The 72,089-nt window shown below is 36.7% G+C and overlaps 2 protein-coding genes across 3 annotated transcripts; both read left to right on the forward strand.

Annotated features, from left to right (window-relative positions):
- Nucleotides 1-26,028: 26,028 nt before the first annotated feature.
- On the forward strand, nucleotides 26,029-35,502 carry LOC105048948 (small ubiquitin-related modifier 2). Its single transcript, XM_010928455.4, has 3 exons — nucleotides 26,029-26,242; nucleotides 34,847-34,996; nucleotides 35,097-35,502. The coding sequence occupies exons 1-3, from the start codon at nucleotides 26,165-26,167 to the stop codon at nucleotides 35,157-35,159; spliced, it is 291 nt and encodes a 96-aa protein (XP_010926757.4). The 5' UTR covers nucleotides 26,029-26,164; the 3' UTR covers nucleotides 35,160-35,502.
- Nucleotides 35,503-66,509: 31,007 nt separating this feature from the next.
- LOC105048949 (protein XRI1) lies at nucleotides 66,510-69,556 on the forward strand. 2 transcript variants are annotated; one of them, XM_029265688.2, is made up of 9 exons: nucleotides 66,510-66,722; nucleotides 67,709-67,764; nucleotides 67,846-67,968; nucleotides 68,052-68,188; nucleotides 68,282-68,339; nucleotides 68,418-68,520; nucleotides 68,607-68,647; nucleotides 68,791-68,901; nucleotides 69,010-69,556. In XM_029265688.2, the coding sequence occupies exons 1-9, from the start codon at nucleotides 66,688-66,690 to the stop codon at nucleotides 69,288-69,290; spliced, it is 945 nt and encodes a 314-aa protein (XP_029121521.1). In that variant the 5' UTR covers nucleotides 66,510-66,687; the 3' UTR covers nucleotides 69,291-69,556. The 2 variants fall into 2 exon arrangements, with proteins under 2 accessions (XP_029121521.1, XP_010926758.1); XM_010928456.3 differs by having other exon boundaries at nucleotides 68,821-68,901.
- The last annotated feature ends 2,533 nt before the right edge of the window (nucleotides 69,557-72,089 follow it).

Here is a 72,089-nt window from a genome sequence, read left to right on the forward strand (position 1 = left end):
GCCCTTATAAGTGAAGGGTCTAAATATGCCGGTCCTTATAACTCATCAAAAAATTAAAATAATAAAAAAAATTATAAAAAATTAAAAAACTCTCAAACATAATACTTTATCAAATAAATAAATAAAATCAATCCCTACATCAAATTTTAAAATACTAAAAGTAAATATGAAATAACTTTATAAAGTTTGTAATAATATCATAATCTTCATTCTCTACAAGAAAAAAAACCATAAACTAATTAAACTTCATAAAATCAAAAAAATCAACAAGTAACAAATATTATTCAAATAACAATGAGCCCAACTATTGAAATTCAGTTTCTATTCTCGAGATTTTTGCCATAAGATATTTGCCACCAAGATTCTATTAATCAATAATCATCCTAATCTTTCTCAATTATAACATTAGAATCTTGACAATCTTGTTTTAACAAATTTGCATCAACTTTTATACTTGAATCATCATCTTCATTTATAATCCATAAGTAACAAATAACAAATATCAATAAATGGATAGAAAAAAACTATTTTGCTTCCAACTAAATTTAGATTCTTATCTTAAATTATAAAAAATTTATTACCATCCTAAACAAACCCATGCAACAAATTGGGGGTACAAATAAGAGCTTGCACATGATCACCAAGAAGGCAGTATCTATATTTATTTAAAACACAGGCACCTATGCTAAAAGCTGATTCACTAACCACTGTAGTGATTGGTATGCTTAGTATTTCACAAGCCATTCTTGATAGATCAGAAAATTGATATTTATCATCTTTTTAATATTGCAGCACATTTAATTTGGAAAAATATTTACGTTCAAGTTTTGGCTCCTTCAAGTAAAGATCCAATTGAGACTTTTTAGTTGTAGAATTATTTTGGCTCACATATATTAGATACTTCTACATCATTTCAAACATGTTGGCAACAAGGAATTGTTAATCAAAAGAACAATTAAAAAAATTATCATACAATTGAATTAAAATAATATTTTAAAAAGAACATTAAACACATCCAACTTACATCAAATGTATCCAAGCCTTCCAATTGTATTTCCTCATATTGTCTTCCTCCAACAGGCTTATATGTAGATTGTAGACTAGAAGAATAAATTTGAAAATCACTTGATGCACTTGGATCACTAAAAGATTAGTCTTTTTCGTATTTTTCAAAAAGATATACAACTTACTTTTAATAGTTTGTAACTTCTCTTGGCAAGTAGAGGGATCAAGTTGTGAGTAACAAAAGTTTAATAAATCAAACTTCATGTGTGGGTCAAGAATAGCCCCAAGTGCAAGAACAATATTGTAATCACTCCAATACTTGTCACACTTTTTTTTCATCCTAATAGCCATGTCTTTAATAATTGGATCTTCACTCTTCATATTATCTTTCAACAAATACTCAATTTTTCAAACTTTCATAAAATACAACTTTGAGGTTGGGTAAGATGAACCAAAAACCAAGTTGGTCATCAGATAAATAGGTGCAAGAACTGAAACATTTTTTCTCCTTTTCTCCACTCTTCATTTGATGGAGAAAATTTAAAATTTGTATCATTCAATTGAAGATTAACAAAAGTACGTTGATACTTAATTGCACTTTCAAGCATAGTATAAATAGAATTTTATCTAGTGGACACATCCAGGTGCAAACCAACTGTAGTGTCAATACTACCAACTTATTGAACATATTCTTGAAAATATATTTTTGTTGCCTCTGATGCCTTTACATATTTGATGCTCTCTCTAATTTTATGCAAAGCCCTACTAGCCACTTTCAAATCCTCTTGAACTATAAGGTTCAAGATATGTGGACAAAATCTCATATGAAAGAATTGACCATCACACAATAAGCTATTTTGCAAAGTAAGTTATTCTTTCAAAATATCTTGCATATTATCATTAGCAGGGGCATTGTCCAAAGTAAGAGAGAAAAACTTTCTATCTATTCCCCAATCTTTCAAATTATCAAATACCTTTCTTACCAATACAACCCCAAAGTGCGGAGGCTCTATTTTACAAAATGACAAAATTTTACTATTTAGCATCCACTTTTCATCAATAAAATGTGCAGTCAAACAAATATATTCTTCACTAGTATAAGCAGTCCAACAATCAGAGGTCAAACATATTCTACTAGGACTCTTATGCATGACTTGTTTCAATTTCTCCTTTTGAGTCACATAAAATTTCATCACATTAGATACAACAGTATTTTTATTATAATATTTTGCATCTAGATTAATTAAAGAGTGAAGCTCTCTAATCCATTTATATTCAACAAATGAAAATGAAAGATCATGCTCAATGATAGTTGTTGGTGCCAGATTCCATAGGGTGCTGGGATGTTGGAGCGGTCGGTGAGACGAGGCCTCCCGAGGGTGTGATCTGCAAAAAAGTCCTGGCCAGAAGTTGCTCCGGTGGGGATCTTTCGATGCTTAAGTCAGAATTCTTGTTCAATAGATGGAGGAGCATAAGAGGCTGAGTAATAGTGTACCTTTTTTAGGGTTCCCTTTGGGCCTCCTTTTATGGATGGTGGTGGAAGCTTTGATTGGTAAGTCAGTTGGCACGATTTCATCCGATTGGGGCATAATTTATGCGTGGTGGTGGAATTGTCGTTTGAGACTCTTAGGATATAATAGTTGTGGTTGCCCTATCTATTTTGTGACAGCTGTAGCTTAGCAAGCATTGAATTTGAACCAGTGTGCCAAACTGATATCGATGAGCCGAAGACGGATTGGCTATGATTTGAAGTTGGATGCTCTGTGCCATCCTCAGATGGAGAAGTCGAGCTGAGGATCCATTCAACAACGAAAAGCCAGTCGACCAGATGTGATTGGTTGAAGACTGCTATCTGGACAGACTGAGCTTACCATTCGAGTGCGTCGATGACTCTTCAGCCTAGTCTGTAGACATCATCCATCGAGAAAATATCAGTAGCTCTAGATGAGGGTTATTGAGTGCCAGTCGGTGGGTCTTCATCTGCTCAGACTGTGGAGCGCCAATGGGGTAAAGGTCGAAGACTAGTCAGTGATGATGTGATGAAGGTTACGGCTGACGATAGATCATAGGGACTTAGCAGGTAGGCTTACTAGGCTTAGACATCTTGGGCCTTGGGTTTCTTCATATCATCAGTCTGTGTGAAATTTCTCTCAACACATGCCCACTACTCTCAAGTCTGAGCTTTGGTCAGGTGAAGGGAGTATGCCTGTCTCACAAAGCTAGGGATATGAAGAGACTTTTTAGTTAACGGAACATGTGCGACTTTTGAGATAGAGGTGAAGTGACATGGTCAAACCATCATAATCGAATTAAACGCACGTCGATTCGAAATCTTTTTTTGGAGTGCGGCATCGATTTGGCCAAGCGGCGATTATGGCTAATAAACAAGGAGGCACCACGTGTTGTAGGTTGTTTGGCAGAAAATGATTCAATATCTCTGGAGATTATTTTTCTTCGACTATAAAAAGTCTTTTTCCAATTCATCGATTGTTTCTAGCCTCTTTCATTCTTCCTCTCTTTTTTCTGTCTCCTTAATCCGGATCGCCACTGTGCCATCTTTGCTGCAGCCCCTCGAAAGTGTTTTTGAAGATATTTTTTTGCCATTGTAATTCTCCATCATTTACTTTTATTTTCAGATGGGTTTTCTTGATCATCCTTTCTCATCCATCTATTTTCCTCTTTTTTCTTTCCTTTTCCTAGACCACTTTTTTTTTTAGCTTCCTCACTTTGATTTGAATGATAGGTTCCGATGATTCTATGGGTGATCGATCTTCTTCGACGGTGAATCCTAAAAACTTGATCGAGAATGGAGCAAGGTCGGTCCCGATGGTTTTGGCTCCGTACTAAACTCGAATGACTTGAGGCAGAAATAGATTTGGTAAGGAGTCTCCCTAGAATTCGACTTAGAACTCCCTAGGGCTGGCGATTGGATGAATAACCCACCTCTCGATCGGCTTGGTGTGTATGAAGAAGTGCTCCAAACAGGCTTGAGATTTTCCATTCCCCCTCTCATCCTTGACATCTTCTGCTTCTACAGCCTCTCCTTTTGTGCAGTTGTCCCAAACTCTCTTGGATTTGTAATGGATTTTTTGGTCATCTGTATTTTGGCCAACGTTCGGCCATCTATCTTTCTTTTTTATTCCTTCTTCATCATCAAGAAGCATCCTTATGCTAAGAATTGATGGTACTTTTCTTCTCAGAGAGAGGTCTCTCCTTTGATAAAGGATGCTCTTTCCTTCGTTCACGGATGAAAGGAGTGGTTTCTTTTTGTTTTGAGCTCCTCAGTGGATGATTGAAACTTGTTGAGCTGGATTGGCTAGAAGCTTCTGTATTCTGAGTTTTGAAATTGAGGATCGAGGAAGAGGGTCATTTTAAGGTCCTAAGGGATTTCAAAGTTTTCTCCATAGATGAGTTGTTGTTCGATGAAGTCCTCTATAATGTGAGGCTTAGTCAAGCCGATCCCAAAGATGAGTAGTGTAGTCATCTATCTTTTTTATTTCTTTTCTTTTCTATCTCTGACCATGCTTCGGTGATTGCAAAGATGAGGCTTGAGGATCTTGCCAAGATAAAGAGGAATCTTCCAAAGAAGAGGAAGACTCCAGCATTAAAAGGAACCTTCAAAAAACCAAGCATCATTGCGATCGATCGAAAAGAAGCTTTGGTCGAGCGGGCCCTCAGCATTCGAGGCCACCATCATGGTGGCGATGCCCACCCCCTGGTCTCTTCCCCGCCGACCGTGGCCCCCATCCCTACTGCTCAGGTGCAAGTGTCATAGCCATTTATGGCTCATGCTCCAACTCCTCCTGCATCCCCATATAGAGATGGGGCTCGACCCTCTCTGATAGCCAATCCAAGCAGACTACCTCAGAAGATCAGGTTGATATGGATACTCGCCTTCTTTCGATATCTAAGAATGTGACTTTCAATGATTTGAAGGTCGTTAGGGAGCTGATTGAGAGAACGATCCTTCCCATGGAGCTGAGGGGGATCAACAGCATGAGTTTTGACGACCTACAGCAATATTCTATGACTACCATGCGCCAGGTACTTCCCTAGCTCTTTTTCTTTTTTTTTATTCTTTCTCTCCTCTTCATCCCCTTTTCTCTTCTTCTAGTTTTTTGACATGGCTTTTGTACAGATGCTCCATTTTTTGATCGTCCTTTTGAATCATGCACATAAAGTGGAGATGATGAAGGATCTGCGCCAACAAGTTGAGTCTGCCACCATGGAGGTGCTGGTGCAGACTAAGGTGGTTAGGGGAGAGGTCAAGTGCTTGAGAGAGGTGCTGAATAAGGCTAACATCGATCTTGCCCGAAAGGAGCTGCTAGAGGCCACTACCAAGGTTGAGAAGATCGAGAAGATGGCCGAGGATCGTGTTGTCGATGCCAAGCAGAAGGTTGAGGGGTGAATTATCGAGGCCCATCGATCGACAGTGGAGACTTTTAGAGCCTCGATGGATTTTGTGAGGGAGAAAGCTCAAGCAGTTAAGAGCTTTAAAATATCGGAGGAATTTCATGATGCTAAGATTGTATTCAGTCAGGAGGTCTTTAATGTGAGGCACGAGACTATATATGAGGACTGCTGCCGTCGAGTTGTTGCTCAGCTCCCTGAGGCTGATCTCTTCTTCCTAGATGAGGATGAAGGGGAAGATGAAGCTGAAAGAGAGCCGATTCTTCTCGAGTCTATGATCGCTAAAGGATTGCCCAGGAGCAAAAAGATGGCGGTGGAAGTCTCCTCATTGTCCACAGTCAATATTTCAATTTTGGGGATAACTCCTTCAACTGAAATGCCCTCAGATCCATCAGCAGCTGCCCCAAGCTCTTTCAATTTTTCAAATGAGGTCGGAAGATGAGATGCCTTGTATTTTTTCTTTCCATTTGTTCCTATAAAAAGTTTTCATCAATGAAACAAAATTTTGCTTATTTCTAAATTTACGCTGTTCCTCACATGTTCATTCAGTCATGCCAGCGTGTCCTGGATGGCTATGTCCCTTCAGTTTCCATTGACGAGCCTTTACTAGCAACTTTTGCTGTACAGATTAGGTCTTGCATAAGTGGCCTGAAAAAGAAGATCAAGGAGCTAAATAAGAAGACTACCGTTCGGAAGGAGTTGTTGAAGACCAAGAAGGTGCTTGGCAAGGCTTCGATGAAAATCATACGATTGAGGTCGATCATTTGTCAGAATGACAAGGTACATTTCATGGAAAAGGCTCGACTGATCGTCGAATTCGTGAGGTTATCGAGACTTGCCAAGAAAGTCACTTGGGGCACTGCTGCTAAGCAACTCCACCTTCACAACCAACTCCGCTCGGCTCAAGGAAGGATTTCAGCACTGGAGTTGTCAGAGACTGCCGCCAAGGAAGCTAGGCGGCATTTCACCGATCATGTGGCGTGGCTCCAAAAGGAGCTTCATGTTATCTGAGAAAAGATCTCTAGACTTGGGTGCTCGAGGAACGTGGCTGCCAAATACAGGTCGAGAAAAAATTAGCTAATGATCATAAGGTCCCAGAGCTTGGTCAGACAAGGACTAGTTGACCCCACATCTTTAGATGACCCAGTCCGATGCATATTCGATGCGGACTACACGATTGGCTTTAGGACGTGCAAGAATCAAATCAGGATAGCGTTCCCAGAACTTGATCTTTCCAACTTCTCATTTGAAGGCGACACTGAGCCTTCCACCTTTCAGTGTAGGTCTCGGGGTGTGGAGATTCATGAGCTTGATCCTGACAGTGCAGAGATCTATGAAGAGGTTTCTGACGAAGCTTCGAAAGCCAAAACTAATTGTGACCCAATGTAATAATTTCTATCGTCATCCATTCATGGTGACGACGTTCCTGTGATCATGCAAATTTTGTAAATACAATAAAAACTACTAATCTTATATTGCATTTTCTTTTGCTTTGCAATGCTATCTAGCATCATCGTTGGACTTCTTTATTTGAAAGACTTTACATTCTCGATGAGAAATTCTCGATGGTTGTCATATCAAACGCTTCTAGCATTAGCTATGGGCGGTGTTTTGATGCTTCATAAACCCTGGCGTATTTAAGCTGAATGTGATATAATTGGGCGACGGTCATGGGAAATGATGGTTGCTATTTCTTTCGACGGAATAAACTTTTGATGAATGCTTCAAGCCTGTGGGGGCGGTATATTGATCTTGCAAAACATCATCTGGATTGATTTTTAAGATTGAAAAGATGTGCCATTTATGATCTAGAGAATAGTCATACCATCAAAACTGATGATTGATGATCAATGGAGGTGCTTGTGCTTATAAAAAAGGGCTGATGGCTAACGAAAGCTTCACCTTCCATCCCTTCTCTCATAGTACTTGCGAAAACTCTCTATCTCCTCTGTCATCATAATGCCCTCTAAGAAAGCCATCAAGGAGACAATCGAGGAGAGGAGGGCTACCTCCAAGAAGGACCTTTCATCCAAAAGGGCGAAGAAAGAAGAGTCAGACCAGTCCATCTCCTTCAGCATGCTGTTTGCCCCCCAGTCGAGCCATATTTTTGCTCCCTCCATGGAGCTCAAGAAGAAGCTACCACCATCTGTTGGGGGTGAGAGTGCCTCTTCCTCTACCATGTAGATCCCCTATACAGTCTGCAAGTACTGTATCAACGAGTTCAAGACCTCGATGGTGTTTGAGGAAGAGGTCACCAATGCCGCTGCCTCCACCTTTGTCTTGGAGTTTGAAGACTGTAAGGCCCACTTGGGGTGGACGATGCTGCAACTGGACTTCAGCTATCTCCTCCCTGGCAATAGTGATGAAGAAGTAGGGGCCCTCTCCTCGGATGAGGAATGTACTTCTCATCCTTTTTCTCTTTTTTCTTTCCTTCTCCTCTTCTCTTTTTTTTGGCAGTGCTTGAAGCACCATTTTTATAAAAAGTTTGTAATAATAAAAATTGAGTTTATATCCCCTTGCATGGTGTTCATATGTGAAATTATTAATTGATGGCTATTTCTTTATTAGACCGGTCGAAGATCATTTTATTTAAAACCGATCAAAGGCTCCTTCAATCGGATCGAACAAAGGCCGTCTTTGATTTAAAATCGATCAAAAGCTCCTTCAGTCAGGCTGAACAAAAGTTGTCTATAGTTTAAAGCCATTTAAAGCTGATCAAGAGCTTCTTCAGTCGGGTCGAATAAAGATCATTTTTGATTTAAAATCGATCAAAGACTCCTTCGATCAGGTTGAACAAAGGCTGTCTTGGATTTAAAATCGATCAAAGGCTCCTTCAATTCTCTACCTTTTAGCCGCTTCCTCATCTTCATCGAGCCCTCCACTATGATGCCCCCAGTGATGGTGTTTATTATGCGATTGGGGGTTGGTCTTCTTACGGCTCGGCCCATTATTGTTGCTCTGCTAGCCGAGTAGATCTCCATCGATCTTCCTGCTACTCCCTCCTTCATCGGATAAATGGATCGAGACAGCCGTACCTGATAAAATCTTTGATCTCATCTTAGAGTTGAATACATTCTTCTGTCATGGCCATGGTCTCAATGGTACAAGTAGTACTTATTGGGATTCCTTCGAATAAGGGGTATCTGCAACTTTCTTGCCTCTGGGAGCTATCTTTTGATCTCCATTAGCACCTGAGTCCTTGGAACATTTAACAGGGTATAATTATTGTACCTTCTCGATGTTTAGGCATGCAGATCCCTCCTTTGTGGGCTCTTAGGTCGGTGGTTGTGGGGGGTCTCATTGCTTAGCTTTTGAGGTAGAGACCTGGAGCACTGTTGGGTTATCTCCTTCCACTTCGACGAGCACTCCTTATTCTAACTTTTCCTTATGATAGAACTAGTGAGGGCTTCATCCTCCATAAAGACCTCCTTCATGCGGGTGTATTTCTCCATCCAGACTAGATGTCGAAGAAGTCCTGAGGATAAGTCTTCACCAATGACCTCTTGAGATCATTTTTCAGAAATCTACTCATCATTACGGACATCACGATCATTGATTTAGATCTTGAACCTCCAAAGTGGCCGCATTAAGTTGGCTGATGAAAGATTGAATCGACTCACCCTCTTCTGCTTGACGCTATAGAGATAGTCGGACCACTTTCATTGGCATCAACTACTGACGAAATGGCCAACAAAGGATAGGCTCAACTATTCAAAAGAGTAGATTGAGGCTAGCTTTAAACTAGAATACCAATGTCAAGCCGGTCCCTTTAGAGTAGAGGGGAAGGCTCGATAAAGGATGGCATCGGTGGCTCCATGGAGGAGCATCACCACCTTAGAGCTTTTGACGTGATCGATGGGGTCGGCAGTCGCATCGTAATTTTTCAACTATGGAGCTTTGAAGTCTGAGAAAGTGGCTCCTGCATAATCCTTGAATTAAAAGATGGGTGGGTCATTATTGAACCCATCATAAGATACCGAGGGAGTATTATGGATCGCATCAATCCATTGACAATTTTTCAAAGCTGTCACTCAAGCAGAGCATTTGAGGTGGTGCAGTCTTGGAGTGCTAGGAGATTGTCGATCAGGAGTTGAATCATGCCCTGATCGGGGGCCCGAAGATCGTGGCCTTCTTGGTTCTGGACTTCTAAGATGGCTTTATTGGGTCTGTCTCCTGTCCGGACTTTACAGAGGGTCTAATTATTCTGACAATGGCAGCTACGAAGCTGGATTCGATGGTGGTGCGTCGATAGAGGTGTAGAGATGGTTTGATCAGGCTGCAGTGCTGTCAGTGAAGGTATAGGGGCAGTTCAGATTGTTTGAACAGCGATCGTTAGATTTTGAATTTGCTGAAAGAGTAAGTTGAACTGATCCACTGTCACCATCGTCGGTTGAGAAGGTGGAGTAGTTTTTGCCACTGGCGGCTACATCTAGTTGTTAGCCTAGCTCTCCATCGATCGAGGGGGGTGGTGTTGGTATGGTAGGATGAAGCTCTCTTAGGTGGCATGGTTTTGCTACTCTCGATCTACGCTCTTTCGAATAGAAAAGTCCTTCCTCTAACATCAATCTATTGATGGATTTTGCCAAGCATCAGGATGCTGGAGCGGATGACTAGATGGGTACCCAAGGGTATGATCTACAAAAAAGTTCTGATCGAAGGTTGTTCCAATAGAGACCCTCCGATGCTAAGTCAAAATCTTTGTTCACAGATGGAGGAGCATGAAAGGCAAAATAATGGCGTACTATTTTTAGGATCTCCTTTAGGCTTCATTTTTATGGATGGAGATGGAGCTTTGGTTGGTAAGTTAGTTGGCATGATCCTGTTCGATCGAAATATAATTTATGCATAATGATGAACTATCATTCGAGACTCTCGAGATATAGTAGTTGTGGTTGTCCTATCCATTTTGTGACAACTATAGCATTGCAGATGTTGAATTTTAAGTTGGTGTGCCAAACTGATATCAGTAAGCCAATGACTAATTAGTCATAGTAGAAGTTGGATGCTCTGTGCCATCCTAAGATGGAGAAGTTAAGAGCTAAGGATCCATTCAGTAGCGAAAAGTCGGCTGGTCGGATGTGATCGATTGAAGACCGTTATCTGGGCAGATTGAGCTCACCATACAGTGCATCGATAACTTTTCAATCTAGTCTGTAAGATCGTCCATCGAGAAATATCAATATTCTAGGTGAGGATTATCGAGCGCCAGTCGGTGGGTCTTCATTTGCTCGGACTGCAGAGCGCTGATGGGGTAAAGGTCGAAGACTAGTCGGCGATGATGCAATGAAGGTTACGACCGACGATAGGTCAGTAGGGGCTTAGCAGGCAAGCTTACTAGGCTTAGACATCTTGGACCTTAGGTTTCTTCATATCATCTGTTTGCACAAAATTTTCCCCAATAATAGCCATATATATAACTACACACACATGCTTATGATCAAGTTTTCTAGATCTCGACTTTCCAGCATGATTCAATATCATCTCCCCCATACCAGATAATTTAGGTAGAAGCTTACAACTTGACATGTGATGAGATAGATGAGAAGTCTCATTAGCACTACCCATAGCAAACTCTTTTCCACACCTATTATATGTTGCCTTTTCTTTACTATTTTTCATACCTATTTGAGTGAAACAATTCCATACCTGTTAGTTAGTAGATCTAACTCTTGTACTTGATTTTTCGGAGTCATTATTTGTGCTTTCTTATTGACTAGGAGGAATTTTAGGTACATCCAACATTTCTAATTCATCATCATCATCAATATTTATGCTATGATCAACTTTTTTAGAATCCATGCTGCAAAATTAAATTAAACTATCATATAATCAATCATCTAATGATTAACCATCAATATTTTAACATGTTTATTTTTGAATAAATCAAGAAAAAAAATTACATCCACAATAGAAAATTCACACAAAAATATAATAACCATTCATATAACAAGCAAGAAAACTTACAAACTTAGGATATCGCTGGCGATGGCGTTCGAAGTGGGAAGGGATACAATTGCGATACCTTCCGTGCCACATCCAAGAGGGCAAGGGAAGGGACAAGATAATGGAAGAGAGACCAACAGGGCAAGAGAAAGGATATGATAATGATACCTTCCATAACGAGTTCGAGAGGGCAAGGCCGGGGGCCAGAGGCTATCAGCCGAGAAGGTGGAGAATTTTCCTAAGAAGCGGAATCGACCATCTAAGTTCACGATGGTTATCGATTTTGTTTGGCTGTTTCGGGTTTTTTAAAACAAACAGAGCCAATCTTTGAGTTATGGGTTCAATGGGCCACCTAGTCTTCACCTATTCCTCGACGCATAAGTATTCATCACCAAATCTACCACTTCTTGTTATTGAAAAGGTAAATCTTTAAGGCAGTATAATTGTTTTTAGACTGTCTTGCATGAAGAACCAATCCTAACATGATGGGAAGGGTATGCGATTTTTTTTTCTGGAGAGATAATTAGACCTGGGGCCTAATTGCTTCTATTCAATAAATTAGAAGGAGACTGTCAGCATTAGTATATGAGAAAGAGGAACAAGAAGAAGAACAAAATACATCAAGAATAGATAAAACTAGATCTACACCAAAATTAATAATCTCAAAAAAGGACTCATCTTTCTTGACTATAGTCGAAATGAAGACCGTCCATTTTTTATTAAGTGGCATATACTATGCAAAACTACAACCTTTATTTATTATTATTATTATTTTGTGCTGAATCACTATGTCTTCAGTTTCCTTCATTCCAGATAAATAAGCAATTACAACCATTAATGTCAGCCACCAAATAGAAGTCTTGTTGATATTCCACAGTCTCCAACTATTTAAGAAGTCATCCAACTAAACTAGTAGGAGATGGATACCTATATTTATCAGGAAACCCTTCAAGTGATAGAACATGATAGAATAGATGTCAATACTCTCACTATCCAGATACTAGGTGATTGACTTTAATATTGAATCCTCTTTCTAATATTTAGCAATTTGTGTAATTATGCCTCTTTTAAAAAAAAAAAAAAATGGGTCACCGTCTAATGGGCTAGCCTTCAAGGCCGGGCCATAAATAGATCGGGCTAAAAAGCCTTTTGTCAAATGACTGCCAAAATAATAGCCCAGCCTACTATTTTAAGGGCCTAAATGGGCTAGCCTGCGGGCAACAACCCATTTTGATGGCTCTAGGGAGGTGATGGATTTTATATTTCACATGTGCATGTCAACCAGCCGCCTAGCATACACATGTGAATGTAGCATGGGCACACAGGATAATATTTAATTATTTATTTTCTATACTTATTATATTTATTTATTTTTATTTTTATTTTTATCATATTTTAAATGCTTGCTTTAGGTCAAACATCAAATAATGTTTATTCCAAATGGTCATATTTTGTTTTGTCCTCCTCAGTTCAAACTGTCATCTATATGGGAGCAGTTGGCTGAGTGGGTCTTGGCTCAGGTGATATCTTACATGGGGGCTATGATGTGAGGGTGTAGAGATCTTCATGCATTTGAGGTGGTGATGAGAGAGCTTTACAATTTTTATAGGAGATAGCAGCTAGACATTTGGATGGGGTGTGGATTTGGAGACTGGGGGTTCATCCAAGGGTGAGTTTGTTTGTATGAAAGGTAGCTTGGGGCACCTTCCAACCAAATCTATGCTAAGGGATAGAGGTATGGACCTCACACCCATCTGCTTTATTGTAGGTGGGGTGATGAGATCCTAGATCATGTTATTTTTTATCCGAGAGAGTTAGATTTGATGATTTTCTAGGATCTTCTCGGTGTTGGCCTAGTATGAGTCTTCAGTTCATCATTCTTTGCAATTTGTAGAGTAGTGATGGCAATAAGGCATCTAGACTGTTGAGTATAAGAGCAATCTCGTCACTTACCACATTTGGCTATCCAAGAGTAGCATCATCTTTGAATCCAGGAGGCTACCTATGAGGTCTTTCTCGATAGGGCTTTGAGTTAGGCTGTTGAGATATTGCCCACCTTCTTTAACTGATTTGATCTAGTCGACTATAGATTCTTGGGACTCCTCTGCTCATGTAGTGATCCATTGATTTTTTATTTTTTGGAACCTCCACCTCCAAGGTTTCTCAAAGTCAATTTTGATGATAGTGTGAAGGGAGAGATGGGGTGCAATGTTCATGATTCGGGCACCAGATTCGAGTTGGTCGTAGCAGATGGTAGTCATCTTTTTGACCATACTATCTGATTGCCGAACTACTAGCGGCTTGGGCTGCATTGCTCATGAGGTGTTGACCGTAAGTATAGATTAGCTTATCATGAGGGTGATTTGATGGTGGCTTAGATTATAGGGCAGGCTTGGTCTGCAACTACTCACATGCTGCTTCATGATATTTGAAGATTCCTTCACACCTTGGTTGAAAAAGAAAAATAGGAGAGGAGAAAAGAATAGGAGAGAAAATTAATATATTCTCTTAGTTGGGAGTTTTTCACAAAAGAAAAGAAAAGAAAGGAAAAAAAGAGGGAATACAAACTCCTCAAACCTATAATTTTTTTTCTCCTTCAAATCGAGCGAATTTGGAGAGAAAAAATTGAAAGTTTAATAATTTTTTTTATAATTTTCATCTTATCCTCTAATAATAAAGAATAAAATTAATATTATATTTCAATCTGAAGATTTATTTCAACCTCCTACCCATTGAGACCCTGTGGACAGAAAAAAGGAAACCACTTGAAGACCTCACCCAATTGGGACTCCTATGGATGGAAAAAATGGTGGAAGCACTTTTCACTAGAAAAATCCAGCAAAATACAAGGAAAGATGAAAAAATTAAAAGGTAAAACTTTTCCACTTAATTTTTTTTTTAATTTTCACTTCTCTTTTTTGGAGATCTATGGGGAAGAAGAGACTTGAGAGAGATGGATGATTTTCTTAGTTCTAGAGGATGAAATAAAAAAAATTGATGGAAAATATAAAAAAATAAAAAAAATAAAAGAAAGATGGAAAAAAATCAAAAGCTGAGACCTTTTTCCACTTAGATTGTTTTTTTTTTTGCTTCTCTTTTTTAGAGATTGTGGGGAAGGAGAACTTGAGGGAGATGGAGGGTTTCTTGGGTTCCTTTCTTGAGATTTTTTTTTTTCAGTTGTGGTGGTGTGAGTTGTCCTTTGAGGTTTTGAGAGCTTAATCTTGGTAGAAGCATTATATTTTATGGATTTTAGGGATATGAATATGATACCAAATCCATGGTATGCTGCCCATCATCTTTTTTTTTTCTTCATTTTATTCTTATTTCAATAATTTATTATTATCTATTTATCATATAACATAAATACTTATTTTATTTAGATTTAAATTAAAATACATGATAGATAGAAAGATAAGAAAATGAGAAAATGGATGAGTTTCTCTTATGGGAGAGAAGTTGATGACTACTACAGCTAAAGTTATTTATGTGTTGTAAATTTTATGATATGATGCAAGCTTTATTGTCATAGGAATTATATTGATTGATCTATTAGTCTATTTTTATAGAAAGACAACTAGTTGAGACGAAATAATGCAATATTTAAGCCAAAATGAAAAATATCATGATGTTATACGAATGGGATCACAAATTTTATAAATTTATGTAAGATCTTACAAAAAGATGGTGGTCTCCAATCCACTCAATAAGCAATAGTTGAAGAACAAGTTACTAAATTTCTTCATATGTTATCACATAATGTGAGAAATCATACGATTTCATTCTTCTTGCATCGCTCTAATGAGATATTGTCATCATTTTCATAGAGTACTAAAAGCAATAATATCTTTAGAAGATTGATTTTTGGTTCAACCCATAGGAGAACAAGTTCCATCAGAAATACTCAACAATAATAGGTTTTATCCATCTTTTAAGATAAATCAAATTCTCTTTAATTTATTTCTAATTTGTAAAGATTATTTAAATAAATATTTACATAAAATTTATATATTAGGATTGTACGGAGTTATTGATGGAATGCATGTTCATGTAAAAGTATCTCAATCTGATGCCCTAAGGTATTATGGTAGAAGGATTATCAAACACAAAATATATTGACTGCATCTCATTCAATTTAAAATTTTATATATCTTGCTAATTGAGAAGGATGGTATCTGACTCATGGATAATTAAAAATGCACATGGAGAGAAGATAAGCTAAAGATTCCTAAAGATAATCTTTAGTAATTAATAAATTTCATATTCTTTTATAATACAATAAATTATTATTATTTTTTAATTTTTATTAGATAATATTATCTTATTGATATGGGATATTGCTAAGAAATGGACTTATCACATTTATATATGAGTGTGCTCCATTTGAAAGAATACTCCACTCGAGCACTAAAAAATTTTTGAGATTTATTTAACCTTCGACATACATCATTGCATAATGTAATAGAAAGTACATTTGGTATATTAAAGAAATGATTTTCTATCATCAGAAGCACAATAAAGCCCAATTACTCGATTACACACAAACATAGATTATTTTCGCATGTTGTGTCTTGCATAATTATTTAATAGAGATAATTTTTGATGAAAAAATTTATTGATGAAGTAGATCGATAGATTTTAAATCAATCTTCACCTCAAGAAGAAGTTCTACTTTAATGGATGATGATGAAGAGTTACACAAGAAGAATTTTTAAGAAACTATATAGCACTTGATATGTAGAATGGTTATGTAGTGAATGACATCCCATAACAATTACTATAATAATTATTTATTTCATTATACATTGGGCTTATTACAATGATTGTACTTGAAATTTTTATATAATATTTATGGTTAAAACTTTTATACTAGTGTTCAATATGCATTATATATTATTATATATTTTTTATGATATAAATATTATTAATCAGTGATACAAAAAAGATCAAGTGAAGACAAAATAATATTTGAGATGGATAGTTCATATGGATGATATGTTCATTGAAGCAATGATTTACCAACAACGAGTAGGAAATAGGTATGATGGAGATTTCACATCCACTGCTTATACTCATATGATTAAAGAAGTGAGTGAAAAACTTAGCATAAATTTGAATAAAGCTTATTTGGAGAACCACTTGAAGTCTCTTAAGGTGATTTTCAATAAGTGATTTGAGTTGTTTAGAAATAGATTAAGTGATTTTGCTTGAAGTCCAATTACAAAATTGTGAACAGTAAAACCTAAGGTTTGAAACTTATAAAAGTATATTTTTAAATTTGATTATTTATTTTTTTGATTCTTAAGTTGATTATTATTAATATGATATTTACATATTTATATATATTTTTGTATTTAGATGTATCCTGATATAGAAAATGGAGGACTAAACTTATTCATAACTATGAGAGTTTAATGAAACTATTTGCTAAAGATAGGATAACAGGTGAAGGTGCTGAAACTGCAAATGAGAAACGGCGAAGATGGGCTAGCCCAAGTGAGAGTCTATAGATACTATTTATGATATTGATCAACTGATATTCCAAAATAAATTTTGTTAGAGGATTTTGATGATGTGAATGATGGAATTGATATACCATCCCCAAGACCACAAATTCAAATTCAAACTCAAGGTGCAACAAGTTCAAAAGGTAAAAATAGAAAGCTTTAACTGATGTTGATCAAGAGATTGAAATTTTAAAGTCAACAATTGATAATGTTGCTAATGCAATTAGAGAGAAAAATTTTATTATCTAAAAAAATTGGCCACATATTTATACAGAAGAAGAAATTTTTAATGAATTGGTGGCCATTGGAATAGAGTCCCACTTACTTGATGATTCCTATCTTTTTCTCATCCAAATCTAGAAAAAGCAAGGGCTACTTTTAGTTGTCCAATTGAAAGGCATAAGAATATATTGAAAACAAAATAATATATGGCACCTAAGTAGATTCTTGATAGAATATAGTAATGACTGTTTTTGATTGTTTGACTATTTTGAAACTCTTACTAAATTGTTGGAGTGTAGAATTTTTACTAGTAATTGGTATATTTTAATTGGAACTCTTACTAGCTGACTAAAAAAATGATGCATTATTGGTATATTTTGATTATCCTTAATGGTACTCTTACTAGACTGGTTTTGAAACTCTTGCTAACTGGTGTATGTTGTATTAATTGAGTGAATTCTAGACTTTGGTTGTCAAATACAATGTCAAAATAGTAAATTTTGGACTTTGGCTGTTTCAGGAATGCATTGAATGCAAATCCAACTATTGTTAAATTTTATATATTCTTTCAAAAAAAAAATTGACTGTATTCAAAGCATGTTCAAGAAAGATACGACTTTCTTTCCTAATTTTATACTTATATGCTTTGGATGACCTTATCTTTTCATCTTTTTTCATTTTGTTTCATTTTTTTCCTGGTTTAACACCTCTTAAGCATACCATAGTATACATTTTCAAGTTAGCATACCACAGTCCAATAACAGTTAGCACATATTCATGATATTTTTCATAAATTGGTATTGTATATATTATATTCAAGGATATAACAATAAAAAAAAGGTTGTAACATTTTTCTTCCTTTCTTCTTTGCTTCCAACTAACAAAGGAAGAAATTACTATTTTTTTTTAACTCCCAATCAAAAGGAAAGAAATACACTTTTTTTCTTTTCTTTTTTTTGTCTCCTTATAATATTTTTTTTTTTTTTTTTTTCCAAACTCCAACCAAGGTGTCAATTGCACTTTCTTGACCATCAGACATGTCTATGGATGGTGAATAATACAGCAGATTAGGTAACCTCCTTTGTTGCCAAGCACTCTGGAGAGGTGCTATGGACAGACATGAAGGTTATTCCGACCCCTTTTTGCCATATTGCATTTTGATCTTTTTGGATATATTCATACAAGACTTATATGAGTTATCTACATATAAAAAAAAAAGGCATTTACACGTGTTAGCTCGCAATCTATAAAAGAATATGAGTCCTAGCATGTGGGGTATCTGAAAAACAACAATCTCTTTTGCTCCTCTAAGTGTCTAGTGTTCTGCAAATTCTCTTTCTCTTTTCATTATTTCTTTCTCATTTCATTGCTGAGCATTAAAGAATAATTGTCTACCCTCTCTATAATCATGCTCGAGAAAAGAATATCCGATCATATCTTGGGATAGAATTTCTGTTGACACTGGAGCAAGGGTTGAAAATTTATCTTAGGATAGTGCTTAACATGCTTCTAGATCCTTTTTTTTTTTTTTTTTAAAATCTATGGACCAATCCAATCAGGCTCTCGATAAGTCAATTTTTTTCTCTTATCCTTATCATATAATTTAAATCAATTTAAAATTTATGAAAACTTTCATTTAGATGTTTCTCAATTTAAAAAACCTTTTCTTAACATGAACTTTACTTAAATTTTTTTTTTAGAAGGATTTTATGTAGTAGCATGGTCATGTTATGTCCTGAATCTACGGTGTGATAGATCTAATCAAGAGTTTAATTGATCAATTCAAGATTAGAACATATAAATATATGTTCCTTCATATGGGGGAATAGTTCAGAGAACAAATTGGAGAAGATAAAAGAGACCATGATCCATACTTTGCTCATGAAGGAGCATTGTAAACCACCCTGAAATAAGTAGGGATCATGTTGTGGACCACCACCTTAGCCTTAATCGATCATGACCTCATCTCCCGTCGAGGATTATCGGAGCTTGGACTTCGATGGGTGTAGAGATGGAAAGCTAGATTCAGCTGACCCAAAGATATCAGATATGGGAATAAGAGTCAGCATGCTCGTAGAAATACTTTGCGGAAATAGCTCGGACCTCGATCTTAATCAAGACGCTTGATCCTCGACTCCTCAGTCTTAATCAAGGTGATCAAACTCTTACTCTAGGCAGCCCTCGGAGATCATTGCCACTACACCACTCCAAGCACTACAATAGATTGCATCATGTAGGATATCTGCAAAATTTTCTCTACTTGTATTTGAATCTATTTAAAATCTTACAACTTGAACCCATCCCAAACTCGATTACAAAATTAACTAAAAATCCCAAACCCATTCTATTTAAAATTGCTATACCCATCGGGTACCCAAATCTGTCCGACTAACCTCATTCATATCATATTATCACGAGAAAATAACTCCATAAATTGAAAATTTTGTCACCAAAGAAGAATCCTTTTGATTAAAAATCCCCAAATCCTACAAACTATTATGCTTCTACCAAGCTATTGAGCTCTCAAAACATCAAGGGACCAACTCACACCACCACAACTCGCACAAAATCCTGTAAACTTGAGAGAAAACCCCAATTGGAATCTAAGAAGCTCCTTTAATCTCCCTCGGGTGCTCTTCTTCCCCACAAATCTTCAAAAAAGAGAATGAAATAAAAAGAAAACAAAATAAAAAGAAAAAAAAAAGCAATCTATGTAGGAAAGGATCTCACCCTTTACTTTTTTTCCGTCTTTCCGTTGTTTTTGTTGATTTTTCCTCTATTTTTTTTGTTGGATGGATGTCTAGCCAGGACATTACCTTCCAGAACCTTTTCAGTACCACGCGATGCAGCAGGAAGAAAGAAAAAATAAAACAAAAATAATCAAAATACGTGGATCAGCCACAAAAGGGCTCGCTTCCACGAGGCATGCAAACTTCACTATGAAAAAAAATTTTACAAGAGGAGACCTCACTCTCAATCCTTGTACACCCAATTCTCTCTCACCTGAAGTTCTCCTCACAAAAGTTCTCTCTCTTGGAAGACCCCCCTGAACTCTTAAAGTGTCCGACATCCACTGTCCAGGAGTCTCTGCTCCTTCTCTCTCTCAGCGACGTGATCTCTCTCTCTCTCCTCGAGTTCCGTACGACATCCACAACAAAAAAAATAGACCACAAAGCCACTGTTCCTGTGTACAGGCCATTTTAAAGGGCTTAAACCCAATTAGATTAGGTTTAAGACTCCTTAATCAACCCATATAAGGATCTGGACTGTTGGATCGAGAACCAGATCAACCCACACTCTCCGATCGTGCTTCGATCCACGGAATGGTGCCGTGGACCGCAAGAAATGCATGGGAAACGCCCACGCAGTCTACAGGCCCAGCCGTGGATCGCTCGGTCCATGGTGGATGGGGTACAGGCCCAGGCATGATGCCTGGGCCTGGGCAGGCCCATGCGCGTGGGCATGGGTCGTGCCCGCGTTGGGTGCCTGGGCCCGGGCCGCGCCTCCCGCGCACGTGCGTGGGCTGGGCCGCGTGCCTACCTGGGCCGCATGCCTGGGTCGCACATCCCGCACGTTGGCCCCGCCTGGGCCGCGCTCCGCCGGCTGCGGTCATGTCGCCGTCGCTCCACCGGCCGCCAACGGTCCTCCACCGCCTCAGGTCTCATGCCGACTTCAAAAGCTCGTATCTCCTCCATCCGAGCTCCATTTGGGATGATCTTGATCTCGTTAGACTGCATTTTTCTCTGTGAATCTCACTGTGGGCTCAATGTGGGATGAATTTCGAGATGTCAAATCCTAACAATCTCCACCTCGACTCGATATTCGACCTCCTTAAAACTTCGAGAGCTTCTGGATCTCCTCGCCCCCATACTCTGGGGCAATCGCCTGCTGATCATGGATGGACAAATATGGGAGTTAAGCCAGACCGCTCGATCCCATCTTCATCGTATACTGTACTCCTCCTGACTTGAGATCTGCTCGGGGCATCATCCTGCGGTAATAGAAATCTCACCTTGCGACGTCGCCTCTCATCCTCCTGAGTCTCCTGTCTCGTGCCCGATCTACCTCCTGGAGCTCCACCTCGCTCTGGACTCCGTCTGGCATCCGAAGCTCCACCTCGCACTGGGCTCCCCATCAGATAATAATATCCTCTGCTCTCCTTCTTTCCCTCTAGCACAATCCTATCGTCGCGTAGCACCCTTAGAATTTCTCCACCAGCTACCATCCTGTAGCTTCTCGAATCCAGTCTGCTAAGTGAGATAAGATTCTATCTGAAATCAGATATGTATCGGACCTTCCCCAATCTTCTCACTGCACTGTCATGTATCCTCCAGCTGACCGTTTCAATACCTCTGATCGCACAGCTTGATCCATTCGGCAGATATACAGTGCCCTCACTGTTCTTCAGGGAGTCAAACTACTCCTCTCTGCAACATACATGATAGGGACATGCAGAATCTAATATCCACTGCTGGGAAGAAGTAGATACCTCATCAGATATCTCCAGGACATCTCCATCTGAATCGCTGTCGGCCGTCGCTACAGCAGCCACCATCCAATTTTTGAGTTGAGGACAATCTCTGGCTAGATACCCCAACTCCTCATACCGATAACACCTGATTTTGGTCAAGTCCCTCCTGCACTTAGACCGCCCTCGTTGCGATCTCCTGTCGCTTCGTCTATCGCCTCCTGCTCCTCCAGAAGCCACCAAAGCTGAGCTACCGTCATTTGAGCTCAAAATCGAGTTCTCCCTCCTAAGAACCTCATTCTGGAGTATTGTCGCGGTGACCTCGTCCATCTTGATAGTGCTTTTTCCCACTAAAAGAGCAGTCACCAAGAACTTGTACGAAGGAGAAAACGACGCCAGCAAAACCAGCACCCTGATCTTCTCCTCAACATTCTCACCGACGCTGAGGAGGTCGGTGAGGATCTTCTGGAAGTGGCTTAGATGCTCCTGCACGCTCTGTCCCTCAGCCATCTGCAGCTAGTAAAACTACCTCCAGAGAAAAAGAGTATTGGTGAGAGACTTCGCCATGTACAACTCCTCGAGCTTCGACCACAGTACCGTCGGAGAAGTCTCGCTCAGCACATGGATCACCACTTCATCCGTCAGATACATGCGGATGGTACTCACCGCCTGCATCTGTAGCCATTTTTAATTCCGCACCTCTATGGTAGTCGGCTTCTCATCACACAAGAGAGCATCGATCAACTCCTGTTGGATGAGCACGTCCTTCACCCTTGCCTGTCACAAAGAGAAATTGCTCTTACCATCAAATTTGTTGATCTCCATCTTGATTGATCCTATCTTCTCCATCTTCAGTCTTGCTCACCACCGCTGCAATCTGCGTCCTTGTACCGTCTTGCTCTGATACCACTTATTGGGTGGATGTCTGGCCAGGACACCACCTCTCAGGATCTTTTCAGTACCACGCAATGCAGCATGAAGAAAGAAGAAATAAAACAAAAACAATCAAAATATGTAGATCAGCCACAAAAGGGCTCGTCTCCACGGGACATGCAAACTTCACTATGAAAAAGAAATTTTACAAGAGGAGACCTCACCCTCAATCCTTGTACACCCAATTCTCTCTCACCTGAAGTTCTCCTCATAAAAGCTCTCTCTCTTGGAAGACCCCACTGAACCCCTAAAGTGCTTGACGTCCACTGTCCAGGAGCCTCCACTCCTTCTCTCTCTCACCGGCGCAATCTCTCTCTCCTTGAGTTTCGTACGGTGTCCATGGCAAAAAAACCAGACCACAAAGCCACTATTCCTGTGTACAGGCCCTTTTAAAGGGCTTAAACTCAATTAGATTAGGTTTAAGACTCCTTAATCAACCCATATAAGGACTTGGATCGTTGGATCGAGAACCAGATCAACCCACGCCCTCCGATCGTGCTCCAGTCCACAGAATAGTGTCGTGGACCATGAGAAACGCGTGAAAAACATTCACGCAGTCCACAGGCCCAGCCGTGGACCACCCGGTCCATGATGGACCGGGGTACAGGCCTAGGCACGGCTCTTGGGCCTGGGCCGGCCCGCACTCGCAGGCCTGGGCTGCACCCACATCGGGCGCCTGGGCCCGGGCCGCGCCTCCTGCGCATGCGCGTGGGCTAGGCCGCGCGCCCGCCTGGGCCGCACGCTTGGGTCGCGCGTCCCGCACGTTGGCCCCGCCTGGGCCGCGCTCTGCCACCTGGGCCACCGGCGGTCCTCCACCGCCTCGGATCTCTTGCCGACTTCAAAAGCTCATATCTCCTCCATCCGAGCTCCGTTTGGGATGATCTTGATCTCGTTGGACTCTGTTTTTTGCCACGAACCTCGCTGTGGGCTCACTGTAGGCTGAATCTCGAAGCATCAAATCTTAACATTTTCCATCCATAGGAGTCTCAATTGGGTGGGAAGCTTGGAGCGATGGTCGAGTTAGGGACACTGAAACGATGGCTGGTGTTTTGTGTTGCTATGTATATATAAATTAGTTTATAATCCCATGTGATACATGGGATGCAATTTTTATCATCGATGATGAAATCGGAGACTTTGGTTATAATGTCCTACGTGCTCACTATCCTTAGCATCTTGATCCGATGGACTGAGCCGAGGGAGGTGAAGAGGCTCCAGAACCAACGCTCCACCATCGGCTCTGGCTGAGAGGTGGATGGTGGGAAGGGGTAAGGGAGACGGGTGAGAGTGGCTTGAAAGTTCTTGAGCCACTCGAGGTAGGTGCATGCCGGTGCCATGAAAGGTGATGATGATGTCATGATGATCGGTCTCATTCTTGTCCTGGCAGACGGTGTCACGACCGATCCAGCTATAGCAACGAGAGAGCCAGGCGAGGGTGGAGCAGGCCTAGCAGGAGAGTCGGGTGGCGGAAGTGGTGTGGAGATTGCGGGTGACGCGGTAGCCAGAGTAGGGGAGACCAGAGCAGCAGAGGAGAGAGTCTTGGGAAGCAGCAGATAGCGTAAGAGGGGGAGATAGGATTGAAGTCAAGAGAGGTATAGGTAGCCTGGATGAACTTATCATAACGGACGATCTTTGGAGTGGAGCGCATCGTCGGGTGGCACCATTGTATTTTTTTTGCACACATGGTTGAACTCAGATCTAATTATTGTGTGGTCCAGGTCCAATGCATCCCTTCAAATCCCATGGTGGGTAACATGCCACATTACCCTTTATATTTCACCAATTTTCAATTGCGCATCATCCGACATGCATATGCTCCTAGATTAGCCTTAACCCACTTGGACCTAGCCCATGCAATTATTTCTCCTCTTATCGGTGCATTACAGCACAACCATCTGCATACATCATGAGTCTATATTTTAACGGATATGATGGATCTGCGTAATCAACATGAATCGCGTAGATCTGCATAGATTGTATGCACTCATCTAAACCGCCTCTACACCTTATAGAAGGATGGGCCACGGCCTCATTAATCATTATTGCTCCCACCATGGTGCTCCAGAGTCTTCAAGCAAGGGCGTATGACAATAGAGTTGCCAAGCAAGGTGGCGATGGCCGTCGCTTATTTCACCTTGCGCTACTCTCGACGTACAGCCAGCCGCTGCTTCCATGATCTCACTCCTCACCCTCTGCCCTCCCATCATCATTCTACTGTGAGCAGAGCTATTGCGATACCAATGGAAACTTCAAGGTCGAGGGTGTCGACGTCGAAGCCGGCTTCGAAGTAATGCTGGAAGACATGGCCCGGGGCATTGACGTGGGTGCCGGAGTGGGTGGGCATCTTCATCTTGGAGTTGTTGGCGAGGGAGACTTGGGGAGCCACAGGAACTGGCCCAGCCCCTCGGCCGTCTCCCACGACGGCATGTCCTCCCTTTCCTGATCTAATTGGGATTGTCTTCTCTCCGATTTCTGATCAAATTGGGATAATCCAAGAAACGATAAACAAAACTCTGTTTCACGCCTCCATGACTCATACATATGTCTTCAAGCTTTCCTCTGATTCTCCCTTTGAGCCAGCCATGGTCCGCATGCCTTCACCCATACGTTTTCAAGATTTTCTCTGCTATAATCTCTCTGTTTCTCTCTTCCAACCAGCAACGGATCCATGGTTGAATCATCCAGGTTGAGAGACACTTCCTCCTTCCCCTCTTTGGCTTTGAAACACTAGCTTCGGAAGCTACGAGAGCGAAAAAAACGCTGCTTTAGACACGTGGCGGATGGTAGCTTGAAGAAAAGTACATACATGATGAAGAGGCTGGTGCTTCTGTTTTAAAAAATATATATATATATATGCTTAAAAGATATAAATATATTATCAATCAATGTACATATGGCGCGGCCTGTGCCTAATAGGGTGGTGGTTAAATTATCCAAAGGATTTGATCTTCTAAGCAAAATACCTTCATCTGATAACTGTTCATCAGTGTTTAAAAAAATAGTTATAGTTTGATGCTGCCTTTTTGGTAATATAGTTTGATGCTTCTTGAGGAAGGTTTACCGCCTCTCCCATTCTCCAACCTAGCCCCATCTGCCGTGTGCATGTCACCTAAAATTCACGTGAAAGAAGGCGGAGCGGGGAATCTACCTCGAGGAAACCGTCCATTGACCTTTTCCGCATGACCCAAATCCATACGGCGTCTTCCATCCGTACCGTTTACAAACGCTCGCATAAACGTCGATGTGCGAACAAAAGATCGGACATCCATTCGCACCGCTTATCAGGCATCAGCATGATGCTTTGAGAGGAACGGCAGCCGTTGTCCCGCATAAGAATGTTCTATGCGTACGAGAACAAGGGTCGGGTCTGTCCCAATGACCTCATCTTTTCGCTTTACCCGAGCGAATCCGCGCCGTCCATCCGCACGAGAATCCGCCCATCGCTTTCAGCCCCCAAATTCCCACTGGCGGACTCGAAAATATAATTAAATATGACTCTGAAACGAACCCTTTAAAATGGGCGACCACAGGAAGTTTCTTTCGAATCGCTCCCTCCTCCTCCCACCCTTTCTCTTTCTGAGTCTCAGGTTTTTGTTTATTTTGTTTTATTTTTTTCGTTGGGCGAAACCCTAGTTCAGGAGGAGCTAAGGGTTCCGATCGAGATCGAGAGAAGGAATCGATGTCGGGAGCCGGTCAAGAGGAGGACAAGAAGCCGGCGGATCAGTCCGCTCACATCAATCTCAAGGTCAAGGGACAGGTCGGGATATTCTTCTCTTGCTGCGATCATCAAACTCTGGGTTTTTTTGCATTATTTTTTGAAGTTAATCGACTTGCTTGGGATTTTGTTCTTCGTTCGTTTGCAAATTTTTTATCGGATGTTTTTGATTTGTCATCGGTGTGATTGCTTGCGACCAGATCTAAGTTACGAGATTGAGGGGAGATTTTCTGTTTGATTTTTTCGTCTTCTGTGTGAAATTGGTGTGATATGACCCGGTTGATCGAATTTAGGGTTTCTGATTTTTAAGTTAGATATTGATAGTTTTGGAGTTAAATCATGTTGCGGGATCTATTTTGCAATCCATTGTTTGAGGGAAACTTGATTCTTAATTTGTTGCCAATTTTATCGGTGACAAAATACGAATGAGTTGCTGATATAAATGTGTTCACTTCTAGAGAAGTTAATGGGCTAGGGTGTCTAGAATTCGGTGATCTGGACTGGTTTTAAGTCTGACATAATTGCAAAGATAAGGTTTTGATCGATTTCTTAAGAACTGGACTGTTGTGCTTTCCTTGTGATGCTTATCCTTGTCGCATGTTGCTGATACTTCACTTTTTTTTACGCGTCCTGGTTTGCTCTTTTTCTAACTAGTCTTCGAACTATCGTGGTGGAGACTGTCTGGTTGCTTAGTGAGGTAATCACAAAACTTCACCTTTCTTTTGTCTTTATTGGTCATTCTGCCATCTGTTTGCTCACGTTAGGATTTTGGTTGTTGAGCATCTTTCATAGCTTAGATTGAGGAGTTGATGTCATATAGAAATTGCTAGTCCAAGACCATCTCATTGAACTATTGTTCCCTGTAAACAAAAGTTAATTTTCATGAGATTACGATGCAAAGCCAGATTCTTACCATTAGTGGCTTCTATCTGATCTTTATTTTTCAGAAAGATAGGTAATACGGGTACATCCAGCTGGATCATCACTAACCAATCCTTCATTTCTATATGCAAATTGACTGCGGTTTTTTTATTGGTGATTCTCCTGGTACAAGATTTGGCCTCTCTTTTGGTTGATCTTGATTGGATTTATTTGTTTTTCTGGGATTCTGATATTTTCCCGTCATTGTCCCTTATTTTTTCAGAGTCATAAATAGAATCGATTCTATTACGGAGTGTTTATTCCCTGCTTTTGTGTTTGCATCTTATTTCAGCATCAGCAGCACAACCAACCTGAGTTCTGTTTTAAGTTCATTAGTGATAAGCTTTGCGCTTGCCTTATTTTTCTTTCATTTTTTTTTTAACCTAGTTTTGTTGTTGGCTGCTATTAGATGTATTTATACCTCTAAGCCCACAATGAGTAGAGTTATTCCTTATTGCAAAATGCCTGTTCTGATATATGGTGCAAATGGCTTTATGCATGCCATGAGTAAGAGTGCATTTATGGCTTTGTTAAAGCTGTTACTTTATTTTCATTCTTAAAGTTGCCTTATATGTATTATTTTGTTTATCTTTTAAATTTTAACTGTAGAATTGATTTTGATTTCAGGATAATCTATAAATGCTAAGTTAAAGTTCAATGGTTGATTTTACAGTTTCAGGAGATATTGCTATTAGAAGCTTTATGGGATTTGTGTTGATTTCTTTGAGAGATTCTCTAGAAAACCTTGTAGCCTTTTGTCCATGATGTATATGAGAAGTAAATATTAGAGTGCATGAGATGTTTGATTATTGTTTCACTGTGTATCTGCCGTTTGGCACGGTCTTCAGTCCTGTAGGTTAGTTTGGAGGTTCCAATCAATGATCGATCGGTAAGGGAACCTTGAGGCCCGAGTACATTTCACAATGAATTGTTAGGATATGTTTGCGACTCAGTCTAGAGTATATAATAACAGGTGGACAAGGTGGACCAAAGAATCAAAAAGTGCATGACAAACTTGAGTAGTGACTACAGAACTGAAACAGAGAAAAGAAATGGATGATTATTGGCTATTGATTGGTGTTCCAAGGTCAGGCTGAGTGGTTAAAGATTTAGATATATATCGCTTGTGCCACATTTTTGGTATCACTGATAAGTGTAGTTTGTTATGTGAATGGGTTTTGCACCATTATTTTTAGCAATTTTGATATTGGTTGTAAGTAAGGATGGAGCATTCGATTTCATGCTAAGAACCAGTGAACCATCCTAAATAAATTAATACTGTTTTGTGTAAATGTGCTGCTGTCCTGATTATGGAAAGAAAAATCATTTGGGTAAATTTGATGCGAAGGGTACCTTGCTAGTATTGGCTTTGCTACTTTATTGAACCATGAAACTCAAGGGGATGGATCATCTTTCTAAAAAGGAATGTAATTATGGTGGAATTATAGGTCAAAGATTAAACATACCAAGGTTGTGGAGAAATAAGTTATCTAGGATGTGGAATGGCTTGATAAAGGATTTGTTAATTGTGTAGATGTCTTGTTGATGCATGGCTTGATTTCAAAAGAAAAAGAATGTTAAAAAACAGTGGTTTAGCCCACACTCTAGGCAGCCATATGTGGTCTAGTATTTGTGGAAGCAACCTGGTGACAATATTGCATTAGGGATGGGCTGCATGATGAGCCAGCAGGCAGTGGCATAGTTTGCTAAGTGGCTCACATCTGCATCTTGGTGCATATCAAATGTGATGACAATGTCTTGTAACCCTTGTTGTTTGATAAGTTCAAGATCATTTGATGAATCATATATTTATTTTTTCATTGGCATACCTGAAAGTTGAGCGCAGTTCGTAGGAAAATATTGATATTCTAAGTTAACATCTCATGCATATGGAGGTAGGCTCTTAGTAAGAATGAATATCTGTACTTAGATTTTCTTTCTTTCTGTAATTTTTTATTCTTTTTCTTGATTTTCACTTTTTACCTGTTTTTATGAACTTTATGATTTTTCAAATATTCTTAAAGTGTAATCACATGGGTGCCTGCATATGCACGTGCATATTGGACATATGCTATGTGGTAGTTTGATAGCCAGATACCATGGCTGCTTTTTAGAACCTTGTTTAAGGGCCAGGTAGCAAAGAAGCCACACTACCAAGGTTGCAAAGAAGCTTATCAACTAACTTGCAAGTTGGGCTTTTGATTTTCTCAAATCACAGAAATAGAAAAGCAATGGTTGTATGTGATTTACTTGCAGGTGGTTGGGCATTGGACTGATTCTGTCAATTTGTGCCTTGTTGCCAATGGGTGTTCTCTAGCATTAAGAGAAACTGGATTTGTGTATATACTTTTCAGTCCAAGATCCTCTTTTTACCCTGATTGCTTTTAACCTAGACTTCCACCTTTTTCATTCAGGATTTTAAGTGGTGTTGAAGATGTTGTTCTAAAAGTCGGTGCTGCACATTGTCGTTAGGTATTTAAAAATTAATGTTGGAGATTGGTTTTGGTTAGGTGTCATGCTGAAGTGTTGGTCTACTTGCCAGTTGCAAATAATTTGAGTTTAATATTGCAAAATCTATTCCTTGTATCCTTATTGAACTTGTGATTTGGTTAAGATGTATCAATTATATCAATATGTGGTCGACAACTATATAACTGATTATTGCAATTCTCCATGTAGTTTCTGGAACTATAGTTGAACCAGAAATGTTGCCGTGCACATGTTTTTTGTTTGTAAACTTTAGTTGTTGTTGGGATGGTGGAATATAACCTGATTACTTCAGATTGAGGTTCAAATATGTATGCAGGCTTTTTTCACGCATGAGATCTATCTAATTAATAATAGTAACCATTTGGTTTTTGCATATTAGAATTTCATGTATCATGAGGTTGACCTTGATTTAACTGTCTCAGTTTTACTATATAAACGGAAGTAAAATCATTTGATGTATTCTTATATGAGGAAGTTGTCAAATATTGTTGATGCTTGGTTCATTTCTTGTATAGGTGATGTCTATATCAATGTTTTTACTTCAATATCATTTGTTTAGTGTAATGTGTTGTTAGTTGATGCTATCATATGAATACTTAGACAATGTTGAACACTTGTTTGTGACCTGTTTATCAGCAATGAATATGCTTTGGTAGTATGAGCATATGATCAAATGGAAAGCTCTCTTCATAATGGGTTAGATGCAGCCTGCCGGTATTGGTCCTCACTGAAATATGTTATGAAGTTTGCACGGCATTTTTTTTTGGCACCATAAGGCAACTAAAATTAAAATTTGTTTATGAAAATGGTGATCTCTAGCATGTATTAACATGTTAATTGTTTATCTTCTACTTTTGGTGGTCTGAGTGGCAGAGATGCATCCACCAACATCTTAGTCCTTTGTTCCATACATGGCATATCTATGCAGACATTTGTTTCCCATGCTCATGGATGTGCATTATAGTAGGTTCTTCATCTGGCCCTTCTGCGCTTTTTTTTTTGGGGGGGGGTTTTGTTTTGTATTTCTTTATTATTTATTTAGGCCAGGTGCTTGTAGATAATTTTCCTAGCTTGTTGTTATACATGGGGTTTACTTAATAGCAGGTGTCTGTAGAGTTCATTGTATATGTGATGGTATGCATGCTTATTAGGTGTGCCTCACTATGTAATTACTTTTAAAGAAAAGGTGCAGGTAGAACATTGTGGGAGTGCAGGGTGATTTAAGATTTGACAGAACCCTTGGGTGTTTAGAGTTTGATTCTTTTCTTGATGCATTCATTTTTTTGATGATGAGTTTGTCATGCACTGAGTTTTCACTCATAAAAGGTGCTTTTTTTTTTTTTTTTCTTTTCTCAGCTTAGGCAGTTGATGAAGTGGTTTTCTTTTACTATTATTAAAAAGAGGTGTACCTTTTCCCTTTATTTTTTGATGAAAGACAAATGGGTACCTGAGGACTTGGTCGTGTTTGTTTGATAGTTTAAAACTGTAGAATATCTGATCTGTTGATGATTATGTAATAGAGGATCAACAGTCTTCCAGAGTAGTGATTGAGTAGAAAATAGATAATATAGCTAAAGGAATTTTCACTATTTTATTAATAATTAGATGTCATAATGCCTTTTGGAAGCTACATATAACCTTTGATTGAGTCTAATGCAATCATATTGACCTTGAGATCATGTATAGACAATGTTTAATGTTCCTTTCCCTACTGGAACTTGACATTTTTTGTGTAGGTGGTTTACATAAGTATGGTTTCTAATCATTTTTTTTTTAAATCTTTGAAAGTAAAATAGTCTCTAATCTAATTAAAATTAGAGTTGATCATGGGCCAGGCCTCGGGCCTATATTCATTTTTAGTGAGGCCTATTTAAAATTTGATATTCTTTGTGTCCGAGGTTAGCCCATGATCAGCTCATATTTAAAACTGAAGATTCTTTATACAAGATGTTGTACTGTGAATTTCTGTGTGTCGTGCCCTGACCTGATTGTGCAAGCTAGGCTTGTGGCTAATGGCCACACATTTGTAGGGTTTTACCCCTTCGGGACATGCAAGGCTTGCTTTTTTATATATATTTATCATGTCAAAAATTTAGGCAGTGGTACGACAATAATAACACTACATTAACAACATAATTCAAAATATTCTAGCAATCTCTTGAAATAAAGAAAACCTTACAAATGTCTTATCAGCCCATTTATTTCAGCAAGATACATAATAAATTAACTGAACCATAAGTTTCTCTCTGCTCAACCCATGGATCGCATTCAAATACTTGTCAACATCTGGAAAAAAAAAATGCCAACAAAGATGAGTGAGCTAAAGCTCGGTAAGCCACCTTTTACTTGTAGTTGGATCAAGCATATTATATATAAGATTTTTTTTTTTTTGGGCCCGGGGGTGGGGGGGTATAAAAGCTTTGAACTATGAATAATGCACCTTGTTAGCAAGGCTGCAAATGGGTTGGGTTGACTCGTGATTCGACCAATTTAGATCCAATCTGACCCTTTTTAAAGGACCCACGAGGCCTGGTTGGATTCTAAAATTGGATTCGTTTCATTTTTCGGGTTGGGTCTGGGTTTACTAAATTTGGATTCAACTCCATCCGGCTCGAATTTAGTATTGTAGAGCCAATAGAGTGGGATTAGAATTCTAAATGCTCTTGTAGCATTGGTATTTGTTATACAGTTTTGCTCAATTTGAGTATGAGATTCTGAAAAATTGTATTTATACTTAGATTGTTGGTCTCTACCAACTGATGGTATATATTGTGTTTATCTTGTACATGCTATCAAGGCGAAGGCCATCAATCTATTTGTTTGTTATGATTTGTTTACTTTAATTACAAACACTGTACCAAAAGTAGAAAGAATATTTCAGTTATCAAGAAAAGATAGAGATGTTGCAGAAAGCTGAAAATGATTTTGTTGGTTTCTGTATTCATTTTTTTCTCTTTAGATAGCTCTATTTTAATTAGTTCTTGATAGCAATGTATCAAAGTCATTATAACATTTGATGGCATTTGTTTATTTGTGGAATTTTGTACTAAATTTTCTTAAATAATGATTGAGCTCTAGTAGTTAAAAATTATGGATTGCTTATAAATTAATAGCCAAGGCAAAGTAATATTTATTTTTTTTTGTTATAACTTGTATCATATGAATCGGGCTGGAATTGGATCCGAATTTTTTAGGTTGGAACCGGGTTATATATGGATTTGATCTGACCTAAATAATCCAATGGGGCAAAATTTTTGACCATGGACCCGACCCATCAAATCTTATCTTCTATTGGGTTGGATTTGTGTCTAACATTAGGATTTGATCAAGAAATCGGGTCGGATCGGACTCACTCATGATCCGGTCTGACTTGACCCATTTGCCCCCCCTACTTGTTAGCATGGAATAAATTTTTTATAAAAATATGCATATCAATATAATTTTCAAAATATTGAAAGCATCCAATCAAGGAATAGATTTCCAATAAAAAGATAAAATCCATTTAGTCTACATGACTATGACCATGTTCATCTCTTTGACAAGAACTAAAAGAGACAAGCTAGCTCCTGAACATTAAACATGCCTTTAATCAACATGTGCTAGCAATTAGCCATGATTGGTTAGGCCCAAAAAGAGATTAGCTCCGAGTTACTCAGAAAACATGCCCACCATAGTATGTGCTAGCAACTCGCTCCACCTAGCTAGGCTTGAAAGGAAACTAGCTTTAGAATCATCATATGGCCAATGCTTAGCTTTGTTGGTTAGGCCTGAATCATAGACTTGAGAGTAATCCTTACAATGTGTATAGCTAAGCCAAAAATCATGGTTTTTGCAAACAATAATTGATCAACCATTTCATATAATATAATCATGTCAAAACAAACCAGTACGAATTTTGATGCACTATAATTTAGTGTTATTCTTGAGTAAGGCATTTTATCCTCAATCCATAATTTTATTAACATTAATTTTCATGTAGAGAATCTACAGTAATTATTTTGAACATGAATATAATTATGTATAAATGATTTTTACGATTTTTGTTTCCAGAGGTATGTATAAAGCTACCAAATATTTTCACAATTCTTCTAAGAAAATATGAGTAACCAATTCATAATTTATTTATACACATCATATTTTTACATAAATCATGAGTTATGCATAATAAGATCTTAGATGTAAAGGTACTTACAGTTCAACTCATGAATACAGCAATCTTGCGAACCGGACCATGCACAAACTAGGTAGTGACAAATCAATGACTGGGTTTACTCTAAAGCAATTCAGTTATCATTTTAAAATTTACTTCTAGGGTTGTGACCCTAGATCTGGTGACTACCATCCAACATTTGGGTGCATGTCCCTCAAAGCCAACCAAGCCCCACATTATTGTCTGTCCCCTGACCCAAATATATTGGGGCTTGCAGACACCGTAGCTGTGGGGTCACGTTAGCCGGTTGTCTTGTTGGCAAGGCTTGCCATGGATGCCGGTTTCAAAAGTGTCAGCCAAAGGACCTGTTACAAGGAAGGTTTTGAGCTCAGCTCAACATGACATGGGTGTTCGTCTTGAAATAGAGCTGCCATTGCTGGGCTTGGGATCGGTTGCTGACACCATGCAATGGGGATCTAGCGAACATGTTGGCTTCACGAGCACCCAGGGGAAGGAGGGAAATTGGATGGGTTTTTTTTTGTGTTTGGGGTGGGGGTGGGGGGTTGGGGTTGTGTGGTTGACGCCTTAGTTCTTGAAATGTGGGCAGAGGGTAAGGGTGTTTCCTCCTGAGATTCCAGCAACAAGAAGGGGAGTGGACCCTAATCGAGGTTGGGGTGGGATATTGCTTGAGCAGTTAGAAGCCATCTTTATCTAGAAATTAGTTTGCTGGATATGTTTTCCCCCCTTTTTAATTTTGCCAATTGACTTTTTGAAGGCTGAGATAGGAAAAAACAGCATGTAGTTATGGTGGATTTTTTGGAAAAAAATTTAAAACCATTTACATGTTACTTTTGACAGATATTTTGGATGAAAGCATGGCTTACTCAGTAATACTAAAATATTTCAAGTAATAACATATGTTCACATCGTTTTAAGCCTCAAACATTTTATTTCATGGCACATTCTTTGCTTATGGTTGTTTTTTTTTTTTTTGTTTTTTTTGTTTTTTTTTGTCGCTCTATGTTTATCACCTCTTTTTGCTTTTTTTTGTCGCTTTATGTTTATCACCTCTTTTTGCTCGACAGGATGGAAATGAGGTGTTTTTCAGGATCAAGCGCAGCACTCAGCTACGGAAACTCATGAATGCCTACTGTGACCGCCAGTCGGTTGATTTCAATTCCATTGCCTTCTTGTTTGATGGCCGGAGGCTTCGTGGGGAGCAGACCCCTGATGAAGTAATTGAACCATCTTCTTTATGTGGAATGCTGATCATGCTTTCAGTTGTGTTTTTCTATTAATTTTTTTCTAAAGCTTTTGCTTTGATTCCTTTCTCAGCTTGAGATGGAAGATGGGGATGAGATTGATGCTATGCTGCACCAAACTGGGGGTGGTCTGTGACGTGCACAGAAATCATTCTGGTTCTATTTTTGTGTAGAACTTACAATCGTGTATAGGTGAAGGAGTAGCATCTAGTGGGCTTCATATGACAGTAGTTGTGAACAGCATCAGTATCTGAAATAGATGTTTGGAGGCTTTTATTTGGAGCTGTGGAATCATTGTGTTATCTTGCTGTCATGGGAATGCTATCATCTATTAGTACTATCTTGTTTGCTTGAAGGGGTCCAGATGTCTGGCAGAATAGTGAGTTGTCTTTTTTAAGACGTCATCTTTAGGTTGGCTATGCCTGATATGAATTTGTTTGCCCCCACTATTGCGAAAAAATGTTGCTTGACTTCTGGTAGGCTTTGTGTTGACCATTCTATTCTTGGATTTTTTTTTTAATAAAATATTTTTAAGATATTGTGGTTCATAAATTATTTTTGAAACTATTGTTGAGAGGGTGCATTGGATAAATTCATGGATTCAATTCACGAATTTTAAGCTCAAGCAGATAAATTTGTAGGTTGAATTTATGATTTTGAGTTTACATGGATTGTTTGTACGAATTTGATATTTGAATTCATAAATTGGAGTCATGAATTAATTTAAATAAATTTATGAGTTTAACGTATGAATTCAAAAAATTGTTGATTCAATTGTTGAACTCGTGAGTGAGTTTAGCTCATATGGAATCATTAATGAATATAAAATTTGAATCGAAAATATGTGAGTTGAACTCATGCATTATTGAATTTATAAATTAAATTTATAATTTTTATTAGAAATTTTTTATTATTGGCATCGTTGTAAAAATTTATGGGTTGAATTTAGAAATTTGACTCATGATTTTATCCTCTTTAAATCCACCTCAAGTCCTTCCTATTTTTCATTGAGATTTTTTTAAATTTTTTTTGTATTGATGTATTTAATTCATAAATTCTGATTCTTCAATCCATTATGGTTAAAAAAAAAAAAGATAGAGTTTTGTCAAAAGTAAAGAGGATTTGAATAGAAAAAAAAAAATAAAGAGATATTTTTTTTAAATAGTGAGTATATTAAAAAATTTTAATCAAATATTTTAAAAAAAAAATTATAGAAGGTAGAATAGTCGATATAAATAATTTGAGTGATTTTTGTATTAGATTTTTATTTGAAAGGATGGGTTGGCTATCTATGATTATGCTCAATAAGTCAACGTATCTTATTTTGGTTTATCATTTTTATAGTAATTTTAGTTTTAATAGTAAATTTTATTCTATTTTATCGTATGTTAAAGGACAAGTGATCGAATTTGACTGTAAAGTTTTAAATTAAATTTTGAATATTTCATCAGATGGTGATAGGTTTTTCAGTAGTAGTACTGCTTGGAATCATCTAGTGTTAGGCTATGCTTCCTATGTTAGAACTGTTTTTGAGGACAATATAAGTGCGATCGTTAAATCTGAAGCAAATTTATTACCATTTGAAACTAGGTTAATCCATCATATTTTTACGTTTAATTTTCTGTCCAGATAAGGTCATAGAGAATATGTATCATATTTAGATGTTTATATCATCAGAATAGTTTTTTCAGGTGATGGGGTTAATTTGTCCTATTTATTGATGTTTTATATGAAGGAATGTTTTCAAAATTCAAAACTCATCTTGCTATATTGAGTTGTTCTGACTGTTATATTTGAGGCACTTGATGTCCATATCACGGTTGATGATGAAGTTATTAAGATTAAATGTCGTGACATTTACAATTATGCATCTCCGAGATGTATAAGATATATATTTTATGATGGGGTATAGATGGATACGTCTACAGTAGATGAACAAGAATATATTGGTGGAGGTAGTTAGCCTACCGACAGAAAGCAGCCTACACATGTTACACAGTTCAATCAGCAGTCATCCGATCAGCATGCATTGTTTGCTCGCATAGATGCATTGGAGATATCTGTTAGTGGGAGATCTGCATATTTAGATGCCTGGCTGAATGGAGAATTTGCACAGATGAGTGCCCGACTGGACGAGGGATTTAGACGATTTGATCAGTTCGTATAGTATTTTTATCGTCAATTTTCTCCACCACCATAAGATCTTGCTCTGGATGAATAAACTTCAGCGATTGGTTGCAGTATGTGAGGCTTCACCCAAAAATTTGTCATCTTTTTTATTTATTTTTAGATAAATATATTTCAGTTTGATGTGAGCATACATAACTTTCTTTTGTTGCTGTCATTTTAGATAAGAAATCTTGTATTTCGATCAAAATTATATGAAATTTAAGATATGATTTTGGCAGTAAAGTGGTTAATCAATAATTAGTGTCCAAGAATACTTTAAACCAAGAATGTATTAGTGTCCAATTAATAATTATAAAAAAATTGAGTAAAAAATTTTATAATTTAAAAATATATTAAAAATTGGTCAGATCGGTTGACCACTTGAGGAAATCGATCGATCGAGGCCCATCGAGCGAACCGATCGAGCCCGGAACCTCAAGTCGGTTAACCATTGTGGCACCCGAGCCGTGCCATTGCGGTCGATCACTTGAGAATTTTGATCGATCGTCGCCAACTAAGCCCACCGATCGAGCCAGGTAGCTCAGGCCGGTCGACTAGGAGCGCAATTTTTCTTTTCATGCGGTCGATCGTTTGGTGTTTTTGATCGATTGCTGTACATCGAGCTGATCACCTGTGCGATCGACCATCATGGCACGCAAAGTGTGCCAATGCGATCGACCGCAAGATCTAGCCGATCGACAGCTTGGTTAGTTCAAGTAATTTTTTTTTTAATTTTTTTGTTAAATTATTAGGATCATAATTTTTTTGTTAATATTTTTTTTGCTTAAATAATCTGCTTTAGCATGTCAAAATACATTAAGTAAAATATGCGTGATACTATAAATCTATAAATTCATATATCCTACAAACATGAAAAAATATAAAAATATATACATCATATGTGAGATAAATTCCACACGGCTAAGCCTATAAAAATCCACATGTTGTAAAAGTAGAACTATCTGTATATCCAACAGAATCGAACGAGTAAAGGCTAGCTCTCGCCGTCGACATTGAAGAAAGGAATGCTTCTGTAAACATGTAAAGAAGATAACTCAAATCTCTGAATCTTTAAATACATGTAATATAAATACATACCTGTTCATCCCAAATGAGAGAAGATTGATGAGACGTCTGAACATATAACACCATCTGATCTATCGGTCTTGGCCTCATGTGCATAATACTGTAGAAGATATTTGTAAAAACAGATTTTTGATACTGAATCAAATAAACACATATTTGATACTCTATCAAAGAAACATATATTTGAAACAAATCGAAATAAAAATAGTATCACATTACAACTGATAATAATATAAAGTTTATTTTTTGATAATAATATAAGTTGAAATAAAAAAGATTCATTCTCTGGTTCTCGGACATACCTGTCTGCCATGTCCTACTTCGTCACAATTTCGGCACGTAGTTCCATTCTTGATTTTCGTCCAATCCATTTCACTCATGAGTTTAGAGGATCGTGGCCTTCTCTTTTGTAACAAATATTTTTTTTGTGATATAATGGTGATGTCACTTGTTTGTTACTCCCAATAATATGCATATAAGATGGGTTGAAATTAATGACTATAACTATAATGATACTCCTCTAGTGTATAACACTGATCAACATATTGTCAAAAATCAATTGACACATATGTACGGACAGCCATCACATGAGAACACGGTAAATGATAATATTATTATTTCTTACATGTATATGTACTCTCAGATAACCATACTATCTGGATGCATATTAGCTTATTAGATCGAAAAGCTATTTTTTGTTTGTAATATGTAGTTGAATCTATTTTTAATAGTTGCACCGATGCCGATAATAGAAATTGTGGGCATTTTTTTTATAACATCCTGAATTTCATTAGCAATAAAGTTCGAATCAAGATCAAAATGATTCTGAGAAAGTATAGCCGAAACACATGTATATGGACCGATATACCTTGTGATTTCAAAGTAATCATATTGCTTAACGGCTCGGAGCATCCAATTGCATTTTGACTCTCTATTTTTACATTTTACCATCCACAACTTTGATTTTGACTCGACAACTCTAAATTCATAATGCCTCTCAATATGATACTATTTTATTGCAGTTTATAGTTCTGCGTTATCTGCAAAATGAAGCCCTTTTGACAACTCGGCACCTCTTTTCTAGCTGGTACATTGTGCCTCTAATTCAGAAGACATTGATACATTAGCTGCCGTCCAATTAATTGATTTACATGTTCTAAAAAGAGCTTCAAATACCCTTAAATTTGGATGCTTTTCCACAGGTGGGCACCCTATATGAGTAGAAGTTCCAGTTTGTTGAGGATGGAGGTCCATCTCATCTCTACTTCTATGTCATCTTCCTCAAATAGCCGATTATCTATGTGCATCATATCATCGATAGGTGTATAAATTGATAATTGTTTAATAATGATACATTCCACATCAAGATCCACTATAGGAAACTGGTCATTTGCATGTCTAGAACTTTAAGTCCCTAGTACATGATCAGTGCCCTGAATTGTTCTAGATGGACCGATCTATTTAGTGTCCTGAGTTATTCTTATATTCTTATTGGCTACTTAATATTCATCTTGTTCAGCTTCAATCGGCTGCACTTCTAGATTCAACTCTACACTCGATAAATATGGGTGTGAACTAACCGTTAAAAAGATTATTTTAATATTTTCATTTTTACTAATTAGAATCGGTTCATACTTTAGTAATATCGGTTGCACAATCTGTGGATATCTATATATTATCATGAGTCTATTCTTGCTTCTATCTATATGAAAGACTGTGCATAATTTATTCTCCAACTCCTCAAATTTAATTTCAGATTTAATTCTAATCGCCCTTTGAGGACGACTAATGTATTCAATGCCATTTGATCCATAAACTATAGAACTATTTATGTAGCATAATGCTATGATATTTCCTTCCATCACTACATATATAACAAATACAGCTATTTTAGCATGCTCTACATAAAATCACCAATTAAATGCAAAATAGAGTAAACTCCATGGCTCAAGGTCAGAAATTAAAATAAAATTTTCTAATAATAATTCACTTGAACAAATTATGTGACTCGATAATTTTTTATAATATTATAAAATTTTACATACTTAAAATTTTTTTACAATTATTAATTTTATTTTTTTTTCTTTTTCACTTGTAACAATTCAAAAAATTAGATAATAATATAAAAAAAATTTATCAGTGGGGGGATGATGGGAACACTGATGATTGGATCGATGAAAGGCAGTCGGGTCCGAGATCCAACAGAGGGAACAACCGAAGATTGGGAGTGGCCTGGTGATCGGAAGATGATCTGAGAGATGGGAAAGCAGGGATGTGGGGGAGGGTTTGAAGGGGACCCCACGGTAGGAGAGAAGGGGAGCAGCGTGGGGAACAGCCGGGGTTAGGGGAGGGGGGTGGTGGTGGGGGGCTAGGGACAGTGATCCGAGTGTCAGAAAGAAGGAGAGGGGAAGGGTTGGGGTCGGGGGGCGCAATTCGATGGTCCGAGAGAAGGAAAGTAGAGTGGGGACCGTGGAGGGGGGCGGGGGGTCCGAGGGGCACGATCCGAGGGTGAGGACACAAAAGCAGCCGAGGGGGATCGTGGAAGGGGGTGGGGCTCATGGGGTGCGACCATTGTTGGAGGGGAGGGGAGCAGCAGGGGGTGGGGGGAGGGGGGTCCGAGGGGCGCGATCCGAGGGTGATGATACAAAGGCAGCCAGGGGGGACCATGGAGGGGGAGCAGGGCCCAGGGGGCACGACCGTTATTAGAGGGAAGGGGAGTAGCGTGGGACGGCATGGGGAGGGGGGACTGGACGCTCGGAAGAGAGGGGCGCAGAAGCCCTAGGGTGGAGAAAACGTGACTTGGGGCCACAAATTAAAAAAAAAAATTAATTCGTGGCTCAAGCCACGAATTTTTGAATTTATCTCACAAATTAATCATTTAATTCATATCTTCAATCCACAAATTTAAATATCAAAATTCATGCTAAGGTCCACGTAGACTAAAAATTCGTGGATTCAACTTACGAATTTATCCCACGTAGAATATGAGTTCGTGGATTGAACCTATAATTTTATTTTACGTAGGCCCCGAATGATAATTTTAGAGATAGTTTGTGAACCACGATATTTTAAAAATATTTTATTAAAATAATATTATTAAAAAAAAAATTTATTCTGCCGACTGAAAGGTAATCGGCTTCTACTTTGATTGAAAGATAATCGACTCCTACTTTAAAAAAAGAAAAAAAAAAAACTAACTAGAGGTTTATACCGTAGGACATTTATCTTCTCAATTTATGTGATCAGTATCTGTTTCCTTAATGTGAATACGCACCGTAGAATGGTATTAATGTTGACCCCAACTGACACCCAATTTGGCTTGTATTCTCTGCCTGATGAAGATAAATGAGAATTTCCATTGCCAGTTTGTAATTTACTAGAACCAGCTGGACAATTTGGCATACTGCATAAACCAAATCTAATTAGATCAATTCAAATCAGATTTGATTTTAACGGTACAGAGGTTATGCCGTGTATTAATCTGATTGGGGATGTTCTGCATCTCCGGTTTTTAAATGCAAATCAAGTCATCCAACTTACCTCCTTAGAAAATGGAGAACGTCATCACTAAAGAAAGCTTCCGTCTGCGCCGCTTGTTTCTTGGTATGCGACGTAACGTGTTTTTGCCTCTTAACATATCATGGATCGGTAATGTCACAATGTGTATCCACCGCCATGGTTCTCTTACAGAGTGCGGACAATCATTTACAACAGGAGCAATTCGGAGTTTACCAGACGAAATAATCCATTGCCTCTGGGAAGTAGCAATAAATTACTATAATAGACAATCCTCAAAAAATTACACGTGTACATGGCTCACGAGATGTGAAAATTGTATCACCCCACCGACGCATGAAATTTTTCTATCCTAAAAATGCGCATTTTGACGTAAATCCATATACAATACAAAATACAGCAAACCTCCAAGATTTGACAACACTTCCTGACAGATTTCCAGGCCAATCAAAGCACTGTGAAATGCGAAATTTGCTGACAGGCACTCGTCAGAGAGAATGTTTTTGGTGAGTTGAAATGATCAGATGAAGTGTTTCAACCTCACACTGGTAATCGAAGCTTCACATTATTTTTCCAGCTGCAAATTATAGTAGAAAAAAGGAAGTTCAATTCATATAATTTAGGCAGTATCATATGCATCCAGGTTTTTTCCAGCTGCTCGGGATCAGCTTTACGATTTAGGCATGTAATAAGTATCCCTATTTTAGTGCCACTATTAATTTGGTTACAGTCTGATATTTTTTATGGTTGGCTGTCAAACATCTACCTTTCTCGTCGGGGCTTGCTCGGTGTTCTAGGCCTGTAATGAGTATTCAATAAATTTTAGTAAATCGTAATCATTTTTACCTGATGAAGTAATAATAGAAGAAATCGGCACAAATTATTGTCTGCACTAGCGCAGCTGTCCAAGCTGCAACAAGGAAACAAATTGAATCTATCAGATACAAGAATCCCTTAGTTGGAACAGGAGGGGAAAGCTTGCAAAGTTATCCAATGGACGTAGTGTGGTTCAGTGAAGTAGCGATAAATCCAGTTGAGAATGCATAAGGCTCGGTACGCACTGCACATCGAAGTTTTCTTTTTCAGGAAGAAGAAAGAAATATCTATTCCATGTGTATAAAGTTGCATTTTGAGAGCGTGGACTAAGCCATATGGATGGCATTAAAGGATTATGTACATTACTCGGGCTTAGAGATTTTAGAACAGTGGATGATGGAAGCTCGAGACATTCTTACAACATATGAATATATGTATATATATATATATTTTTAATGCATTTAAACTGTGGAACTAAGTTTCTAGCTGGTTTTTGAAACAATAAATTATTGCATAAAGATTCAAAAGCATGCCCCCCAAAGTTCGAGACAATCTAGTGCTTCAAGAATAAATAGTCCGCATAAAAGGGGAAATTTTATAATGGATAGAGCTTACATCTTGGCATGTCTCGGAGTTATAACTTATGTTTGTTCGATAACAATAATTTTATTATATTATAAAACAAAATTTAAAAAACTAAGTGCTGTTCTGCTCATATAGCTGATGCTGATGAATCTGCAAATGATTCATCATAAGAGAAAGATCTGAAACTTCCATGCGGTTCAATCTATCACATTATCTGAATTCTGAAAGCAATCAATGCTTTTTATTTAATTTTTAAAAGGAGCCTTAGGATTTCTCTTAATTGGTGAATGAACAAAAAATTTTGCAATTCATGTTTCATGAATTTATTATATAATTATAACAAATAGGACTGGATACAAAGATATTAATTCCAAGCTTTCTGTCTTTTCCAGGGAAACACTCTCATATTCAGATGTGCAGGAGACAGGTTTACTAAGCAAGTACCTCATTATCTACGCATATAGTCTCGAATTAATAATAGCCTCTTTAATTAAAATTTGTGTCCACATTTGAATCTAAGAAATATAATTCATATTTATGCAAAATTATAAGTAGTGATGTGAGTGAATGAATCAGAACTATTTTTTGATGTTTGAATTCATGGTACAACCAAGATGGAAATGTAACTAATACAACTTTGAAATTTATTCTTAGAATAGTAGTCCTCACCATTTTAGTTGTTTTTGTACTTATAAGGGTTCCATATGCCGTCTCAGTTATATGTGGCTATTTAGAACTCTTCAAGATGATCTCATTTCTTTTTTATAAATAAAATTTTTAATTTATCAATATGCATAAATATGAAGTAAGTAAATATCAAACATATGAAAAAAGTAACAGGGCACGATCAATTTATCTTGATGATGCGAGTTTGCTGGGATCTAAACTTAACCCCATTCCTCTATAACTATATAAAAAATTTAAATAACTCTAGGGAGAATTGGAAAGCTCCAAGTGATCAAGATGGAGGGTGAAGAATAGCCATACTAGTTTCTATTCAAGATTAATTAACCTTCATAACATAGTATACAACACCAACCAAGTTGGATTAATTGAAACCATAGTCATAATCATCTAAGTGAAGGAAAAAAGAAGAAAGAATCCTGAAATCAATAGTAGGTCACAAAGTGAAATATTGATTCCAAATTTTTGTCAAAATTTGCCACTTTATTTAGAACCTTATTCTTTATTTGACAATTTTACAACCACAAAGGCATTTAAACCTCTCTAAATCTCAGAAAGGGGCAGCACTGATCAACATATCGCATCTGTTTTATTTTATTTTCTGTGCGACATAGAATAAAAAGTGATTACTTTTAATAATTAGAAGCTGCAAATAACAAAAGTTGCCACAACCCATCTTTTGGGCATCCCATTAGTCATTATTGAACCAAAAGTCACAATGGCATAATTAAAAAAAAAAAAAAAAGGGTAATGCTACAGAGCTCCCCTTATGTGCATATGAACAATCAACTTGCAATTGCCACAAAACCCACTCATGCATGTTTACTTGATATCTTCTCTTTAATATAAAAAATCAGAAGTTTGTTAACCTCTCATAACATATCAAAGAAGAATAGTTCGCATTTGGTCATATTTGAAAAAAATTAAGACAAAATAATTTTGTCATTTTTGGAAATTAATCATATCAGATAATTTAGTCGTATTGGAAAATTATCCATGACCAAATAATTTGATCATAAGTGAAATTAATTATCATCAAATAATTTTGATATTTTAAATGGTCATGTTTGGATATCAATCACAAATTAAAACTTCCATACTTCTAGATATAATTAGAAATCATTCATATTTGGATGTAGTTACCCCTAAAGTGGCTGGTAAGATTGCACCTATTTGTGATGTATAATAATGGTTAACCCTAATCCTGTTATGTACTATGATGGTATTAGGAAAAAGTTTGTGATCCCTGTCCCTTTATAATATTGGCTTATATATGAAATACCCAAACATCTCATTTGTTTATATTGGTGTCGCAAATCGTGGATCGTTCAACTCTTTGTTGAAACACACCACAACCATAAATCTCATCAATTCCCTCGAGCCTTATGAGTATGAGAAACTTTTGATGTGACTTGACGATCCATGTAGAAAAACCAATTTGCTATATGTGTGTTAAAAATTCAAATAAATATCAACTTTTGAGAATTGCAATACTGTTTATGAGGTGTAGTTGAATACGCGAACAAGATTCTTTAGCTTCTTTAGCTCTCTTTTTGTTCTTTATCGCAAATAATTAGTTAGAATAAATGGTTTTTAATATGATTTAAATCAGATTTAGTAAAAATGGTGTTCAAAAAATGTATTTTTTGAATACTATATATATATATATGAGTTTTATATTAAGAGTTAAAGCCAATCCAAAGAAATGTCTCTCTTAAAAAAAAAAAGTTTGGTAGTCATTTAATTCAAGATCTGCACATTAATTAGCATCCATCCAAAAACTACTATATACGTACAAAGACCTCCCTTACCACCTTGGCAACGTATTAAGTTGCTGGGATTTCACAAAACATGAGTGATTCAAATGGTAAATATACTAGCCTCTTGCAAGGACAAGAGTTGCATAAATTTTATGATAATAATTTTGAGTACAATTATGTTATGATCGTAAAAGTCGATGCAATATACTTCCCCCAAACCACAATTTCCTAACAAAAGCATTTACTTTGGGGTCCCCAACACCAAGCCACAAGGCGGTTCATCCATGATTAGGATTACTTGGTATTTTGGCTTTCTAAAGGTGCCAAATTAGTCTTACCCAAAAAGAAAAAAAAAAAAAGAAAGAAAAAGAAATAAAAGGTTGGGGGGGGGGGGGGTTCGGTTGCCAAAGTAGCCTGCATTGTTGTGGCTTTATCATTGTTTCTTTTTTTCACTCAAAACGAACCTCAAATTTCTATTATTACTGCTTAAACATTTTTTATTACTTCAGAACAAATGAGAAGGAGTGAGAGAGAGAGAGAGAGAGAGGGTAGAGGAGGAGAGATATGGATGCATAATACTATGTTATTATTTTCCAAATTGTCCTTTTCTTTGTAAGAGCCACAACTTTTTATTTGACTTTCAAAATTAAGCAAGAGATAGCACAAGGTTCTTTAGTGGCAAACAGCGAGATCATCGCAACAACAACATTGAATCATTCCACTGCTGAAAGGAATGCAAGTCTGACCTTTATACCCGCCAGCCTTGCAAATCTGTTCACAGAAACCAGTGTTGCAACTTTTTATATCAAAATTTTGGCAAGAAACCTCCTTCGCTCCCATAACTGTGAAAGATTATAAAAAAAAAATCATACAAGTTATGATATGTCACAAATATGAGTCAAATCGCTAGCTCGATTTCATTTCAATATCAAAATAAATGATATGATTTTTTTGCTATTTGATAGACAGAGAGGTGGCCAACAATTGTTATCATGGTTGGTTCAATCCTGGAGATGGCACAGTACCATCCAAACTTAAACGAATGATGCAAAAAAAGATAGACAAAAAAAAAGGTAAAAAAATGGTTTTGTTCTCAAACTTAAATGGGACCAACTAGAGACAGGTGATGTAGATTTAGCCCCATATCCTATACCTGGCCCATAAGATGGATGCGATTCATGCTTTGTGGATACTTATCCCAACTTGACCCACATGAAAAGATGCTTAACCAGATGACTGTTGGCTCCCACAGAAATGCCTGCTGGGTTTGCCTTGGTAGATAGACCAACAAGCCACCTACTTGTGTATGTGTTATGCCCAAGTTGTGGACAATATGACATACATTTAAGTGGGCAGAGATTATTAATACAATAGATCTAGAGGAATCAAATATCTCTCATTCAAAAGAACTGAAACAACTTGAAAGGGTACCAACCATACTTGTTCACAAAGGAGATGTTAGAGGTATGTAGAGTTGTGCTTCCTAAGATGATTATTCTAGAATGGATGGAAAATACTTATTTTGGTCATGTATGTCTATATGTCTGCATGCATGAATGTATGTGTATGTACATGAGTCTTTTGTGAAGAAAGAGTACTATTATTGTGTAGCACCTTCATATCTCTAAACCATGCTTAAAGTATAGTATTGCCTTGGTTAATTTCTTTGGTGAATGAATGCAAAAATAATTGTAGTAACATAGATCAAAAGTAACACATAGATCATTGCAAAACATTCAATAGCATTCCTGTGCAATGTGGCAGGGGGTTACTATTTGCACCACCTCTAGATCGATCATATGACATCGATCATATGATAAGCCAAAAAAGAAGGAATAAATGGATGGTGCAAATTGAAATATCAAACAATGAGGGCATCGCCTGATACACAAACGGATGTATGTCGATACACCAAAGATACATGCTAGGTAATTAATCTATAGACATAAAGGAGTGCATTTATTGATCAAAAGCAAAGAAATTAATGAGAGGAGTCCGAGGATGGTGATTAGTCAGCAGACATTACTATTCATAGTGAGGAAGAGATACTTATACGATTTAAAAAAATAAGAAGAGTACTAGCACTACCTATCATACATGACAATAGAGGATCATGTGGCATACAATAACAGAAGGACATATGTCCAAATCAAGTAGTGGCTTCCATGCATGATAATAGTTGCTTATATAGCACATGATAAAAAAGACGAATGCCCAAATTGAATAAGAGTAATGGTAACTATCTTTTCAATATGCGTGATATGAGAGGCACTATCAAGCTTTTTGGCATGCCTGTCTCTCTCTCTCCATATGAAAAAATGAGAGAAAGCTGTTACCATGTAGCTATATACACCTATTTGCACATACACAAAGTTGGGTGGGGGAGGGGGGGACCTGCCACATGCAAAAAAAGGATAAAAACCACCAAGAGAGAAGGCACAACAAGAGATTTGTTGAAGCTGAAAGCCATTTCCTTTGAGTTCTATCTTAATGGGTCACAATCTTATATAGACAATATGCAAATAGGCATAACTAGTAGTACCATATCTTTTTGATTTATATATTTTTGAAGTTCGAATATAAATCTTGACAACCCAATTCTAATATACATTTTCTAAATCTGGACCTAGCTTATCTATTAATTGGCCAAAATAGTCCTTACATTTTAACTTAGCAACAAATTTTCTTAATTTTTTAATGATAAATACTGGTTACAACTTACCATATTAATAGGTTCCACTATTTTAACCTTGAATATTGAAAGTGGAGATATGAGTAATTTAAGGAGTTTTTAAAGTAGAAGGAAGATAAAGATAATATTTGTCATTTAAGGTAAAGCTATTAAAGAAATTAATCATCGATTTTAGGAATATTCATCATAGATTCTATTTGCCATTGTTAATCTTCATTATGCTCTGTCACTCTTTCTATAATACATAAACTATTCTGCCTAATATTATGTTAAAATTATTTCAAATCCTAATAATTAAATATTGGAAGAATTTTGGAAACAAAATATAGATGGTAAAACTTTCATATAGGCAGCTCAAGCTTTCAAATTGATTATATTTTGAAATCATTTAAAATATCAATCGCAATCGAAATTCTAGATATCAATCTAGAAATCATATTTAGTACAAAATTGATAATATTTGGAAATAAATTTTAGCAAAATAATTTTGTCATTTTTGAAAATTAATCATATTAGATGATTCGATCATATTTGAAAATTATCCATGATCGAATAATTTCATCATAACTGAAAATTAATCATCATTATATAATTTTAATATCTTAAATTGCCATATTTGTATATCAATCACAAATTAGAGCATTCATATTTCTTAATATAATTAGAAACTATTGTCAAAATTCTAGAAATTAGCATGGAATTCAAGATTTGGCAAAATCTAGATATATTTGAGAATTAATAATATGACATCTAAAGAAAATTTAGTGCATATTTTGTTGCATTAAACTTTTCAAAGTAGAAAGTGCCTATTTCTGCAGAAGTGAGTTTTAAAAAAAAAAAAATATTTTTACTATAGTAAGACTTCGGGCATTTAGGTTGCTATTAAAGGATCTATTTTTTTTAGTGTAAAAAATAAATCTAAAAATTTATATTTTTTTGAGTAAGTACTTTTTAGATAATATTTAGATAGAAAAATAATTTATCTATATTTTTTATATATTAAAAAATGATTTGAGAATCTATTATCCATGTTCTTTTATGTTACTATTTTTCTGGATAAGTTACTAAAATCTATCCATATTTTTCATATTATTTTTTATTATATAAATAATATTATATATAATAATATGGTATATAATATAATATAATATAATATAATATATATTATATTATGCTATATGATATTATAATGTATTATATTATATTATAATGTAGTATAATATTATATTATAGTATATTATATAAGATAATATTATATATTATTATATTATTATTATGGTGTTAGAGGTATGTTATGAATGAAATAAAAAGATTATTTTTCTGATTGATAGAAAAATGATTTATCAATCTCTCAGGTGGATAAGACTTTCGTCTCATTTTATAGGTAAATACTATTTATGAAAAAATAGTTTATCCATCTAGAGAAACATGAAAATATAGGTAAGTTGGTTAATAAAAAAATTAATCATTTTCTAGATATTTACCTACAAAGGAATGGGCCCTACGAGGCTTGAGCAGAAACTAACTTCCAATTGATTCTATTATTTGGTTATATTAGAAGTAGTGGGATGTAGTCACCCCTCAAGTGATCAGTAAGACTATCTCCTATTTGAATAATTGTGATGTATTAATAATGATTAACCCTTATCCTATTATTTACTATGATAATATTAAAAAAAAGTTTATGATCTTATTCCTTTATAATATTGGTTTATATGTGAAATTCCAAAACATCTATTGTCTATATTATCATAAATTAAGATCAATATGTTGCTATGTTCAATCAAGGATTTTATGTTATTGATGGATGAAATTTTTATATTGGTTTACACAAATAAAATTATAATAGCCTAAGATCTCACTTAATCAATTTAGGACAACATATGTCTACATTGACTCCCAGGGGCTTTGATATACTCCTCCATTTAAGCTTTCATTAGGTTAAAGATTCTAAATCTAATCAAATTTAATCACTATCATCATTCATTATTATCAGCCTATGGCAGTCTGAAAAAGATCATGCTAATTGTTCCCCTTTGGATCTAACTCAAAAAGACTAACCAAAAGGTTATATTTAAGTTTTTTGGCTCTATATAATTACCTAAGATCTTTTTAGTATACAACCAATATGGGTCTAAAATGTATACTCCAATTAGCTCTTACAAAAATAATAAATTCACAAAAATTATCCAATTTGAACATTATGGAGAATTTTGAATATTATTTTTATTATTATTATTGATCAATAGTATATGAAGAGAGAGAGATCTTACCTTGACCTCCCATAATCCTTTTTGACTGTACAAATACTCACAACTTATTTTCTTTCCAATCTCATTCTTTCTTGTAACAAACTTGTTATAAAAAGTATTGATACAAAATACAAAAATTGGAGCAAAGATATAATAGAAGAATAAGAATTTTCTTTTGAGATGACGACACTAATTAGGCCCAGATATAAAAATCTCACTCTTTTTAAGGAGATTCAAACTCTCTATGATTGATAGAGCCCACGAATTGATTTCTAGATCTCTTTGATTTGTCATTTTTAGGATCCGATTTGATTATCATGACATACCCCTTCTTCTAATTCTACTAGGATCCTTAGGCTCATTCTCTTCTTTTTTTCTTATCTTCTTCGATTTGTGTGGAGGTGCCTTTAGGAGAGGGTGACGGAGGAAAATTTTGTTCGTGATCTAGAATTTATATTAAGGACTAGCCCAATGATATGCTGATATATCTTTATAAATATATTTTTAAAATATCACTCACCAAGAAAGTCAACTGGATCCTTTCCCATGAACAACATTACTACCATAATATGGTAGCATGGAAAGTTAGATAGGACCTATGATCTACATTTACAGGCCCTTTCCTCTAAGTTAAACACATTTTATGTACTAGCATGCTCAGCTTCAAACTTCTCCCATCCTCCTTGTACATAATGGCAGTCCATGGTTTGTGTTTTAGCTTTTTTTAGTTTTGTTTGTATCTTGACATATACGATACCTTCAAATTTTTTTCAAGTAGGCTTGAAATATCTGCATCATCAATTTCTTTAATATCTCCAACAATATAATGATATGCTTATTTTTTGCATCAATGATGTACTTGTTAAAATACTTATAAATATTATTTAGCAAGATGATTGACTTAGATCTTAAGCTAAAAGAGTGCCTTGATCACATTTGAGATGGCTGACAAGTCTTTTTATCTAATTTCTCCATCTCCTGCATGGCCATCTCAAACTCATAAGTAGCAGTCTTAAAATTCACACACTTCTAAAGAGCATTTGGTTCTTCCCCTTCAGTCTTGTACTCTTAAAATTGGTATGCATATGGCTCACATAGAATTTGTGATAGGCATCAAGAAGGATGGACAGAAAAGTCTCTACTAGAACTTAAATAAGGTACCAGAATAGTAAAGTTAGTATAAAGTTATATGCCATTAGAAGTTTATACTAAAATTTAGTAGTGATATCAAGTGATGCTTTTTGTCTATTGGACATGAAGGCTTATCTATGTTCTTCTACAAGCCAATATCATCTATCAAATGGCTCAAAAATTAGATCTAATTATCCTTATAGATGAAGGTCATATGCATAATGGTACATATTACAATTGCTATCTTTCTCCACTGATACTAGCAACTATCCCCCAAAAGATCTCTTGAGGTGGCATCCATCTAATTCTATCATAGATTTGCATCCTTCCACAAACATCTTTGTGCATGTAACATGACAACAACATGAGCTCCTAAAAACAGGTTGACTGACCTCATTTGTGTTCTTCACATCCATCAATGTAGTGCTCCTAGGGTTCATTTTTTTTGATTATTGCATAATATTCATGTCAGTGGACATACTGCTCCCTATTTTTTTCCTATATCAACTCCATAGCTTTTGATTTAGATCTGTAGCATTGGGATCTTGATATAAAAACTAAAAGTAGTTATGTATTATTAAGGATGGTAAGTTAGTACAAAATTATATGCAACCAAGAGTCCATACTAAAATTTAGTAGTAATGAACAAGTGATATTTAATTTCACATCCCTCCTAACCTTATTCTTAAAGTCTATGAGACTTCATTTTCTATTAGATCGAATGTCCTTTAGGCACCTCTAAATTAGAAATGTGGATGCTATACATTGATTCTCGAATTGCCTTCTACATTTGTGAATAAGTTGGAAGATCTTAATCTAGTAGGTCTCCTCCCTCTATAGTGGTGAAACATATATCCTTCACCCACACTCTTTCTTATGGATAGTATCATCCAACTCCTCTTTTTCTTTTTATACTTGAAATCAAAGTCCTCTTGAATGGATTAAAGACAGAGGGTTTTCTTGAACATCATAAAGTAGTTAAACTTCATGTCAACCTCAAGCTTGATTGGCTTTTTTAGATCTATATTTTATTGAATTCAAAAAAATAGATGACCTAAATCCCATGCTTTGAGTCAGTATCTACATCCAAGCTTTGAAACTTGTAGCTATCAGATGATTCTGGTTCCTCTCGCTACTCCTTCATCTCCTAGAACATCTAGATCTATATTAAATTTGAAATGCAAAGTTCAACCTCTCAACTCCTCATCAATAAATCTTTAACAACATTCTTATTTAATAATAATAAATCTTTATCAATGTTCTTATCAAATAAATCATCATCTAATTAATTGCCATCTAACTCCCTCAACTCATTAAAAGAAACTTCATTGTCACTCTCATGACTCCCATCTACTTCTTTAGTAATAACTGTAGGTCTCTTCTTCCATGTTCTAGTATCTCTCTCTCTCTCCCTTATCAGTACTAACTCTGTTTCCTTTATCATCACTTCTTTTCCCAACATCTCCGCCTCTTTTTTTTCATCATCATCACCTTTCTTTCCTTTGTTATTTATTTTCTTCTCTTTCATAATAGCTTTCTTTCCTCTAACTACATCCCTCTTGGTAGCTGTTCTTTTAATTTTTTATTGATCTGCTTTACTTGCTTACTAATTATAGGTTTAAGCTTCTTAGTCTTTTGGTAAGGTACATAGCTCCTCACCAGTAGTTGTGGCACCAGTAGCATTAGTCTCTTTTAGAGACTGAGTGCCATGAATAATCTTCTCATCTTATGTAAAGACTTCATAGGGATTGGTATCTCCCATGTCATCTTCCTCAATATTAATCACTACTGGCTAATGGGATGAAAGTAGGAGAATTGGCTAGGGGCTGACTTCAGCTTCATCTATCTTTTGTGTGACATAGGTTAAGGCTTGCATAAGATCATTTCTTTTAATGGATTTTAATATATTTAACATATTCATACCACATGTTAGATGCTTCAATCCACTCCCCAAATTATATTTGAATGTAAGCTGATGAATACTTAATTTAAGTCACTAGAGACACTAAATATTATAATAATTGATATTATTTTATTAAAATTTGATGCTCTTTAGTCTATTTTGTAGGTAATTGGGAGTTTGGATTCATATGACTCAAATTAGACTCAAATTGGATCAGACTTGAGTGAATCAGGCAACCAGCTCCTATTCTAATGTAAACATGACTTAAAGATCAATGGAGGAGAATCAATATGAAGATCCAAAGATCCTTATTCACACTCTCATCTCTCTTTTTATGAAACCCTAGCTTCTTCACTCTATAAATAGAACTCCAAGGCCTCTCTCTTTTTCAATCAAGCCAACGTCTAAGTTCTCTTCAAGCTTCTCTCTTTCTCTCTTCCTCTTCTTCTTCTCCATAAGTCTAGGGGAGGTACTAACCCTAGCACGACACCATATTCCTCCACAGATCTTTTTTTCACATCCCATCAAATCTAGGAGAGGTCTAATCCTAGTGTTGCTACCCTTTTCCTGTTACATATCCACTTCCATCAATTTTTTTTTCTTGGAGTTCCTGTACCAAGCCTTCCAGCCATCCTGTCGCTCTCTGCACGGAGGAAGATGAAGGATTCAAGGAGACATATCTACCATCGGATGCAGTAAGAAGATCAACTTGATTTAGTTATCTTGTATCATAATTTTATTTTTTTCTTTATGTATGCTTTTTTATTAGATTAATGAAAAATAATTTTATTTTTTATGCTTCTTTCTTAGTTTTTTTTTATAATTTATTATATTTTTCTTTTGTATTTTCAAAATAATCAACTAAGATCCCTGCAGATACGATCCCGATTCACCTTATCTACATAGTAGTGAGTAGGGTTAATTTTGATGTGCTACGACATACATCAAATTTTAGCACCGTTGCCAGAGATTTTGGCACGATTATTTTGAAAAAAAAAATTAAAATAAAAAAAATTAATAAAATAAAAAAATATTTTACTATTTTTTAGATTTTTATTTCTTACTTTAGATTGCTTGATTGCCTTTTATATATTTTTTTTCAAAATTTTTGCCTCATATTACTCTTCGTATATGATAAATTTACTATTTTATATTTAGATTTCTTTATTTACATGCATAAAAATATTTTTTACTTCCTATAACTTAACAATTTACTATTTTTTATAGATTAAAATAATTTACTATTTTATATAATTAGTAATTTTCTACTTCATAAGTAGACTAGATTCTTAGCTTTTTATTTGGATTACGTAGTTATCTTTTATTCTTAACTGTGAGATTACCTTATTTGCATAGTTAAGTAGTTACCTTATTTATTATTACCTATTATTCCTAGTAATTTACTGTTTTCTATAGCTTAAAATAATTTATTACCCTAAAAGTAGATTTGATTTATTACTTTATTTGTAGAATACCTATTTGTCTTTTAATTTTAGTATGATTTACTTTTCATTTAGTTAGATTTACTTGATCTTCTAATATCTAATTAACCTAATTTAAAAACTTACTTTTTATTTCTTCTTGCTAAAAGATAACATAATATAAAAAGAATACAATGATAATACATAATACTTGACTAATATAAATAAATCAATTAAATTTTAAAATCCACTTAACATGTTTGGACATCTTTTCCTTTTGTATTGCATATTTTGATTAAAAAAAAAATCTTAAAGGCAAAACCCTAATCAACATAAGGTGAAGATTTCATCACCCTTCCTTGACCCATAAATCACCACCTTGCAATTACATTGATCTAAACTTCTAATTTAAAATCGATTAGACGTTGATCCTTAAGGATCCTCGAGCTCAGTAGGACAAGGAACCCTAAAAGTTAGATCGGATTCAGGTTAGTCAGTTTAACTGATATCTAGGAAAGTGGTTCAGGGATTACGTTCTGAAGAAAAATGATTCATTAATTGGTTCCGTTTGCTAATCTGACCAACACAGTTGGTGTCTAAGAAAAGCAATGGGGGACCCCCACCAACCTTACACTTACTTGGCCAGTTGAGTGGCTAGTCTGCTACTTGGAGTGCTTGAAGGTGACCTTGACAGTTAGAAGCTGTCTAGATCTAGAATAACCCATATATAGGATTGATTGAACCACTTGATTGTTGACTAAGAATATCAAATCTAATTAATTCTTCTCTATCTTCTTAGCATTAGAACTCCTTAGGTTCTCTTCTTTAAAATTCTTTTCCCTTCTCCTACTCTCCTCTTCTCTTTCAAAAAAAAAAAAACTTGTTGAAATTAAAACTCGGTGAGATCTTTTGGGTGTATGCTAGGACGTCGATCATTACAACCTGATTTACACCCATTAGATCTAGAGCTTGAAAAAATGATTCGAATAAATCAAATCAAAACCATGGATCCAAAACAAGAGACTGACCTACCACAATAATTGAGAGAGTATTTTACTCCCTAATCTTACACTTACTCGTCATGTATCCAGCCTCCTCCTGTGGAGGTGGCACAATACGAAATCAAGTTCACCATTATTCAAATACTTCCATCATTCTATGGACTGACGAATGAGGATCTGTATAAATACTTGGATGAATTTTTTGAGATATGCTCCATAGTAAAAATCCAAAACTTCTCCGATGATGCCCTCAGGTTGAAACTGTTCCTTTTTTCACATAAGGACAAAGCCAAGAATTGGTTAAACTCTCAATATTCCATAATCATTTCAACTTGGGACCATCTTCAGAGATAATTTCTCAAGAAATACTTTTCAATTGAAAAAATAAATCAAATTAGAAAAGTCATCCCTAGTTTTTTTAATTGGATGATGAACTTTTTTATGAGACATGAGAAAGGTTAAGAGATCTTATTCGTAAATGCCCCACCACGCTATCTCCAAATGGCAACTTATTCAGTGTTTCTACGATGGTCTATCGGAGAAACACCGATAAATGATCGATGCATCGTGTGGTGGGACATTCATGCTAAAGAGTGAGGACGAGACTTGACAGCTCTTTGAAACACTTAGTGAGAACTTCCTACATCACATGTCTGCCACCTCTAGAGAACAGCCCATATCTCAATAAAAAAGAGGTAGAATCTATCAGATTGGAAATGTTATAGATATCCACAGTAAGATAGATGAGTTGTCTCAAAAATTAGACCGCCTTCTGAATATCGGACACTCTTCGATTCTACCTAATCCAATGCAAGATGTTTGTGCATTGTGTGTAAGCCCGACTCATTTTGTTAGTGAATATCCAATCGCACCTCAATTTTTTGAATTTGTGCATGAGCAGGTCCAGCAAGCTCAAGCCCAACAAGCTCGTAGATCAGGAAATGATCCATATTCGAATACTTATAACCCCGACTGGAGAAACCACCCAAATTTTTTCTGAAGATCACAGCCAGTGGTTGGCTCTGTTGTACCTAGACCAAATTATCAGGACCCGACATATAGGTATAGACCATACCACCAGTTTCAAAATACTCCTCAACCATCTATCACTGATCACAGCTCAGCTTTTGAGGATAAGGTTCTAAAAGTGCTAGAATGATTAGAAGTCAATATCCAGACCCTTAACTCCCACACACAATCCATTGCTAAGCTAGAGATCCAAATAGGTCAACTAGCAACCGCAGTCAGTAGGAGAGCAGGAGAAAAATTATCTAGCCAATCTGAAAGCAATCCGAGAGGACAATTCGTGGTTGAGGGCTCCAATACTCCAGATACTTTTTTTGAACATGCCAAATCAATCATGACTCTCAAAAGTGAGAAGGTCATTGAACACATGAGTAAAATCAATGAGACCGACCCTAGACCTCTGACTAAGCCCAAATCACCTAAGAGCAAGGAGGACACAAAAGTAGAAAAGGGACCAACTGCACCAGAATCACCTTACTTGTCTAAAGCCCTATTTTTGAGTGCCCTAAAAGCCCCCACTCTTGTGGATAAGAAAGGAGGAAGACTTGATGAGATGTTGAAATTATTTAAGCAAGTCCAAATTAATCTCCCTCTTCTAGATGCAATTAAATAGGTTCTAGCTTACGCAAAATTTTTGAAGGAATTGTGCATGCAGAAATATAAATCTCGATCACAACTTTCAAAGAAAGTATGCCTCATCGAACAAGCTAGCTCTGTGTTCCAGCATGCTATCCCTCCAAAGCTTAAAGATCTAGGTATCCCTACCATTTCTTGCATTATAGGAGACCTTCACATCGAACAAACTCTCCTAGATCTAGAGGTGAGTGTGAATCTTTTACCTAATTCAGTTTATGAACTTTTTGGATTTAGAGAATTGAAACCCACATCGGTCACTCTACAGTTAGCTGATAGATCAATTAAGACACCATATGGGATGATCGAGGATATTTTGATCAAGGTAGATGAGTTCTATTTTTCAGTTGATTTTTTAGTCCTTAACATGAAACTGAGTGGCAATCCAAGATAAATTTCCATTATCTTAGGCATACCCTTCCTAGCTACGGCAAATACATGCATTAATTGTAGGATAGGAGTCATTGACATATCATTTGAGAATAAGAAACTGAGATTAAATGTGTTTAGTGCATCCCAGGGACCATCAATGGATAGTTACTTCGAGATAGATACATTCGAGAATATTATAGAGGAAGCAACATCAATGATTTTTGCACATGATTTTTGAGACACCCATTTGACGTACTTTGGAGTGGATGGCTATGATATAGAGAGAGGTAGTGAAGAAGTAAATATTTTAGTTGATACATCAAGTGATGAAACTACTCCTCATTGGACAATCAAGTATGAGCCATTGCCTACATTAGCCAATACACCCACAGCCCCATCATTAGAATCACCACCTACACTAGAATTAAAACCACTTCCGGCCACACTCAAGTATGCATTCCTAGGACCTAATGACACCCTTCCGGTGATCATTGCATCAGACTTGACCCCAGATCAAGAAGCACAATTGGTTAGTGTTCTGAAGAAAAATAAAGAGGCTATCGGCTGGTCCATTGCTGATCTAAAAGAAATTGACCCCTCCATCTGTATGCACCATATTCATTGTGAGGCAGATGCCAAACCCCATCGAAACATGCAGAGGAGACTGAATCCAAATATGCAGGAAGTAGTGAAGAAAGAAATGGTAAAATGGTTAAACGTTGGAGTCATCTATCCCATATCCGATAGTAAATGGGTCAGTCCTACTCAAGTAGTACCTAAAAAAACAGATATTACTGTGGTGGAGAATGAAGAAAGTGAATTGCTTTCCACTCACACATCGTCTGGTTGGCGAGTGTGTATTGACTATAGGAAACTCAATGCCGTTACTAGAAAGGATCATTTTTCATTACCCTTCGTCGATCAAATTCTAAAACGGCTAGCAGGTCAATATTTTTTTATTTTCTAGATGGTTATTCAGGGTACAATCAGATACTTATATTTTTGGATGACCAAGAGAAGACCACCTTCACTTGCCCCTACGATACTTTCGCTTTTCGACGTATGCCGTTCGGACTCTGCAATGCACCCACTATATTTCAACGGTGTATTTTAGCTATTTTTTCAGATATGATGGATAAATATCTCAAAGTATTTATGGATGATTTCTTCATATTTGAAATCACTTTTGAAGATTATCTTCATAATCTCTCCAAAGTTCTTAAGCGCTGCACGGAGATAAATTTGATTTTAAGTTGGGAAAAGAGCCATTTCATGGTTCGGAAAGGAATTATATTGGGACATATTATTTTCGAAAGGAGGATTGAGGTAGATAAAGCAAAAATTAAGGTCATCTCAAAACTACCACCCTCCACTTCGGTTCGACAAATATGATTTTTCTTAGGTCACACTGGATTTTACAAATACTTCATTAAAAATTTTAGCAAAATATCGAGATCCTTGTGCAATCTGCTGACCAAGGATACATCATTTATCTTTAATGAAGAATGTCTACAAACCTTCTACACGTTACGAACAGTCCTAACAACAGCACCCATAATAAAACCTCCTGATTGGTCCTTTCCATTTGAAATCATGTGTGACATTTTGATTTTGCAATAGGGGTCATCTTAGGTTAAAAAATCAATAAGGAGCCACATGTGATCTATTATGCTAGAAAAACTCTATCCGATGCTTAATTGAACTACACTACGATAGAAAAAGAGCTACTAGCGGTGGTATTTGCCCTTGATAAATTTCGTTCATATCTGTTAGGGTCTAAGATTCTAGTGTATTCTGATCATGCGGCTTTGAAACATCTGCTCTCAAAAAAAGATACTAAACCACGATTGATCAGATGGATCCTTTTGCTTCAAGAATTTGATCTAAAAATTTGAGACAAGAAGGGTTTCGAAAATGTGGTCGCTGATAATATTTCTAGAATTTTAGTTGATCATACGATGGATACAGATGAAGTCAAGGAGAAATTTTCTGACGAACAACTTTTTACAACATCCTCTGACCAAATCCCATGGTTTGCCACATCATTAACGACTTGGCAACAGGACAAGTTCCTCTCCATTGGACAAAATAGGAGAAGGATTGATTCTTCTCACAGGTCAAACATTATTATTGGGAGGAACCCGAATTGTTCAAACATTGCCCTGACCAAGTAATTCGACGCTGTGTCCCTGAGGGTGAGTATCAAAGTATACTTACCTTTTGTCACTCTCATGCATGCAGGGGACATTTCAGTGGAAAAAAAATGATCGCAAAAGTGTTACAAAGTGGATTTTACTGGCCGACATTATTTAAAGATGTACATAAATTTTGCCTTGAGTGCTTGCGCTGTCAGCAAACGAAAAATATTTCTAGAAAAAATATGATGTCCATATCTTCCATCTTAGTCGTGGAAGTTTTTGATGTTTAGGGAATTGATTTTATGGGCCCCTTTCCTCCATCCTATGGATATGAATATATTTTGGTTGTGGTAGATTACGTATCTAAATGGGTTGAGGTTATGGCAACCAGAACGAATGATCACAAGGTGGTAATCAAATTCATCCAACAAAATATCTTAAGTCGATTTGGTTGTCCAAGAGCCATTATTAGTGATGGAGGTACACACTTCACGAATAGGCACTTTAAAAGTTTAATGAAGAAATATTGAATCACTCACAAAGTTGCCACACCATATCACCCCCAAATTAGTGACCAAGTGGAAGTCTCCAACAAGAAGATCAAATGAATTCTTGAGAAGATGGTTAGGTCTGATCGAAAAAATTGGTCTGGACGATTAGATGATGCATTATGGGCCTACCGTACTACATACAGGACCTCGATAGAAATATCTCCTTACCGACTCATTTTTGGAAAAACCTGCCATCTGTCGGTAGAGCTAGAACACCGCATATTTTAGGCTATAAAATAATTCAATTTTGATATAAAAAATATGAGTAGTAATAGAAGACTACAATTGAACAAATTAGAAGAGCTACGCAATGAAACATATGAGAGTTCACGAATTTATAAGGCTCGAACTAAGGCTTATCATGATAAATATATTTCACAAAAAATGTTTGAACCTAATCAAAAAGTGTGGCTTTATAATTCAAGGTTGCGACTATTTCCTGAAAAACTCCATTCATGTTGGGATGGACCATATGTCATAACTCAGGTGTTCCCTCATGGAGCAATTGAAATCAAAGATCCTAAACAGGGAAACACCTTTAAAGTAAATGGCCAACGATTAAAATATTATGTGGATGAAATTAAAGATGGTGAGCAAGTTGACTCAATTGAATTACAGGTTCTAGTTTACAATTGAACTTTAGCTTGGTCTGGCTGAAGACCTTAAACTTAACAATTGTTGGGAGGTAACCTAATATTTTATTTTTCAGCTATCCAATTTTTTTTTATTTTATAAAAATTTTTGAAAAAGATAATTAGCCAAGTTGGGGGGAGCACCATGATCAATGGAGTCAAGAACACACTAGCCCAGCAATGAACGACATCTTAATCAACATTACACACATCGAATTCAGGTGGTGTCCTTCTTTGTTACATTCTATTTTTGCTTTGTTATGATTCTCTTCTTCCATTGGGGATAATGAAAATTAAGTTGGGGGGGGAGAATAACTAATTAAGTCTTCGAGTATGATCAGAAATAATTAATTTTGTGTATCGAAATTTTGTCTCAATTTAAAGTTAACTAGGCACTCTAATCAATAAATGATTAACGATCTAGATAATTTTAGAGATATCGAGGAAAAAATTATTAAGGACACCCAATTAATGAAAGAATTTAGATTAGACTAAATTTTGAAGTGATTCTAGAACCCTTTTCTCACTATCTCAATGAAGAATCTGCTTTATGGGGGTATGGGTGGAAAGATCGAGATATGCAAAAAAAAAGAAAAGAGAGAGATAAAATAAAAAAAAAAGATTTTTAACATTTCTCACTAAGTAACCGGGCTCCTTCGCCTAAGTAAGCGTTGTTGTTTGCGTTAAAAGGTGAAAATGTGAAGAAACCTCTGGTATAGTCAGTTTTAACTCATAGTCTTTTTGACTTGAGTTAGTAAGCCTGAGGGGTGCCTTACACCTAATACCCTAAAGCTAACTGGTTTGGGAGTCATTGGCCTAAAGCTCGCTATAAGAGTCAATTAGAAAGCTTAAGGGGTTAGGACATTGCACTCACTATATATGTAAATACTTCTTCAAAAAAAAAAAAGAATAAGGGGACTAAATTGTAAAAAGATAATAAACTCTGCTCACATCAAGTTTGAGGGCTTAAAGAGTAGAGTGGGAAGTCGGTGAAAGAAGATCTCTAAAAATTTTATGGCTAATACTCAACCATTAATTGGGTCGAATTGATAATCTATTGAAGTACCTCTTTAATGATCTAGCCGGATATCAACTATAGTTAGAAATGTCTAGGATAACTTTCAATTCAAGGATAATTTGATGTACAATGCTAATGTATCTATTTTACTCGAGGACGAGTAAAAGTTCAAGTTGGAGGGTGTGATAAATACTTAATTTAAGTCGCTAAAGACACTAAATATTATAATAATTGATATTATTTTATTAAAATTTGATGCTCTTTAGTCTGTTTTGCAGGTAATTGGAAGTTTAGATTCATATGACTCAAATTAGACTCAAATTGGATCAGACTTGAGTGAATCAAGCAACCAGCTCCTATTTCAGTGTAAACATGACTTAAAGATCAATGAAGGAGAATCAATATGAAAATCCAAGGATCCTTATTCACACTTCCATCTCTCTTTTCATAAAATTCTAACCTCCTCACTCTATAAATAGAATCCCAAGACCTCTCTCTTTTTCAATCAAGCCAATGCCTAAGTTCTCTTCAAGTTTCTCTCTTTCTCTCTCCCTCTTCTTCTTCTCCATAAGTCTAGGGGAGGTACTAACCCTAGCACGACACCATATTCTTCCACAGATCTTTTTTTCACATCCTATTAAATCTAAGAGAGGTTCTAATCTTAGTGCTGCTACCCTTTCTCTGTTACATATCCGCTTCCATCAACCTTTCTTCCTTAGAGTTCCTGTATTAAGCTTTCCAGCCATCCTGTCGTTGTCTGCACGATGGAAGATGAAGGATTCAAGGAAACACATCCACTATTGGGCGCAGCAAGAAGATCAACTTGGTTTAATTGTCTTGTATCGTAATTTTATTTCTTTTCTTTATGTATGCTTCTTTATTAGATTAATGAAAAGTAATTTTATTTTTCATGTTTCTTTCTAATTTTTTTTTTATAATTTTTTTTTTTTTATATTTTCAAAATTATCAATTAAGATCCCTGCGGATACGATCCCGACTCACGTTATCTACATAGTAGTGAGTAGAGTTAATTTTGATGTGCTACGACATGCATCATAAGCTAATAAAGTTAATTAGGTATATTCTTGTATCCTAGCTACTCCATGATATCTTTAATCTTTGCTATGCTTATTATATCTAGGTTTCAGTTGTCGAAGTGACCAACTGATCCCACTATGGTGGATCTCTATAGTGAATAAATCATTGTCCATCCTTATAGGAATTGGCACATAAAACTGAGTAGTATATCTAGTTAATAGGAATTAACCGGTACCATTTAATATGATGTATTTCTTGTAGTCAAACTACACCGATCAAAGAACTCATAGATTGAAATAGGGATGCTACATCTACTTTATACTTCATTATAGTGAAACTACAGCAATTAAAGATGAACAACTAGTGGATTGAAATAGGGGATAAATAAGTATGATAAACAATTAGTCAACTATCTTTTGTCCCCAAGGTTAGCATTAAAAAAAACTAACATAATGTTGTGGAACAATCAAGGGCAATCATGCACATATCAGCTACAAAACTCTAGGTGTAGAACTATAAAAGAACAATGAATAAGGCATAAAAAATGCATCGTAAAAGGCTTTGGCACAGAGTAAAATGCACACATAGGCTTAAACAATCTTTTCTTTTGTATCAGACACTATTTATTAAAGTCCGAATAAAATCATTCATCCTTGGTGCCCATCATTCATAAGAGTTATGCAAATAAAACAAGATTAAATATGAAATGTATTTTCTAGAAGGATACTTGATCCGAGGTCACACACGTACCGGCTATAAACTTTAGATTACGGTTTATATTACTCATTTGATGGCAAAATATATTTTTACATGAGTTTATAGCATATAATATAATCTAAATTTGCTTGTTAAAAAAAAATATAAAATAAAAACTTTATCTTCAAAGTAGGAGAGTTGCTTCTGCACAACTAAATGAAGAAGTCTGATAACCGAAAGGGGATGATCGATTGGCTAGCCAAAAGACTGGAGGATGGCTGACATCAAATGGAAAGTCGGATTATGGTGGGAATGCGGTTTATTTACTGAAAAAATGAGGATAATATGGGAGGGTTGGAATAGAATGATCTGTAGGAGAAGAGACAATCGAAAAGAGATTGGAAGTTGTCTAAAATGTGAGAGGGTATATTGGTTATTCCAAATGATGGGCTACTGGTGTACAATGGTTAACGAGCTGGAGGACCACTTTGGAATAATTTGGAAACTTGTACAGAACCTTTGAAAACACAAGGATATCTATAAGAATAGTGAAAACTTAAGTTTGTTCTTGTAGCTCCCAATTTGACCCCAATTAGAAAACTCTTTCTCCATCAGCCTTAGTTGGAGGTCTTGAATTTAACCTAGGCAAGATGGTATAAATATAAGATAATGGGTGGAAGTTAAAACTCCTCTAGGACTTCAAAAATATTCACATTAACGTGGGGTGGTAGGTCACGAATTTTCCTTTGCATGCAACCTAAAATACATACATCTTTGTTTTTTTTCTGCTTAAGAAACCTAAAATGCCTACCGGATGTATCATTCCTGTCCAGCATCAAACTGGTAATCATATTTGTATGCACAAACAACTGCAATTTACTTTTATTTATTTATTTTCTTTTATTTTTGATGAAATACTTGATTTGGGAGCCAGAGTTGCTGCAAGGCGCAACCACGGCGGCAGCCGCCAAGCAACACAGCTAAAAAATCTCCTTGCGCGGAGCTTGGGGAAGGTCATCTCAGCCACGCCATTTACTTCCCATTGACCCCATCCCAGGACGTAGCCCAAGCAATTACAATCCAACGGTCCCCTTGCAGTCCCATCCATCAAAAGGCGCAGAACCCATCTAAATCTGAAACATGTACTATGATTACTCTTCCACACGAGGCACGCTAATCCAACGGCTCGAATCCAACGCCATCTAGAGTCACGCCTAGAAACTGGGTTTGCATATTAACGGCTTCGGATGATTAAAATATAAAATAAGTTTAAAGGACAAAGGGGCCGCGGCACGCGCATCACGTGATACGCCCTGAGGGTAGCGAAAAGCGGTGCACGTTTAATAAGCGTGCATCGTTTTTTCACAGGCGCTGGGCGCGGGCCCCACTCCGTGAGGCCCCGAACTTTCTAACTACTCCTCTTCTCCTACGAACGCGCGTATTTCAATTTTTATGCGAACATGGCAGCGCCACCGCCAGGCTTTGCGAACCACCCGTCACAATGTTTACGGGTAGATAAGCGGACAAGATGGCTTCACGTGGAGCAGTACGTATAAGAATTTGAAGCGACCGTCCGTAGTCTTTCCCTACGTGCTTGTAACAGCTATCCACCTTTTCAGGGAGAAAGTTGGTCGGCGGGGACCAGGGATCGAACCGGCCCGATCTGGACAGGATACCTGGACCGCCATGACGGTTTGATTCACACGGTTCGACCCAAATAACCAAGCAGGTCCCAAATGGATCCGATTCTAATTAGACCCAACGCGGATTCAGAAGAGCTCGAGATATTTGACTCTGGGTGCCACTGGATTCCAGACTCTAATTGAACCTTTAAGCAAATGGACCGTGTTCAGCGGTCTATTACGTGGTACCCGGAACAGCATCAGTCCGGAATATCGGATGATACCGGACCCGTAACCGACCCGCTTTTGTATCTTTCTGTCACGACGTACACGACGAGATTAACGCTACCATAATTAAAAACGGACCTCTCTTTTACATGGGAGCCCCTGGAAGGTTCCCGTGGGCCCCGTCCAGATTTTTTTTTCCCCCTCTCGGATAATAGCATCTGAGCCGTCTGATTGAGCGTAGTGGGTGATCGTAGATTAAATTAAGGTCTCAAAGGAAGTACAACACAGATCAAAATCAAACGTACGGCTGATACGATGGATGGCAATTACGTAACTTAAAAGCAAGTCGAGCCTTTTTATTGCTTTTTTTAAAACCAAATTGGGTGAGGTTAGGTAATTAGCAACTTGATTTAGATATCCAAAATCCCATAACTAACGTCTCTCTCGTTCTCAATGTGTAAATTAACATAAATATTTATAAATTTCTCGCTCTTTCTCCTTTCTGTGGTCGCTGTCAACCACGGATGGAGAAAGAGAGAGTGAGAGCAGAGAAGGGAAGTTAGCAGGGCTCTCAACCGCTCCCCCACAACCCAATCCTCCGTCGCCTACCCTATTCTTTCCCCTTTCTTTCCCATTTTTTGGTTCTCTAATTGATTCGAAGTCTTCGGGCTTCGGAGCCATCCAAGGCAGAGGAATGGATTTCGGTGATAACGACAACAGTAACAACAAGTGGGTTTCTGTTTTTGTTTGATTTTTGAAGTATTTTTATATCGTTATTCACCTTCTTGAGTGTTTGATGATATTGTTGGCGAGGAAAAGTTGGAACTTTGGCGTTGGATTGGGAATGGAATGGTTACGATGTTGATGGGGTTTTAGAAATCTCTGGTTTTGGTCGTGTTTTGATCGATGCATTTGATGCAGTCCTTTAAGATGTCTAATTTTTTTTATCCTTTGTTTTCTGATAAAAATCTTATTTTTGTTTGAATGTTTTCTTTAGAGTGTATGCTTTTGGTTTTTTTTCGATTTTTCCGTTGTTTTTCTTCTTTCCTGTTTTGGGTTTTTGATTTTTTTTTTTTTTTTGATGCATGGAAAAAGTAGGGATTTTTATTTCTTTCCCCCGCTTTTGTTTGGATCCGGATGTTGCAGTGTTGCACGGTGGTAATGGCGAGTGGATTCAATTATTTTGCTGCCCATTTTGATCAGTGGATCTCTGTTTCTTTATATGTATATATTATGGGATTTGATACTTGAATCTTATGTGTTCCCTGCTTTCCTGATTATTTACATATCTTAGTATGTTCATAGTCACTAAATGTATGATAAAATGCGGTAACAAATTTTACAAACTCAAAGCAAGGTAAATATCTAGTTTTCCTTGTTCTGGATCTAACTTCTATTTTTTTTTCCCCTTTTGTTTGTCGATCCCTCCTTGTTGATATTGCTGGATTCTACACTGTTAAGCATGTGATTTAATGGCTATCTGATTGGCAAGGAATCATTTTATAGGACATTTTTGTCAATTGACTTGCATTGTTTTCACCGAAGCGAGAAGCCTATGATCTTATTAATTTGTTAGTCGATCCACTATGTCACGATACTTTCTTAAATTTTAGATTGTGCACATTTTCTTGTTTTCCTATAATTACTCTTAAGTGCCAAAGGAAGCGACTTTTTGTACATCCTTGTGTAATTGCCTGGCGTTGGAATGATTGTAGTGAGATGTGGGAATGGCCAGGAGAGGAGTATAGTCTGCAAACAGATTCACGAAATGGTATTTTGCTTCTAAAGTTTTGTTCTTTAGGAGCCCTTTTGCAGCATTGGTTCTTATTGTCCAGTATCCTGAATTCTGCAGATTTCTCTCACTTTCTATGGGATGAAGTAAACACAAATGAAGATGGTTTGTTTTACATGCTTGAGGAACAAACTCCTATTAAGGATTGTGCAGATTTTGGCCACCAAGTATCTGATATTGGAGGTATACTTTTCTACTATTAGATGTTGGCTTGTTTTTATTGAGATTGTACTGAACTCTATGTAACTAGGGTGAGTGAAATTCAGATAATACCAACAAAGATTTGGAGGAAACTAGAGAATCTTCACAGCTCAAGAGGAGGCGAATGTTGCAGTTCACAATGGATTCTAATGAGGCTGACATTGCGGACGTGCAAGATGCTGCTACTTTCTTAAAATCTAAGGTTGGTTATCCATAATTAGGAGGCAAACTTTCTCTTCCAATATGGTTGCGCGGAGGTCTTTTTCTTATGTGCTTTGTTCTTATATTTATTCAGGTAAGAGAGTGTTCGATGGTGGAAGATGGTCTTTCAGAAAGTATACAGTGGAATTCAGGTTGGCCTCTCTTAATAATGTTTTGTGACTTGAGCTAGATCATCTATTTGCTTATCCTGATTCTGAAGTCTATGCCAGATGAAAGGTGTGCCTTAAGCTGTGAAGGGTTGGATCAATCATCAGAGGGGTGGCTGATGGAATGCTTAAATGAAAACGAGATGCGCTGTGGCCCCGATGAAATGTGTGGAATTTAAAATTTTACTTTCTCATCTTGTAACCTTTCTACCTAGTTTATAAGTCTTAATGTCATTTTACGGTTTCCTGTAGGAACAATTACGTGGCCTACAATGAACAAGTCATTGTTTCTGGTCAGTAAAATTTCTCCCCATCCATCAAGTTCCTCTTTTTTTCCTCTTTTTCTTTTTTTTTTCTTGTTTTTCTATCAATTAAAAATAACTGACCTGCAATCATAAAAATGTGCTTTTCTTTGAAAAATATGCATTGGGTAAAGATGTTTATACCATCTCATTGGTGTCTTTAGAGTGTAACAACATTTCACCTGAGATGGAAACTGATGTGGTGCAAGAGACACCAGTTCCTGCTCCTTCCAGAATTTTTAAGGGTATGCTTGGCATGTGCTGTTTTATACCTTTAGATTAAATACCCAAATAAAAGATTCTACTCATTTGTCCTCTCCATGAGCTTATATTTTGTCCTTTCATTACATCAGGTAGGAAATCTTACATGAAAACTCCGACAAAGTTAACCACTTCGGTTGCCTATCCTTTTTCCCTCATCAAACCATGTGGAGTTCAAGGTGATGTAACTTTGAGTGACATAAATCAGCGAATTCTTGCTCCACCACCATCAAGACTGAAGCATAAGAAGGATGAGGACCCTACCATTGCTTATCCTACTTCGGCTTATTCTGGGAAGCCTGTGGTTATCAAAACAAAAATTCGCACTGAAGGGGGAAAAGGCAGCATTACTATAACGAGAACCAGAGGTTGACTCAATAATTTCCAAGTATTTTGTGGGTCTGGCCTCTTTCTCATGCATTTCGTTTTCTGTTGGTCTTGCATGAGAGGTTCTGGCCAGGTAGTTTACATATGTGTTTTATTGGATCCTTGTTTGGTGTTGGATCATTTGCTCGGACTTATTTCTTGGACATCTTATTTTGAGCTTAAGTTCCACATTGCTGAGAGGAACTTGTTCTTCTTTTGTGATGCTTTCATTAGTTGAAGAAAAATGTAGTGTTAAAACTTGGATTTTCTTTACTTTTCATTATTGTTGTCCTAGTGATGATCTGTGGAGCATCTAGTTAACGTTTTGGAAACTGAAGGATTTTTATTTTTTATTTTTGATGAAAATTGAAGAATTTTTATGACTTTCAGTATCAGCACCCCTGCCTCTGACTAGATTAATGTAGACTGATTTGATTTATGCTATGAAACAACTATGAAATTACAACTGCAATCAGCAGAATATCCTTCAGATGTCATGTGAAACTAACCTCAGATGGTAGACTTATAAATTCTGTGATAGTGAGATGTAATAAAATTGGAAAACAGTAAAGAGCATGCCATGCGAGGTAGACATGTGTTGTGAAAATCAAGTCTATTTTGTGATGCGTGCGATTACTACACGGGGGTAGATGAAGAAAATGGAGGTCTGGTATCTGAAAGTAGTTTGGACAACTGTACTTTGCAAAAGTAATAATACGAGCTCAAATAATTGATAGTTCAAATTATTGATCAGCTTTGGTAAAACATTTGTGGTTATGCTCTATATTAAAGGAACAGGAACAACCACCCTTGTGGCTGAAAAATATTATGGTCATCACTCCATTTGATGAAAATTGATGTGTTTGTTGTGCAATTACTGAAAGTTTTACGCCTAACTAGTCGGTCATTTAGTACACTGACTTGCTTACGAAACGCTTTTTACTTCATTGCTTGATTGTAATTCTTCTATCATCTATCTTGAGCTCTGATATGGTATGTTGACATGAGAGATGTATGGTTGGAGTTGATGTCAAAAGGATCTTAATGGTGTTTACCAGTTGAAAGGATAGATGAAGATGGGATCATGGTTTCTTTCTTTTATTAGATGTTGCTTAGAGTTATCTTTAGTTTTCACTCATGATTTTCAGTTACATATACCCTTAAAGATCCTTTGGGTTTTAATTTTAATTGCTAGATTTTGAGGCTTATTGTTGTAGAGAGATTAAAACAGTCAGTGAAGGATCTGAATTTTGATATGTAGTTGACATTTGAACAACTTACTACTATAAATATATGTACAGTGGAAACATCCTAGTTTTTGTTTACCCTGTGAGCTCAGAATGCTGCTGCTTGTTCATTACAACATAGGCAATTTCTTTCCAGTCTAAGATGCAACAAAAATGCCATTTAGGTTAATATTAACCACAGGTAACAGCAAGCATATTAACTGGAGATGTCAACTAACAAATCTACAGAAGCTTTCAAACGATAATATCAACGGTTGCACAAAGTTATGTTGTTATTAGTAGAGGGTGAAATTTAGAGGGTGCAAGTATATGAAGAGGGTGGTAGTTTCTTTTATCTGCTTTATGCCAGTTGTTAGGATGCTGGACATGCGGGACTCTAGGATGCCTTCACCATTATGCAGGATTCTAGTAGCATCTTTCTTTGTTATGATGCTGTGACACCTACATGTTTGTCGGTTGCCCTGGGTGATCAACTCTTGCTAGCTCATTTTTGTCTCAGGCTAGGTTGCTAAGGGTTTCCGTATGTTATAGGTTGGTGTAAGCATTAAATGTCTTGGCAATAAGAACAGCTAACAAGCCAGCGGATTGCCCCATGTGGGTGGGATTGGTCCCGATGCTGAAGTTTTGGGTGGTCTGGAGGGGCTTGGGTGATGTTACTGGAGAGGTTGGATGAAGTTGTGTTTGTATTAGCGTCTGCACCTCATTATCCTGTGAATGCTGAATAGACATGTATTCTTCTTATTATTGTGTACTTGCAGTTATAATGGCTACCTATGTTTGTCTTCGATTTGCCATACCTCTCCCAATTATTGTGTTTGTTTAAGCTTTGTTTCTAACTGCCCATCATTGTTTAGAGCGCACATCTTCAATAGTCTAGACCAACAACATCTGAACACCTCAAATTTCAAAGCCTTCAGTAGGAACTTGGTGATGACCATTGAGAAGTTTGTGGGTTAATGTCTCTGGTGAATAGAAATTATCTTGCTCCTGGTGTCTGATTACATCGTTACTTCTAATCTTCTAATATCAGACCTTGATATGCCATCCACAGGAACACCAAGTTCAATTCCTTTACAGCTGATTTGAATCATGTGATTTGGGTTTGCTGACTGATCCATATTTTTAGCTTTGTGCTTATGTTCAATTTATTCACTGGCTCATGCTTAACCTTTAGATTTTTTTCATTCTTTTTTCCCCAATCCCAGCTTGATACTTTCTTTCAAAACATATACATGTACGTGATGACTTGTTGGTTCTGTAGTCAAAATGTGTTTGACAATGTCTAACATCTGATCGCTTTTAATTTTTTGACTAGCATATGAATGTGATCTATTACATAATTGTATCAATAGTGATGTAGGACATTGTTTATCTGTGGACTGTAGAATTTTGCTAGACGTTATACAGTGGGTGAGAACCTCAGTCAACAATTCTAAATTGACATGCAAAATTAAGGCAGTGGGAGAAATGTTCTAATTTTGATCCCATGACTTCACCCTTTAAGTTCCAGGTGTAAAGTGTGGTGTTGCATCATCACGCACTAAAGATTATGTAAAAGC

This window comes from Elaeis guineensis, chromosome 7 (genome assembly GCF_000442705.2).
Source record: "Elaeis guineensis isolate ETL-2024a chromosome 7, EG11, whole genome shotgun sequence".
In the NCBI taxonomy this organism is placed as follows: domain Eukaryota; kingdom Viridiplantae; phylum Streptophyta; class Magnoliopsida; order Arecales; family Arecaceae; genus Elaeis; species Elaeis guineensis.

Coding starts and splice junctions, on each gene's coding strand:
- LOC105048948 (XM_010928455.4), top strand. CDS start 26,165: ATGTCGGGAGCCGGTCAAGAGGAGGACAAGAAGCCGGCGGATCAGTCC. Junction 26,243..34,846: donor ATCTCAAGGTCAAGGGACAG/GTCGGGATATTC, acceptor TTTGCTCGACAG/GATGGAAATGAGGTGTTTTT. Junction 34,997..35,096: donor GGGAGCAGACCCCTGATGAA/GTAATTGAACCA, acceptor TTCCTTTCTCAG/CTTGAGATGGAAGATGGGGA.
- LOC105048949 (XM_029265688.2), top strand. CDS start 66,688: ATGGATTTCGGTGATAACGACAACAGTAACAACAA. Junction 67,765..67,845: donor GCAAACAGATTCACGAAATG/GTATTTTGCTTC, acceptor TGAATTCTGCAG/ATTTCTCTCACTTTCTATGG. Junction 68,340..68,417: donor AAGTATACAGTGGAATTCAG/GTTGGCCTCTCT, acceptor AGTCTATGCCAG/ATGAAAGGTGTGCCTTAAGC.